Below are 72,089 nucleotides of genomic sequence, written 5' to 3'. Positions count from 1 at the left end.
TAAACAAATAAAAATCCAAATCAATATAGAATTCTAAGATTTTCGACAAACTCCTTTAGTCAAAGTCAAAAATCATTTATTCATATAGGTAACTCGATGTACACTTAAGAACGTCAAAAAGAAATATACACTAAATGCGTCTAATTTTAAATTTACTGCCAATTATTAAATCAAGGGCGTAGAGCGGAAGAGAAGAACTGGCAATAAACTAGTACTTACTAACATCCCGTTATAACATTTAATTGAATAGTTCAAGAACTGAATAATCATGGAATGATCTTAAATTATCGTGAACTTTTTATTTTTCATGTATCCTTTTTAGTTTAGTTTGTTTTTTATTCTTGTTTAGTTCTATCTTAATAACTTAATGTATATTTTTGCAGTTCTTGCCTATCAAATTTAATACAATTTTTTTCTCACAATGGTTGCCTGGAAGCCATCGCTCGTTATCGCCAGCTGTCCTCCTTTTCATTTAATTATGTTCAATTTTTAAATTGTAATGCAAGGAAATGTTAATAAATATAATAATATATAGACGTTTAAGACCTTATAAGTCTACCGCGGAATTCACAAAGAGTGCTAACAACTAACAAACTGAGATTCTTTTCTTGTTACAGGTTGTTAACGTTTCCTTTGAGGTCTTTGTGCAGAGTTCGAGCGAAAAAACGGCGTTTTTCATCAGAAGTTACTCGATGTTTTTATAGGGTAAAGTTCTTGAAAGATTTAGGATGCACAAAGAGATTTTATATAAAACGTTCAAGTTTCATATCACGAAACTATATTTAGAAAATTAAATCAAAATATTATTTGAATTTTTGAAAATAGTGGTTTTTGAAATAAAACCTACGTACTGATTTTTGATATTGTACAGTCTGTGAAATGTGTATTAAAATTTATATGTTATAAATATCAGGATTGTCAATATAGTGTATGTATTCGAAAGCTGACTAGATTAATAAATCTTAATTAGGGTTGTACGCATCTCTATGCATTATTAGTCTATCTAAAAGTCTTAGGATTCCATTTTTCCTTACATTGAGCTGAACTAAATAAACTCATCTAGATTCGTGTCCCGTCAGTAAGGTAGGCGTATCAGGACTACCAGCTGCCGACTGCAGCTAAGTTTAATCATCGGACGTCAATTCAGAATACTAAATACCATCTGTATCACCTCGACGTCCATCATGCCAAAACTTAAGGCAGTTTTTGCCGCGTAAACTGAGTATGTGTGCCTCTATTCGTTTGATTCACGCTCGTCCAGATATTTAAAATTAAATCGCCCTGAAAATAATTCCAAAAGCGGTGAAATTTATAGCCGCGTCCAAAGGATTTAATCACTTAAACGAACTCCTTAGATCAAAATAAACTGCGATTAGCGAAATTAAATTCTGTTTTCATTTTGCTTTGTCGACGAATTAATGTTTTTGCTTCATTTGCCTTCAGGGGATTGGTATAAATTGGTATCAATTAGTGGTTATTTTGATCTAATTAAACTAATACCAATTATAAAATTAGTCACTTCTTGAGACAAATCTTGTCATATTACATAAGGTTTCTCACAAGTCGTCCATGCGTCGGGTTGTCTCTCTCCCTAAAATATGGCGAGGGGGCTGATGGCTGGCCATGCGTCATACTCGTGAACGGGTGCTTCTTATGGTGACTGGTTGTAATTGAATTGCGGTGATGTTAGTTAGTTCGACTATGTATTTGCGTGTTGTTCCCACGAGAATGTAAGTGCGTCCTCCTATTTCAATCTGAGACAATCTTTGTTTTTAATTTATTACTTAAGATGTCATGTGGAACATGGTGTAATGGTTGCAGCTCCTTACAAACGTTGTGTAAAACAAAAAAAAACTTGGTGATTATAAAGAGTGGCGGAGAGTTTATTGCCAGTTCTTCCCTTTCGTTCTACGCCCTTGATTTGACAACTGGCAGTAAATGTAAAATTAGAAGCATTTAATGTATTTTTCTTTTTTTGACATTCATATGTGTACATTGTGTTACCTATATTGATAAAATATAATTTTTGACTTTGACTTTCAATATTTTAGTCAACGTGAGGCTCACTATCACTATCAGATTGAAATATAATATAATTTATATAATATAATTTTGATGAAATATTGTAAGTAGTATTATATTGAAGTGGAAGGTGTTGCGTTTCCATCGATAGGCAGGAGCCTCGAGAGGACTAACAACTTATTGGCCGGAAGATCCCAGTGGCTCAAGAAGGTATATCCAACCTTCGAGGCTGAAATAACTTCGTTTCAGGTTATGACATCGCACTGTTGTAACCGTAGATGATTGGTATTTTTTTAAAGATTCAATTAAGTAATAAATCAGACAACATTTTTAAAACTTAATAAACTGAATAAATTTTCAATATGAACATTTTCCTGGTGCATTAACCGCCTCAAATTACCAGTAATAGTTTCCGCGTTAAAAACAAAACAATGTCGCCCTGTTTCCTTCACAGAACATAACGAGCCTACGATCAAAGATATACAGAAAAGTAAAAAGGGGATTTAATAGTATGTAAAATGGCGATGCCTCTTACGATTACAAGCCAATACAGTTATTAACACATAAGTTTTGATAAGCAACGTGCCAATTGACAATTTATGTTATTAAAGCAATCTGTTGAAGCCAGTTAAGTCTAAGATATAACCCTCTCTCGTCGTAAACAAGTCATTAATAATTGGTTTTAACCCTTGCTATGTATTATTCATATCTTTAGTAATTCCAACTAGCCTAATGAAAGAGGACAATGCTGCATAAACAAATTTGGACGCACTTACACCGAACTGCTATATCAGGACGTAGAGAGAAGAACGTAAAATATACCATTAGTACAATACCAGTAATATATATAATAAACATGAAATAAAAATAAATCAATGACGCTACAATCTGTTTGGGTCTGGGCCTCAGATTTCTGGATCTGTTTCAGGATCATTTATAAATTGAATAGGCAAGTAGGTGATCAGCCTCCGGTGCCTCACGCACGTAGTCACTTTCTGGGTCTAAGGCAAGTTAGACGGTTTCCTCACGATGTTTTCCTTCACCGTTCGAGCGAATATTAAATACGCACATAGAAAAAAATCCATTGGTGCACAGCCGGGGATCGAACCTACGACCTCAGGGATGAGAGTCGCACGCTGAAGCCACTAGGACAACGCTGCTCATAAGTATTGTTATAACAATACAGATAAAAAAATATAATTTATTTATCATAATTATTAATACATTTTCTAGCTTCATCGTGTACTAAAGACGGTCCCGTTCTGGCTTAATGGACAATAAAAAGAACTACGTCCTTGGTGTCTAAGCCTATCATTCAAAACATATATCTTTATGTACCAATATGGCTCTAGCGTGGTACGAGTTTAGTTTTTCCTTCTCATTGAGTGTTTTTATTTCCGTTTGCCTTCAGATGTTCACCTTCGTACTCCAGTCAAAGCCAAAACATAATTCCAGTACTTTAATGGTAAGTTTTAAGTATAAAGATTCACTGGGGTTGGTCACGGAAACGTTACGGCGCGTTTCATATGTTCGTTTCTTCTCCTAAAAAAAGGAGGTCAATAATCATCAAAAATTGCATTGCACTTGAACAACAATTCGCCATGTTTTTTTTTACAAAATGTTTATATGCACCTGCAACCAACGCATCATGCTCCTCATAATATGTTGTATTACAGTAATTAAATAAAACAAAGGTTCTACTATCTATACGTGAGGCACAGTTAAAAAGGGGCATTTACACTATTGCCATCACACGCCAATAAGTAGTATCAACCGAATCTGTGGGAGGCGGAGCTGCACGCTCCTCCTTTGTTTTATTGTTATTATTTGATTTATATCACAGTCTTATTCCTAACACAGCTCTTTTCTTAACTCTTTCACTTTGCAAGCTTTTTGCAATTGCACTGTGACAATTAATATAATTATGTTTTGTTTAATTTCACAAAAAATCAAACATAAATACGTCTTATTATTACTTAATGTGACAACAAATAGAAACAATACATTTTGTAAGAGGTCATTGGAAGCACGATTACTTGAAAAACATTAATAGGCTACATTTAATGTGTAAATAACGAAAATAAGCTGTATTGAAATGTTCATTTTTTAGAACAATTATTTGATACAAAAAATTCTATAAAGTTATTAGAGATATATATTTTTACACATAACTAAACCGTTGTTTCACGGTTTTTGTTGTGTTATAAATATTTACAATAATTTAAAGAGGTACACGGTGTAATAGAAGCAACTGACCAGGCATATTAAGGAGAGCGTAACATTTGATGTCTTGTTCACAATAAAGTTTAAACTTGGGATATTGTTCTCAGTTTGCTCGCCCTACCATCTTCGCTGTAAGCCTTTGAGGTTTATTGAATGATATTAATGAAGTTTACAGTATACTGTAAACTATAGTTTATAAACTTTAGTGGTTTCTAAAATAAATTATCTGATAAATATCGTGAGGATATTTTCGGAGTAGTTGTCGCTCAGGCCCGGCGGGAGACTCCAAGCCGACCGAAGGTCTAGTTTAAGCAAATAAAGGAAAGAGTAGATTTGAAAATCCCTTGCTGCAAAGCTTCGTGCCCACAGATATGATTGCGTGCATGTTGGGCTGTTAGGGCAACTATAAACGAAATTTCATTGTTCAGGGGGCTATACGAAAAGTTCTTAAAATTATGTGTATTTTGAATTTCAGTATTTCATATTTTTATATATTTTGAAAAATTACTTACTGTGTCCTTTAATACGATTACCAATAGAGTGAGTAAGAGATTTTTAAGTGAAAAATTTCAATTATTTTATCTAAAAAATGATATATGTTACATTCGAAAATAATGAGTTTTAAAAAGCGCATAAATGGTTGGGAATCATTTGTTTGGAGCATAGCAAGACGTCAAGTTCATAATTCGTAAATCCTTTAATGAAATAGTAATAATCAAAGGATTATTACTATTTCCTTATTATATATAACAATAACCATGTATAGGCCACTTATGAGCCTATTTGACATAAGAGACTTCGGGCTCTGTATGTTGGTATTAATTCTCTCGTATGCGTTCTATCAAGCTACAGTTTTGAGAATAGAGAGCTAACATAAGTCGGCACACACACTTGCAAACTCAAGTTCATAATCAATATAGATTTGCTGCCGAGCCGTGGTACTTATCTAAATGTGACTGACCAAAAATAAATCCTCTATAAAACATCAATAAAATAATTACACGTACAACATCTTTATCTAGTAATTTTTTAGATTAATCCACGTAATCAAATTCGTTTACTATCAATACTTATCATTGTCCTTATCATTTTGTTCATTTCAGTTTTAATTATGCTAGTATGTGGTCGTTAATTTTTTTATTTATTTTTTCTGTGTCAGCAGAGGATTCTAAGACTGTAGAGTTGGATTCAGGATGGGTGGTGGGAAAGAAGTACTGGAATGGCGATTATTATGAATTCTATGGAATCCCATACGCAACTGTGCCAACTGGTAGAGACCGGTTTAAGGTGAATATTTATTAATAAAATTATTATTTTAAGATTGATTTTAATTAAAAGTTAATAAGGCTTATAATTACACATTATTAGACTATGATATTTTTGTCAAATGCGACAGTAAAAAGGTATATAAATGAAATCTAATTTAAATTGCTATAGTAAAAGATAATTGTAATATACAAACCTCTTTAACTTTGGTAACACAATTTTATGTGCATTAATTGAGAGGATATTTTGATAACCGGGAATCACAAATTGTGACGGTTTGGAAGTTTTAGCAATCACGCATTGACAAGCACGTTATTTCTTGTAAGAAAGAGACAACATATACGATCACAGTTAGGACTTTAATCTTGTTGAAATAGTACACATAAATATAACATATTAATGAATAATAAAAAATTTCAGGCTCCCTTGCCTGTAACACCATGGGAAAATGTACTTTCTGCCAGTGACACAAATAAGCGCTGTAAGCAGTGCTATTACACTGATGCTTCTGACGAAGACGTTGTACTTGATGGAGACGAGGACTGTCTCGTTATAAACGTCATTACTCCAACAATAGCTAGTGAAACGAATCCGGTACCTGTTATAGTTTACATTCACAGTGGTGCATTCTCAGGTGGTACTGGAAATATGGCCAAATTCACTTACTTAGCAAGGCACGACGTCGTCGTTGTAAGCTTCAATTACAGAGTGGGAGCTATAGGTTTCGCCTGTTTAGGCAATGAGGATATACCTGGTAATGCTGCATTAAAAGACCAAGTTGCAGCTTTGCGTTGGATAAAAAAGAACATACATAAGTTTGGAGGAAACCCCAATAAGATAACTTTAGCAGGATTTAGTGTTGGTGCATCTATGGCAGAACTCCTTGCGCTGTCAAAGGCTTCGGATGGATTAATTAACCGATTAATATTAGAAAGTGGTAGTGCGCTAGCCCCGTTTACAATTAACCGAGATCCAGTAAGTACTGCATGGAATATAGCACAGGCAATAGGTTACAATGGTACAGCGAATATAGATGAGTTAACTGAATTTTATCTTACTGCTAATATGAAAGATTTAGCGCTTAAGAGTTTAAACTATTTCTTACCAAATAGCACATTTGGTTTTGCGCCATGCATTGAAAAAGACCAAGGACTAGAAAGGATTGTAACTGAATCACCACTAGATACTTTAAAAAAAGGAGACTTTAAGAAAATACCAGTTTTAACTGGTTTTTCTAATATGGAAGGCTTGAGTCGATCAATTAAGTTTGGATCATGGAGAGAAAAAATGAATGAAAATTTTAGTGATTTTTTACCAGCTGATTTAAAATTTAAGACTGAGGATGAAAAAAATGAACTTATAAAAGAAATTAAAAAGTATTACTTTAATGACAAGGTAATTAATCACGAAAGTCTTAAGAACTATATAGATTACTTTTCAGATATTATGTTTAAGTATTCTATCATGAAATCAGCTCAACTACACTCTTCTTTATCTACTAACCCTGTATATTTATATGAATTTTCATATGTTGGAAAACTAAATATTCAACATAATTATATGGATAGAATAAAAGGTGCGAGTCATAGAGATCAAACTGCATATATCTTAGATTTTTACGGTTTTACAAATAATTACAAAGACTTAACAACAAGAGATAGAATGACAACAATGTGGACTGACTTCGCCCAATATGGGTAAGGGTTTTTTGTTAACATTCTATAAAAAATCGAAAATTTGAATATACGAAAATTAATAATAATATTATTAATAAGTAAACGCTTCCCTAATGTCGCACTGACGCCAGTTTGCTTGTGTTAGGGTAAAATTTAATTACTTGACATTGACATGAACATTTTATTGTTATGAATAGTATATTTTGAGTAATTATAAAATTTATTTCCAGAAATCCTACTGAATATGAAAGCGCACTACTTTCTGTGAAGTGGCCATCTTACACGAAACAATCACCAATGTATTTAGAGATCAACAAAAATTTGCAAGTAAAAAAGGGACTTTTTACGAAAGGATTTCAGTTTTGGGATCAAATTTATAGTAAATATCATTGGGATCCCCAACCAGTAAATCCAGAAATAATACTACCTAGAGAAGAAATTAAATCTGCAGCCCTCAAAACAAAAACGAAAAAACAATCACAACCAACTCTAAAAGAAAATAAAAATGATAAAACAGAAAAACAAGTAATTTCTGATAACATTGATAACACAACAGATAATTTAAGTAAGGGAAAATCTAAGGATAAAGAAGAAAACAAAATCGATAAACAGCCAACACTGAAAAGTACTACAACTAAAATTAAAAGAGGAAAAGACGGTAAACTTGTTAAAGAAGTTATAACTAAGACTAATCAAAATACTGAGAGAGTTGAAGCTGAAACTAAAGCTGCGAAAGATATTAACGAAAATCCACAAAATGATAAATTAAAATCTGACGATAATACTTCACGTGAAAACAGAATCGAAAATCAGTCAACACTGAAAAAAACTACAACTAAAACTAAGAGAGGAAAAGACGGAAAACTTGTTAAAAAAGTCATAACTGAGACTTATCAAAACGATAAAAAAGTTGAAACTGTAACTAAGGATACGAAAGATCCACCAGTTAAACAAAGTCCACAAAATGAGTAATAAAAAAATTACGAAATTGTAAAAGAAATTGTAAATGAACATGAAACAAAAACGGTAACAGTAGCAGTTGTAAAATATCAAGATAGATTTAAATAATGTGTACTTAAACTTCGTATTAAATGTGTGTGTACGACCAAAATAATATTATTATTTCAATCGTTAGAAAATTCTGACTAAATTCTTTAAATATATTTTTGATAGCTAAATGAAATAATTTTTATGATGTTAACACATTGCAAATAATCATTGACTGACAATTTTGCCGGATTTACATATAAATTATGTGTGTCATACATTTAGTAAATTTTACTACATCTAAGAAACAAATAAAGTACAAAGGTGTGTAAAATACCTTTTTTAAATATTGCTAAAACCCGCTGTTAAAATATTTATAAAGATATATTTGTAGAATATAAGAAAACTTGAATCTTAACGTTTCTCGTGTTAGGTCTAAGACAGAGAAGAAGAAATCATTACTTAAACCATAAAATCATAATCAACATTTTCATTAATACATAAATACCTAACATTTTTTTTAAAGTTTTGTGATTAAATACTCAATACCGGGATATGACAGAATTAATATAAATAAAAAGAATGGTATCGATTATTCGCTTTATCATTCACTACTTAAACGAAGAGCTGGAACGAACGTTTTCCGAGCGGCTTGATCCCTTGGCGTTGCGTAGACATGTGAGGTCACTCTGCATCTTCTACCGCATTTAACATGGAGAGTGTTGAGAGAAGTTGTTCGGAATAATACCTGCAACTGAGTTTCAAAATCTAACGTCGAGGCAGAATTCGAAATTCCATCCGTTTCACCTCGATGTCAGCCTTTCCACAACTGAGCGTATTTTAACGCAATTTTTGGAACCAGCTGCCCTCTGAAGTATATTCAAACCAATTCGACTTAGGGTCCTTCAAGAAAAGAGCGAGCCAATTTTTAAAAGGCCGGCAAAGCTCTCACGAGCTCACTGGAATTGAGTATCCATGGGTGGCGGTATCACTTAACAACGGTGAGGCTTCTACCCCTTTGTCCCTGTTCTATAAAAAAAGCTACTTGTAGTTCGGTAAATCATATCATAAAATATCCTGCCTTCGACTTAAAGGTCCTGTTAATTTACCGCAAAACCATTAATTCTGTAATGAAACCGCAGGATTACCCAAACCCAATTAAACATTATAAGATTTGAATACGGGTCATCAAATACCTTAAAATACTTTTCTTTAAATCAATGTCAAATTTTATTGCAATTCCTTATGTTCACATTTTACATGTAACACGTTATAATTTATTACAACAAGGACCTTAAGAAAACACGGTGACCACGCACGCCGAAAAGCACGCGAAACGTCGAAAAAAATTTAAAATTATGTAAATAATTATAAGTTTTTAATAATAATACATAGCTTCAATCCATTTAAAAAAGTGTTTTCTTAATGTGTAAAAGCTATTTTAACAAAAGACAATACAACAAGGACCTTGGTTAGCCACTCCAAACTTGAGAGAGGGCATGCTTAATTATAGTTAATTATATACATGATTTATTTGGTATATTTGCATTGGCTTCGTTGCGTTGCGAAATTGGAGAATGTACTTAACTTTTATAAAGTAATTAAATTAATTTGTGGAAATAACATTGTGGATGTTCATATTTCAGATACTTATTAATAAAGCCGCTGATTCTCGAGCCAATTTTCCTGCATACTCGAAATTGATACCTTAAATAGCTTAATGAAAGTTGGTAATCCGCCACCTAATTACCCTTTCTGCCTCTCCCAGGCCACAGCGGGCTATGTGAGGCACGCTGCTCGTGTCATCGGAACGTTTCCTGGCATCCAATATTGACATGGCTCTTATACAGGTTGGTTCATTCCAGTTATGATTCCTATTCGCCATTTTATTTCAATTTGACGGCTACTGGTTTGTTTTCTTTACACACAACATACGCATTTGTTTTTTTTTTTTTATACTTCAACAGATGCATATTTTTGTCAACACATGCTGTTTGCATTCGTAAAATTAATTAATTAATTTATTGTTATTCGATAACTTATCCGATATTTTATTATTTATTCTGCTATTCGGAGCGGAGAAGAATCCACCAAAAAATATATATAACTATCATCGGTCCAGTAAATCACGAGTTATAAGTGGTGTAACTAACCCGAATTTGTTTCATATATTTAATTTAGACGGACTGCAGATAAGAGATTAGGAGAAGAACAAACACAATTAACGGGAAAAGGGTGTAAGAAAGAGACAGTGTATTGTTTGTTCTGAATTTGAATCTGAAGTTGAGGTCTGTGACATAATGACAATGGCAGCTGACAGTGACGCCATTACTTTGTCATTATAAATTACTTTTAATAATAATAACGACTATGGAGTCACGATTGCCATTCACTCAAAAAGTCGTTAATTTGCATTTATGTTGGGATATCGAATGAACCACAAGCATTAACGGTGTTAAGCTGATTTGATGTTGTTAATTTATGAGCTCTGTGACATATTGGAAAAAGTAGTTGACAGAAATTCTATTAAATAAAAAGAAATAATTAAATAAGTAAATAACATTCTCCCCTCCATACCTTGTAGCATATATGTTAACGACTTGTATATATTACTATATGCCTGTGTTTTCTTTAAATCTGCTTAGGTTAAATTCAATCTATCAAATATATCTTCATCTTGTTAAGACTTAGAACGCGACATTTTTGGAATATGCAATTAAAAATAAAGTGAAGCGAAGAAAAAGTTTAGTTAAAGTTTATTTAATAAAATATTACAATTAATGTTTAATAAAATAGAAATATAAATATATAATAATAAAGCTCACAAAGTGTATTAAAAAAACACAACATAGTACATCTCTATAGATGTACATCTATATGTGGTCCTCTGCGACACATTTCTTTCGCCAGCTCTGCGGCTGACTGACGTCATCTTCTAGGTCTGAGTAAGTTAAAAAACTATAGCATTTAATATATGGTAGTCATCCTCAGTATAAGGTTTATGAATTTTTAAAGAACGGTGTCAAACGGGCAGGAGGCTCACCTGATGTTAAGTGATACCGCCGCCCATGTTTGTTGTATTTTATTACTGTCACTGTAAGTGTAATGTCCTCACATACACGTAGAAAGAAACACGATAAACTAATAATAACGTCAAGTCCGGCAACACACTCGCCAAGCTTCTGTCATTGAGTAAATAAATAACATATTTTATATATCTTACATCATTGTCCATAACTGGAAATTGAGCACGCAACACTTAGATGTTAGGAATTAGAGGTCGATCACTGAACACATAGCTAATAAAAAATATTAAGTGAACAACCTGTATAAACGGAACATTCCGGAAACACCGATGTTAAGCAAACCGAAGCGAGATTCTCGCGCCAGGAATGACGTCAGTATACTCTCTGTGGAAGTCTATTTCTCCTATGCCTATTATTATCTGTATATAAGATAGAATGCAGATGCGGTGCCAAAGTAAATGTATATGAAGCGTATATTGTTCCATAAAATATTTTCTATTAAAGCAAACGCTCCGTTCCAGTATTAAAAATATTTCAAATTTTATTGTGAAAGTATCTTAAGTTTAGTTGATAACATTCCATAGTACGACAACTTAATAGACTTGGAATCATTGTTGTAAATTCCATGGTAGCCTTGCAGAATACCTCCTGTTATAGTACACCACTTAAAATTTATACCTCGTACATATCCCGCATCCCAAATCTAATCCAATACCCAAAATGAATTCGTACAAAAATGACACGAACAATTTAAATTCCGTCTACGTTTTTCTAAATTGACAATACAGAACGATTGGTCGTAAATTAAATAAACTCACAATGGGGGCGTTAAATAGTACTCGAAAACCTTTCAATTTCCCACTTGTCATTTACAATGGGACTGTGTGATTGCTTCTTTATACGTTGGGGGTCGTAATAATTTGTATCGACAAAGAATATATAGGATTTTTTTTTGTATAGACACGAATCCACTATTCCAGCGTGTAGAACTCACTAACGAATTTCAAACGGCTATGGAATGAATACAATTAAAAAACATCTGTGTTTACTTATGTACACGCGTTAGAAGTTATAATTTTTTAGCGTAATAAGATAAAAATCTTTAAAAAAATTATCTAACGCCTTCGTTTCGTTTCGATCTTCGTTTGTAGAAAAACGACACTAACAATAGAAACAAGGAATTGAATACAATGAAAGTAGTATTAGAACGCATTATCTAGTAAATAAAGTTTATAAAAATATGACAAAAAATTTCTTCATAATTGAACAAATTGACAATTTTTATTTTATAATGTTGACTATGCTAACTTCAGGGTATCGGTTTTTAGTGACGGTGTGCACACGCATACTAAAAATTTACTCTCATCATTTTTCTCTAACGCGCCAAAAGTATAACTTCAAAAAAAATTATACTTTATTTTAAGTGTAAATTCAAAAGTACAACGATATAATGCTTAGCATGCAATATTTATTAGTTAAATTTATTATAAACTGGGTTATTATGATGTTGGCTATTGGCTTCAGCATGCGACTCTCATCCCTGAGCTCATAGGTTCGATCCCCAGCTGTGAATTAATAGACTTTCTTTGTTTCGATCGTACGGTGACCGAAAACAGCGTGATGTAACCTTGGCTTGCAGATTCAAAATAGTCAAGCAAAGGAGGCTGATCACCTACTTTCCTTTGAGATTAACAAATTATCAATAGATACAGAAAGACCTAGACCTAAAAAATTTGCAGTTCCACTCATGATTATTTATTTATTTATAAACTCAGCATCGAACGAATTACCTAAAATTATTTAAATAGAGGTATTGAAAAGGATCAAAGGCCAATGTTTATTATTATCGCGGATTTAATGGTTTAAAAAATTTGATGATGAAACCTAGTAGCTCTCTTAATCAAATTTAATAAAGAGACTTACTAATTAATAATCAAAAGTATAAAAACGCAAGGATGTTTAATTCTTATAGCTATAGGTTATACTTGCTCAACAAACCACAACCTAGCACTCAGGAATATTAAAACAACCGCATATTTCAAAGGCTCGGGTTTAATCCTAGAATTTTATTTCATAACCTGAATTACACTTTGGTTCGGAATATTAGCGGAGTTAACTGTAACAAATTAAAAGTAAAAATATAGTATTAGTATAGTTATTTTTAAGTTCGTTTTTAAATGTATAATTATCACTGTTAGAAAATCTTTTGAAACATTAATCATATTAATTTTGTTTTAACGGATTAAAATGGAGCCTTAGGGCTCACAAGTGCGTTGCCTTTTAAGAAATCGTACGTTCTTTTCTTTAAGGACCCTACTTGGATTGGGTTCGGAATGACATCATTTATCCGTACAGTAACTATGTACACTGGTGAACATCAATATTTAAAAAAAATATCTTAATATAAATTTACAACCAGTTCCCATATCAAGGACGTAAAGCGAGAGGAACTGGCAAGAAAATAAACATCAAGAAAGGAGCGTACCTAATATTATTATTCGTATTCTAAAAAGACCGCAAACATACTTGCGAGCTTTCTGGCAATGTAAGTGTCGTGTACATTTTCATCCCATTAAAAAATATAACGTCTCCGCTAATCTTTTTAATCTCCAAGTTTTGGTGTGGATGAAACCATTACACCATGTTTCACTTTACAGAAAATAAGATTATATTCGAGTACTACAAAGATTACATTATGTTCATGTTATTATTCTATTTAATTATAATACACAACATATAATAATGTTTAATAAAGTAACAAACAGGCCATCTAGAAGCATGCTGCTTGTACTTTCACTATAGTGAGAACAAAAACACATAGTCGATCAAAGTTCAAACCTGTAACAATTCAATATTACGTATTTAACACCCACATTTTAAAACCACTGTAATCCAAGTTATACAATAATATTTCGGTAAACAACAGTAGAGCCAATATATTGTCCACGTCAAATACCCATAAAGTAATTAAATCGGAAATTAGTTTTCTAAGCGATATCAAAACCAATCGTCTAGACAGTGGTGACGCTCAGGAAACGTATAAGTACAGGCGTAAAACCAGGTTTTATTCAGCAGATCTAGTGATGTGATGTCTTTTTTTTATATGGTATGTAAACGACTTAATCCACAAAGATGCAAATGGCCCTTTACTTTAGAAAATTAGTGAGATTTAGAGTATATATAAAACGATACAATATTGAACTTTGTTTGTTAGTTTGACATGCTATAATCATGTATTCCTTTCAAAGATCGTCATGTTTTTATTCAACTTTTCTAGATATCTTATATGTGTGGCCATCAAAATTATTAATATTTGGTTTTATTCTAAAGAATAATTCGGCCCTCATAATTACAAAAGAATTGTTTTGAACTAAATGATAGGACAACGAACCGCTTCTTATAATGGGACAGACACAAACAACATTTTCTATACGTAATCTGTAGCACAATGCTTTTTACCTCCTTCTTTCAATTGACGCCCTATACATTAAAGTTCGTAACATTTTATGGGAATCAATAATGTTGTGTTGTTTATGTTAACATTTTTCAATAGTAATAAGTAGATTTTGACAGGAATTAAACGCTTACTTAAAAATCTGTTTGACATATTTGTTGTCTATGCCTTGTTCATAACACCAGGCGTAACAAGTAACTACAACAGCCATTCTGATTTCAATATTATCTTTTCGTACCGCACACCTAATTCGACAATATTTGCGCTTCTGATATTTTAACAATAACACGGAAGTTGTGAATGTATAAATAAGGTTCTTGATTGTTTTGAATCAATTATTTATATCACTATTTAAGTAGATACATGTACAACGGCAGCGTATGTTTTCTGTCAAACGATAAATGTTATTTAACTAAAAAGTACTCAAATAACTCAACACCGAACCCCATACCACAAATGTACAATATAAGTATAACTTTAGTAAAAACCAATTCCCTGCATTTCATTTGTATTTGCGTTTTTGAATCATCTGCGATTGTCGTTTCAATCGGATTGTGGTGTAGATTAAAACAAAAGAATCGTGGATCCTGTTTCATTCATGTTCAATTATTCGGGGTGGCGTTCTATCGAATGGGTCGTAATAGTTAATTGAAGAACATTAAAACGGTTATTTTATGACGTACGTTGTTTTTTTTTTATTAACGTTTTCCTACGCTGTCGTCTTGTCGATATTTAACGAATTGAAATGGCCGAGTCGCTTAACACAGACTATAGTAACTATAAAAAAAGAATAAGCAACAGTGAGAATTTTAATATGCAAGAATTGAAAAAACTATTTTAAGGTTACGCAAGCTAATTTAACCAAACCTTTTTGAAACGGATAGACAACAATTTACTATATTATTTAACGTTGAATATATTAAGAATATATAATTTGCTTCGAGTGCGACACATAATATATATAAGTTTATCAGTTTGATATCATGAAGTTATTTTTAATTATTCAGTACGTTAAAGAATGCGAATGGAAATGTTGCCGTGGTGGTAATATGTGATTATATCCAAGATATTTTTGTTTTCAATCATGTATTTTAAACTGATTTAGTACGAACGACGCATAAAAGTGGTTAATTGTCATAAAACTGCGCAGATTATGCATTCATAATTTCAAAGACTATACATAAAAACATTAAAGAACAATAGACACTCACACTAATTTAACATGACACGAAAACTATATTCTACTGCTATTTTAACTCAACTAAAACAGTCGGAACCTCCAGAGACTAGAACTATTGTCAGAGTTGTTCCAAGATATTTGCATTTGTATTTTAATATATTTAGACCCAGCGTAGAATAAATGATATTGTAATATTATTGTTAGTGTTTTATTAGGAATGAAGGCTTTTCATTTACTTCATTTATAAATGGTAATCACTACTTTAATATATTATAGTAGTTCCATAGTTTTCAGTTAGCATTCCAACCTGTTTTAAACTTATATTCTCGATCTTTAAATCAATGAAATAGACGCTTAGATGTCTATTTCTACATTTATACGCATCCTAAATTCAATCAAAAACTAGATCTACAAAAACCATCCCTCATCCCTTAAACCCTTTTAATCATGATAAAACGTCTTCATTCATTTCATTTACAATTGTGAAGTTTATGCTTTCGGAACCGTCGTAAAACAGTAAACACGTCACTCAAAGGGTTCCCGAATTCTGTCCCGTTTAGCGGTTACTACACTCATTTGAATTTTACGTTAACTTTTAGTATTCTACTTTGGGCGTAGACTTAATCTCTGTACTATATAAATTAAACATAGTGAGATTATGTTTGTATCTATGCGATTTTGTAGGGTATATATAAAAAAAATCAATGGCGCTACAACCTTTTAGGGTTTGGCCTCAGATTTTTGGCCCATTTTAATATGTTTCATGATTATATGTTAATCTTATAGGCAAGTACGTGATCAGCCTTTTGTGCCTGACGCACGATGTCGACGCCGGTTTCCTCACTATGTTTTCCTTCACCGTTCGAGCGAATGTTAAATGCGCACAAAGAAATAAAGCATTGGATCGAAGCTCAGGGATGAGAGTTGCACGCTAAAGCCACTAGCTTCACACTGCTCTTGCAGATAACTTATATATCCCTTTATATTTATATATCTTTTTTTTTTATAAAATAGGGGGCAAACGGGCAAGAGGCTCACCTGATGTTAAGTGATACCGCCGCCCATGGACACTCTCAATGCCAGAGGGCTCGCGAGTGCGTTGCCGGCCTTTTAAGAATTTGTACGCTCTTTTCTTGAAGGACCCTAAGTCGAATTGGTTCGGAAATACTTCAGTGGGCAGCTGGTTCCACATAGCGGTGGTGCGCGGCAAAAATTGCCTTGAGAAACGCTCAGTCGTGGAACGTCGGACGTCGAGGTGATACGGGTGGAATTTTGTATTTTGCCTCGACGTCCGATGCTGAAACTCAGCTGCAAGTATTAATCCGAACAACTCCTCTGAACACTCTCCATGGTAAATGCGGTAGAAGATGCAGAGTGACCCCACATCTCTACGCAACGCCAAAGGATCGAGCCGCTCAGAGAGGGATTGGTCATCGACGATTCGAACCGCTCTTCGTTGGATACGGTCAAGTGGAAGGAGCTGGTACTGGGGAGCCCCCGCCCAGAGGTGAGAACAGTATTCCATGCGGGGCCGTATTTGCGCTTTATAGAGTTGCAAGCGGTGGCCCGGAGTGAAGTACCGTCTCGCCTTGCTGAGCACACCAAGCTTTTTGGAGGCTAATTTAGCCTTTCCCTCCAAATGACCGCGAAACTGAACGTCGTTCGATATGTCAACGCCAAGTATTCCGATGCTGGCTGTGGCTTCAAGAAGAGTGTTTTCGAAAAGAGGAGTAGCGACAAAGGGTATTTTTTTCGCGGAAAACGCGCAAAGTTGTGTCTTCTTGGGGTTAAATTCGACTAGGTTTAGTCTATCCCAGTCCGAGACTCCACGTAAAAGAGTTTCGACTTCAGACACAAGTTTGTTCCGGTACTCATCGACAACTGCCCGAGAAATACCTGCCGGCCAGTGTAAAGAGTATCCCCAGTGCTGTCGTCCGCATAGCAATGAATGTTGCTAAGTTGCAACATGTCATTGATATGCAGAAGAAACAGGGTCGGGGACAGAACACAGCCTTGTGGGACCCCAGCATTCACGGGTTTAAGGTCGGAACATGCTCCGTCGACGACGACCTTGATGCTCCGATCGGCTAGAAAGCTGGAGATCCAGTCGCATAATTTCTCAGGAAGCCCGTAGGCTGGAAGCTTCGAGAGCAGTGCTTTGTGCCACACCCGATCGAAGGCTTTCGCTATGTCCAAACTAACCGCTAGTGCCTCCCCCTTGGACTCAATTGCCTCTGCCCATCTATGAGTAAGGTATACTAGAAGGTCACCAGCCGAACGACCACGACGAAAGCCGTACTGATAATCGCTAATCAGCTGGTGGCCCTCTAGATAACTCAAGAGCTGGCCATTAATAATGGATTCCATTATTTTGGAGAACAAGGAGGTTATTGCGATTGGGCGATAGTTGGATGGATCAGAGCGATCGCCTTTTTTAGGGATCGGATGTATCGAAGCGGTCTTCCAGCACTTCGGGACAGTGCCGAGCGAGTACAGGTACCGGAAAAGGCGCGTCAGGACTGGAGCCAACTCAGGAGCACATGTACGCAGCACAATTGGAGGGATACCATCCGGCCCGCTCGACTTATGAATGTCCAAGGAAGATAGTGCTCTGCGAACAGCACGTTGCCGGAATGTGATTTCCGGCATTGAGTTATCACACCGCGAAATCGCCGGTGGTGATCTCCCCCGGTCATCCAAAGTCGAGTTGGACGCGAAGAGACAGCCCAAGAGGTCGGCCTTCTCCTTCGCAGTGTGGGCGAGCAAGTCATCCTCTCTGTGCAGCGGTGGTATCGATGGCTGACAAAAATTCCCTTGTACAGCTTTGGCGAGAGACCAGAAGGCTCGGGTCCCAGAAGGGAGTTGGGCCAATCTCTCGCCAAATCTGGCGATGTGCTCTGACTTTGCCTTAGCGATTTCCCGTTTGAAGGACCTGGAGGCTGAGTTATATGCTTTTTTATGTTCGCTGGTATTGGCATCACGAGATATCGCCGCTTCCACCCATGCATTAAAGCATTCTCGCTTTCGACGCGATGCCGCCTGGCAAGAACGCTTAAACCAGGGCTGTGACTTGCCACCGATCGGCACCGCAGAGAATGGAATAAAAAGTTCCATGCCCTGCAGAACCACTTCGGCGACAAAGGCAGCGACGGAATCTGGAGCTTCCGACGAAAAGCACATAGGCCCCCAAGGGTAGGACGCAAAGAAAGACCGCATCCCATCCCAATCTGCTGACCGATAGTCCCAAATACGACGACAACCCGAAAAACGAGGCCGAGGAGGGCGCGTAGTAGGCACAGTACTCCGGACCACACAATGATCCGATGAACCCAATGGCGGGTCAACAGAGACTTGATAGGTCTCCGGATGTGAGGTCAGCAGAAGGTCCAACAAAGAGGGTTTATGACCATCCACATCTGGTATTCGCGTAATCGCAGGGACCAATTGTGACAGGTCGTAAGCTAAAGCAAAGTCGTGAAAGGATCTTCCCGCGTGATCGGTGGTTTCCGAACCGAGCCAATCGGCATGGTGAGCGTTAAAATCGCCAAGTATCACAATTTCAGCGGTAGGAACCCCTTCGAGCAGGGAATCTGTAGCCATTTGGATGTGCTCAATGAGTCGCTCAGTTTCGGTATTTCCGCTATGGGACCTATACAGGCATGCGTAGAATCGCGGATGGTCATCGCAGTCTACGCGCAGCCAGAGGCTAGATAGGTCCCTTTCTTCAAGCGACCCGAGGCGACGAGAACAGATATCCTCTCTGACGTACACGCAAACTCCCGCCCGCGGCACAAATGAATGTTCCAATTTGTACCCCGGGTAGGAGAGGTAGGAAGTATCAGCCGGGAAGGATATCTGAGTCTCAGTAAGGAAGTGTAGGTGATTAGTACGTGTCGTCATGAAACAATAATTTGTTCTGAAAAGAACAGTTAATTGCGTTACCGTTAGACCACGATGTCGAACTGTTCTGAGAAGAACAGTTCGACAGAAACGTTCGTACCCTTCGACGGTTGCGCGCAACAAAAAGGACAACTTTTTGCCGTGCCTCGATTTTATTGTCTACGCACAGTTTTTAAAAATTAAACACATTCCACATTCCATCTTCACCGCTTCTCAACGAATTATTAGGAAGTTTTATTTTAACCAAATAAGGACCAATCAACCTAAAGAAAACTAACCTAAATAAGAATAAGGCCGGCTTCGCAATTTCGAGGTGAAAGTGAACCGCGTTAAGATTAGAGTTGAGCCCCCTAACATTGGTAAAGTCCACTGAGACCGTGGAAGGGGATGCCTTCGGTAAATTCTTCCGTTTGCCCCGAGATCGAAACCTATAGTTTTTTGAGCAGTTTTTGCCCACCCCAGAATACGAAGGGCATCCTGTGCATCCACCACCGAATACTGATTGTTCCGATGATGGACGCTCAGAGGGGGATTCTCCACAGCGGAAACGTGTGGTACCCCCCTGGGGTAATGTCTGTTTAAACTGCATCTTCATATTCTGGGGGGGGGGGGGAATTGATGGGCTCCGGGAGTCTCACTCACCGCACGAAACGCGAGTACAATGAGATGAACCTATTGCATCACTTCACGCCGGTTTTCTGTGAGACAGTGGTACTGCCCCGGTCGTGCCTGCCCGATTGGCTGAAGCCCGAAAGCAACAGCATGGCACTCCCACTAGGAAACTATAAAAAAAAATCATAAAAAAATAAAAAATCTTCTCTGTATTTTAGAAATATCCTTATTCGTCCACAAAAACATAACTATTTTTAAGGCAACGGGAATAGACATCTGTTGAAGTAGACATTAGGAGAAATTGGCTGTGCTAAATATTCCTCTTCCTCCTAGAATTAAAAAAAATCGACTTAATGTAGTAGTTTTGGAAAAACAATATTATTCTATAAATGATTATTTGCGTGAAACAATATAATGAATATTAATTCGATAACGTTATAATATATTTTAATAATGTAATATTTTTTTCTTAATAATATAAGAATTTACTAACTGATCATTTATATAACTTCTATGTAAAATTCCTTCAAAGACAAATTTGCGCGCCATTATTGTGGCAGTTGCGAACTTTCGATTTTATTATTATTCTGTAGCCGCGACATTATGTAATGTTACCCTTTGCAAGAATAAAAATAAGCAATTACTATATATTTTTTTTTATTTTTTTTTAATTTTTTTTTCTCTTTAACATCACACAAGGAGGACAATCAGATACGTATGAAAATATGTTTTAGTAAGTATGTACATATGTGATAATATGAGAACTTAAGAAGTTGGGACTTCCAGCTCCGCTATTACTTAGCTACGTAGACGGAGAGTCCATTGCTAAATTTATTGTGAGTTTAGATTTCGATATTCATATAAAGGAAATCATTCTAATTATATTATTTTGTAAGCAAAGCTCTCATAGATAATAGTAGATAAACGTATTAATTTTTTGTAGGAATCCTCGAAAATGCATTTCGTTTTCAAGCATAGACAATGTGTGGGTAAAATGTTAATAATTACTGTTGATGTAATCACCAAATAACATATAATCTTATCATTAGATCTCTAATTTGTCGGATTATAAGGTAGGTACCTACTCTTTTGTAAAAAAATCTGGGCTATATATATATATATATATCCTCAGACACTCAGGTAGGTCTCTATAATCTGACAAATTCGATAGTCCAATACTGCCCTGCAAAATGTTTGTCGGATTACCAGAAGTCCAATGTATCCTCAAATCCGCCACAGAGCAGCGCTGTAAATCGTGGACAAGTAAGTAAACCGAACTGACAACTTCGACCCTTTTAGATTTGAATGGGTTGACACAAAAACTTCATTAGTATTCTGAGCTCAGGTGTTTTAGGGTTGGTGAAATTTATAAGATTTTCCATGTTTTCCAAAAAGAGGGATAAATCAGATAATAAGAAGATTAATAATTGATAACCCTTTTCGCTTTGGAGAAGACGAAAAAGTCATTAATTAGGTGTCATTGAAGCATTTTTTTTATTACTATATATGTTTTGCATAATTTGATTATATACTTGATTAATCAGTACCAGTTTGATTAATACCCTCAATCGAATACTAAACTATATATTTTACAATATTAAATAGGTACATAAGACCCACAATATCACTGTGATATATATATCACAGTGATATATATATATATATATATATATATATATATAGCCCAGATTTTTTTACAAAAGAGTAGGTACCTACCTTATACATACTGTATAAGTACTGTATGTATATATATATATATATAGTGTAGTAGTAGTAGTGTATAATATATATATACACTTACTTTGCTTATGCAAAACAAAACTAATGAATTTCTACTAATGATTATTATGAGATAAGAATAATAGTTACATGCAACTCAGACAGAACAACGGTAAGTCCTAGAAAAATAATAGCAATATTGTGACTCAAATGTGAAACATGATTACGTTTATTACCAGAAGAGTAATACAGTAATTCCTTATTGTTAAATGAAGGCATAATATTAATAATTAACAAATATTTGTTTGCGAAATGAATATAGAAATATTATTTGCGTTTATATTACAAAAAAAAACGTTTTATACGCTTAAATCTTTACTCTACTCCACACCACACACTGAAAAAATGTTTATATTTTGAGTGGTCCAAGTGAATAGACATTTTGACAGACGTCCTTACCACCTAAAATTGAACTGACAATCAGTGACAGGTTAATTCGTTGTACAGCTGAATAACGCAAAATCTTAATAGGGTAAAATTATTACAGACGTTATAAGTGCTACGGTATGGATAACTGCTCTTAGTATTTTTCTCAATAGTGAAAATAGAAAACAACTTTTAAATAATAGTATTATCCTCGTAAATTATGTGCCTCAGAACAACTATTAAATAATTAAAAATATTAAAACATCATTGATAATCCTTAATATCTATAATAAGTTAAACAGTGGTTTAGATAAGAATAGGGACGTCGATAACCTCTTTTGGTCATATACAAATTAAAAGTACATTTGGCAAAGAAAATTAATTAGCTTGGATTAAATGCGAATAAATTTCACACTGTTATCTATTAACACAATTATTGTCGAATATCGACTCGCGGAAAAGTCCTCATCTGCTCTGTGGCATGTGTCAAACCCATGACGTTCCAATATAATGTAAATTGTTAGGCGAATTATTGGAGCCAGGTTAAAATTCTCTCTAATTTGAATCTTATTATTATAATGCACTAAATACCATTGTTCATTTGAATTATGTTTTCTATTTTATTGTCGGTTTATTTGTGCCAACAATTTCTCAAAGTTTTTGTTTTTATTAATTAGGATTCTTGTTAAGGTGTCTTAACGATTCTTTATTGTATAATTATACTTATCCTGTGAAACTTGGCTAATAATGAGTGAAGAAAGCTGTGAAGAGAGACAAAATAACGAAATGGTCGCATTACAGGTTATAAAATTTTTGTTTTCAAAACAAACAATATTATCTATGTAAGAATTTGGTGAATAAATTTACCACTAATCTCTTTTAGATATTACTTAATTTTAATTCTGATTGCATTATTCTGAGTGCCTTAGAATTGTATCATAACTTTCATTTTAGAGCCCTTTTCTTGTAAAATACATGTAAATATTATACACTTCTCCCTTTAACAACATTTAACATTATAAAGTACTAAGTAAATATTTTAGCACCTTTATCTCGGCTTAAGTCTCAGAATCTGAATACAGATCTATATCTTGCTTTGTTTTTTGTATATCAGCATAATTAAAGTTATAATTTTAGTATTACAATCAATTATTGTAGATCCCATATAAAGTACCCGTAGAGAAATCTCGAATGATACATTGTTCTGAAAATAGATTTTAATATTACAGGCAATATATGGAGATGCAGTGGTTGACATTCGTAAAAAAGCTGTTTGGAGTGAGTGGCGTCCATTAGACATACTATTAACATTGTTGCCCCTGCACAACTCAGAAGGGGTACACTGTTCAGTCACTCTTCAGTTAAAATGTTGTCATAATTATCCAAACAAGTAAGCAATTTATATTTTTCAAAATACTAAGCCGTAAAAGATGTTCTTATTGGAATCAGATGTTTCCACGAAATATCCAAAACTCATATGTAAAATACTGAAGTTATTATATAATTTTTAGACCACCCACAATTTCAATCAATAAAATGTTCGGTCTATCTGATGAAAATGCCGCAAAACTTATCTCAGATCTTAAGAAAATAGCTGTTGATTTATGCGGGGAAGTTATGATATTTCAACTAGCTCAGCATACACAGGTAATTATAACTATATTTTTAAAAAAGATAAATGTTATTTTAGCATTTATTTAACATATTAAACTAATTGCTAAGGTTTGTAATATAGTAGATCGTACAATCATAAGTGTGATTATACTGACTGAAGCACGCACCTGATTAAAAAATATCATGTAAGAGAGTGTCAACAGGTTATAGGACATCAGTCCTGGCTTTTTTACTTAAACCCAAGAACAAAAGCGCTCAAAAGTAATAACTATACACAATTTCAGATATATAAAATTAATAATAATATAGGGATTGATAACATTAAGACATAAATGTAATGGTTGGTGGATTCAGTTTCCATACTTAATGCTCTTTAGGTCTGTTGTGTGTAAGTACTAACTCATCATACATTCATAATCATTTAGTTTTACCCAAATTCTTGGTTTTTAATGTAATAGCAGGCAAACAGGAAGCAGGCTCACCTAATGTTAAGTGCTACCGCGACCCATGGACACTTTCATTGCCAGAAGGTTTGCTTGTTGCCGGCCTTTCAAGAATTGGTACGCTCTTTTCTTCAAGGACCCTAATTGACATTGGTTCGGAAATGCTCCAGTGGGCAGCTGGCTCCACATAGCGGTGATGCGCGGCAAAAACTGCCTTCAAAAACGCTCAGTCATGCAACGATAGACGTCGAGGTGATACAGACGGTGTTTTGTATTCTACCTTGACGTTCGTTATGAAACTCAGCTGCCGGTATTAGACCGAACAACTCTGCACACTCCATGGTAATAAAGAAGAGATTAAGAAGATGCAGAGGGACCCCACATCTTTAAGCAACGCCAACGTCAAGCCATGAAAAGTTACTGATCGAGGACGAATAGAATTGCTCTTTGTTGAATACGGTCCAGCGGAAGGAGCTGAGGTGAAAGCAGTACTCCATGTGAGGCTGAATTTGCGCTTTCTAGAGTTGCAAGCGAAGTGAAGAGGTACCGTCTAGCTGAGCACACCAAGATCTTTGGAGGCTAATTTAGCCTTCCCCTCCAAATGACCGCGAAACTGAACGTCATTCTATATGTCAACGCCCAGTATTCCGATGCTAGCTGAGGATTTAAGGAGAGTTTATTTAAAAAGAGAAGTAGCGTAATGTCTTCTTTGGGTTAAATTGGACTCGATTTAGTTGACCCCAGTCCGAAGTCACGTAGGAGAGTTTGTACCTACAGATGTATTGTTTGTGTTGTTTTAGTAGCTGCTTATTGATCCTTGAATGTTTCTTTTATAGCAATTTTTGCATGACCACAATAAACCTACACTTTCATTTTACGATGAAATGCTGAAACAGAAGACTGAGATGGAGAAATTGAAACAACAAGACATAGAACTTAAGGAAAATGAAGAGGTACTTTTATATTTTTATGTAGATTATTCATATCTGAATCTAAAGTAAATCATTGTTCACACATGTCAAAAATTCTTACTTAGCCCAGATGAACTTCATCTCTGTATATATAACATTCTCGTGTCACAGTGTTCGTTCCCATACTCTTCCTAAACGGATCGCCCTATGCTTATGAATTTTTTTAACATATTCGTAAGTCTGAGAATCGGCTACAATGTATTGTTCAAACCCTAAGGCAACATATTGTTTTTGTTTCTTGCATACAAAAATACATACAACCCTTAATTTTCATCCCCTATACGATCAAACTCTATTTTTATTATAGTATATAGGTTTTTTTAATTGAAAAAAAAAATGTTTCCTGGAAATAATATAGATGGCAAAACGACGTTTGCCGGGACAGCTACCATTTTACATAAATAAAATAAAAAATAAATAAACCAATGGCGCTTTTTAGGTCTGGGCCTCAGAATCTGTATCTGTTTCATGATCATTTGTTAATCAAATAGGCAAGTAGGTGATCAGCCTTCCGTGCCTGACGTACGTCGTCGACTTTTGGGACTAGCCGGTTTCCTCATCACCGTTTGAGCGAATGTTAAATGCGCACATAGAAAGAAAATCCATTGGTGCACAACCGGGGATCGAACCTACGACCTCAGAGATGAGAGCCGCATGCTGAAGCCACTAGGCCAACACTGCTCCATAACATAAATAAAATATTACAAAAAAATATCTGTCACTGTTTATTAGTAATGCAAGATATTATAAAGTATAGCCAAAACTTTTTTTTTTTAATAATAGGGGGCGAACTAGCCAATGGGTCGCCCAAAAAAGGCAGACATCAGTCCATGGACAGTCATTTTAAGTGGGTGCAACAAAGACTTACTATAAATTATTTAGTTCTGGAAGTGAGTGTGGGTGTGTGTGTGTCTGTATGCGTATTTGGTCTTAAAGTCTTAAAGCATTATATTTGCTTATTTCATTCAAAATTGCACCTTTGGAGATAAAAAATATATATTTTTAGCGGAAAAAAATGATGGATGAAATACAGAGACGACAGGAAACATTAAGGAATTCTGCTAGAAGAGTACACAGGTCCAGTCTCAGCCAAGAACAGCCAGTTACGGAAGGGCAGGGTGATGCTCCTAAACTCTTATAGTAAGTTTTATCACATTTTACCCCATTAATCATAAATTATTGCACCATTTTAATTAGTGACATTTATTATGTAATCCAACAGCAAAAAAATTATAATAATGTGTGCGTGTACTACACACGTAAGAAGTAAAACTTCTTTATGACCTTATTTTTCGAAAATTGATCTACTATATGCACTTAAACATAAAATTAGATAAAGTTTAACAAAAGGCTTTTATTATCATAGACATGAATACAAATAATACAATTATTAATTACTCTACTTTATCATTGTTCTCATTATTATATATTTTTGTCATTAATGGCTTCGAATCAACCGTGGTTTTGACACAAGACAAAGATGGCGCGAAAAATGTGACGATAATTTTTTTACCAACGCTGATAAAGTTGTCACTAAAAACATAGCCAAAGATGAAAAACACAATATGTATTTACAAAAAAGTGAAAAACGGTTTAATGTAGAATGTTGCCAATACATTTATTGTTTTTCGAAGTAATCTTTGTTCGTCTTTACACGTCGTCACATTCGATGAAACCACTGAGAAAAGCAGTGGGCCCATTCTTCCTTACTCGTCTCTTCTATGGCATTTTCGTACGCTTTTACCGCATCTTCAGGGCGAATTTCTCGAATTCTATATTGAGTTCTTGGGAATAAATGATAGTCGCAGGCCGCCAGATCAGGACTGTATGGCGGATGACTCATTATCTCGTCACCTGCCATAGTCAAATATTCAACAGTTCGTTTTGCGGAGTGCACTGAAGCATTGTCGTGGTGAAGGAGGATCCTGCTTCGAGGGCGCTGCTGTCGATTTTTTCCAAGACAACAGACAAACAGCGATTAACATACCAGTCTGCAGTATCTGTCCTTCCATCTTTAAGTACAACTGTCGCGAAATGACCTTTACAACCAAAGAATGAGGCAGTCATCTTTCCTTGACTACTTCCTTTCTTTACCTCAGTTGGCCGATCCTCAAAAGGAAGCCACTGAGCTGATTGTCTTTTGGTTTCGGGTTGACTCATACCAATGAAGGCGAAACTTGAGACGGGAGCTTGACTCCTGCCAATGCATAGGCTTGTCCGTATCTGCTGATAGGTCATCTCAGGTCTCTTATCTTCCTCTTTCATGCGTTGCACAGCACTGATTCAATAGTCGCTGTTAAAGGACGTCCTTCAGCCCTCACGCGGATCATCATCGAGATTCTAAATAGTGGCACGAGATGGGGCGTCATTAAGAAATGCTAATCCCAGTCTATCTCAGCCTATAGCTTTGTTGCTCAGTAAGCCCACAGCGAAAGTCATAATAAATCATTGACTGAAAATTTTCTCGCCTTAGGTTCATTTTAACGTGTAACAAGAGTTTTAGATTTGCCGCCAATCACAATAAAAAATGACAAATGAATGCAATATACTACATACCAAAGAGTTCTAAAATTTAAATGTAAAAAGTTTTCATTAGCAATGTTTCTAACTGGCCAGATCTAAAAATTTTCAGTGTTACCCACGTATATTTACCTAAATTTACCTAAGCTGTGATGTGTGATGATGTAAAATTTGAACATTTAAACCACCTGACTCTTTTTATCACAATGTAAACATAATTTGACAGAAAGATACAACAAAACTTATACTTTAGAAAGGAGTACATAAAAGCTTTTCTTATGACTTTCTGAATAAACTTTTGGAACTATTAGATTTATTTGACTTTTGTCTGAACTCACAATATTCGAATGATGATGCAGTGAATAATATTCACTATATTATTCATTGCGCGTTACAACATCATCATTTTTCATAATTTTCTTAGACAAGGTTTGGATCTGTGTTTTATTGATTCTCGGCCCTTTCCCCACAATGTAATCTTTTACCGTACAAACAATTTTTAATACATTTGCCTGCTTGCCTAACCCGAAACCGGTTTTTAATATATTAATATTGATTCATTTTTATTCCTATTACAGTTACGCAGACGAAAGAATGTCACCCGCTAAGAAAATGACACGCGGTACGAACGTACCGTGTACGTGCAACTCTCGTGGTGCGTACGTCCTGAGGTATACGCAACGCAATAACAAAAAGGTTTATATTGGCAATTGTTTGGGTTAGTATCTATATTGTCTATGATTACACATTTCAATATAATTTATTTGTATTGATAATAGCCTTAACATATTACTATACAAATATATTTTTTTTAATTTGAACCACTAATGCCAGAGTGCCAAACATATTTTATTTTTTAGAGAATTCAATGAAACAAACACTTAACGGTGTAAGGCTAGATATATACAAATTCAAAATAATTTATTAATTTAGGTAACACAGTGTACTCTTATGAACGTTTATAGAGAAATAATCGTATATGTACTGCAACTTTTCAAATTAACTCTCCGCCACTCTTTTAATCACCAAGTTTTTGTTTTATACAATGTTTGTAAGGAGCTGCAACCATCACACCATGGTCCATATGACATCTTAAGTAATTAATAATAATAAAATAAATTAAAAACAAAGATTTGTCTCTCTCAATAGAGACTTGCATTCTCGTGGGAACAACACGCAAGTACATAGTCCAAATAATTGACATCATACGTTTATATTAACTATTAACTTAGCTCTATCCGGCAAAAGCCAGGTTGCTAAAATTTTACATAAAATCCGATTAAAACAATAGTGATTGATTTAAGTATATCAAGTAAATTTTCCCGTATAAACTCCATAACTTAACTGAAAACTCAGCATTTATAACAATATATAAACTCTTAGAATTTTGAATGGAATTTATTTTATGAATCAATAACATGCTTTACAATTTTTTTTAAATAGCTTTTACACATTGAGAAAAACACTTTTTGAACGGATTAAAGCTATGTATTATTATTAAAACTTATAATTATTTACATAATTCTAAATTTTTGACCGTGACCACGCACGCTGAAACGCACGCGAAACGTCGGGTTTCTGCTGAGTTTCATTATCGGACGTCAAGGCAAAATACAAAATACCATCCGTATCACCTCGACGTCCGTCGTTCCACAACTGAGCGTTTTCGAAGGCAGTTTTTGCCGTCACCACCACTATGTGGAACCAGCTGCCCACTGAAGTATTTCCGAACCAATTCGACTTAGGGTCCTTCAAGAAAAGAGCGTACAAATTCTTGAAAGGCCGGCAACGCACTTGCGAGCCTTCTGGCAATGTGAGTCCATGGGCGGCGGTATCGCTTCACATCAGGTGAGCCTCTTGCCCGTTTGCCTGCTATTACATAAAAAAAAACATAGCTTTAATCCGTTCAAAAAGTGTTTTTCCTAATGCTTTACACATTGCAGGCCACTCGTCCAACGGTTCCACAACGTACCTCGCAATTGACGACGACGGTCAGCAAGTGATCGCCAAAAAATGGTGCCTTTCGCCTGCCTCGGATTTCCAGACTCGGAACAGGCAACTGAACTCGCTCCAGCAAGATTTAAAAGCCATGTGCAGATTGAAACACCGCGCCCTCATCCCATACGTCGCTATGGAAACTGAATCTAAGAAGTCGGCCCGTCAATTCGTCTACATCTTCCGAGATTTCGTTTTGGGCAGTTCGCTGAAATACCTCAAGAATAAAAGTTCATTTGGTGATATGTTTGAAGTGTTAAAACTAGTGAGACATGTCGCGTTAGGACTGTTCAGTGCGTTAAAGGAGTTGCATAGTGTTAATGTGTTGCATAGAGATGTGAGGTGCGAAAATGTCTTTCTGGAAGACTGTGGGACTGTGAAGTTGGTCGGGGCAAGTTTGGATATACGTTTGTTGGAGGTGTATGATGGGGAGAGTTATTGTGACCGGTGAGTTTTCTCATTGAATAGGCGAACTGCTTACATTTTAAAAAGCATATAAAAGTTTTATTTAAAATCTCTGACATACAGTTAACAAATTCGTGTAGTACTTGTTACACGCTCCCGCGCGTTAGGCCCGTTCGGGGCATATACCCCCTTCGGGTGGTGTGTTCAGATCGGTACGGGGGCGGTCATATAGCCCTTGATGGGGGCTGCAGCGTGCGTGGAGACGCGTTCTCTACTCGCTGCGCACAGCCCAGTTAACAAATTGTAGCAACTCAGTAAATATATACACTAAACTAGCCGACCCAACAGGATTAGGATATTTATTTATTTATTATTTACTAGTAATCTTACAGCTAACATACACATTGTAAAACAAAACACTTAGTTATTGCCAAAATATATTAAAAAATATTTAAACTAAAGAAAACTGAAATTTGAAACAGCAAATAATAATTAATATTTTAAATTACTCTTTAAACAAAATCAGAGTCTTCCTGCCTCTTTAGAAATTTCCTCACATCTTCTATGGTGAGGTGGTGGAATATTCTATAATATATATTAAACAAAGTATGAAAGTACTTACTGCAGTGCCATCTGCCGGGCTGATTTGCGACTCTAAACCAACCAAACGCATACAAAATTTATTCAAATCGGTCCAGCCGTTTAAGAGCAGTTTAGTGTCATACACGCGTAGTAGAATTACATTTATAAAGATATAATAAGTAATTATTAAAGTGTGTTAATATTAATTTTTCGCTAAAATTCTTTCGGGAGACAACAAAGGCATTGTTATTAATTTAAAATTATCATTTTATTACTATAAACTAAAAGATGATATAGTATCCACTAGCTGGACCCAAGCGCACGCGTCTAAAAAATATGTTTCCTTTCAGATCTGGTCTTGATCTTTGTTTACCCTTAACGTAATTTTTCCAAATTTTCTCACCACAAACACCTTTATAGTTCAAGGGATAATTTAAAAAATTGAAGATGTAATATAAGAAATATATTTTTTATGATTTTCAGGCAAACAAAAGCTCAGGACATCTACGCCGCAGCGCAATTATTGCTGTCAATAGTATGTCCCGAGGCAATACATGAAATACCCTCCGATTTTCCTGGTTCAGCCAAAGACTTCTTCTCTAGGTAATTTTTTTCTTTCCATACGTTTCAATTAAATTGTTCGATATCTCATTATATTGTATTGAATGATTCACAACAAAATAAATTAATAAAAGCACTATTTAGGTTAATTTTTTCTTTACCAAAAAACCAAAATTATGACACTTTAAAAACTATGTGTTTATGGCACTTGTATCTTAATTTAAAACAAATTAAATAACAATCTCCATAGTAGCTACTATGGAGATTGTTATTTATCATCATCATTAAAAAAATCAAAGACACAACTACACGTAATACTTGTCGAGTTTGCTCATCTTGCCGAAGCCGCGTACAAATTATTTGAAGACGTTTTTGAAGATTTGAACAAATTCAAAAGGACATTAAAATAAATGAGCCCAGAGGACTAAAATTGACATGGCTAAAGATGCAATGACACGTTTAGGCAACATCTGGAAGAAAAGAAGACATCAAAACCAAAATGAGACTGATACGGGCTCTACTGTTCCCTATCTTCCTGTATGGAGTAGAAACATAATAATAATAAATATTTTTTATTTCTAAGAAAACAATTTTTTAAACGGATTAAAGCTGTTTGTATTATTATAAACTTATAATTAAAAAACAAAATTATGTAAATAATTATAAGTTTATAATAATACAAATATGTAGCTATAATCCGGTTAAAAAATTGTTTTCTTCCAATGTGTAAAAGATATGTAAACCAAAGACAATACTATAACCAAAGACAATACAATCTTTATTTCTTCTCTCACATATACATACAAGGTTATTATGATTAAACTAAGATGATACCATTTGGAAGAGTATGTGAGTGACTGGTCTTGTAACAGGAGACCTGAGTGACAGATAGCCAGCCTTCACCACAGGACCGGAACACCTACATTCAGGTCATTGTCATAAGATACAATAGAAGAAAATAAGTAAGTGCTAAAAGAAAACATTGAAAACGGAGTAGTGAAAATAAATTTGGTGTCTGATTGTGTCTGTGTGTGTGTGACAAAACGTGCAAAGGCAAAGCATCTTTGATGCCTTTGAGATGTGGTACTGGCGGCGAATGCTCAGAATACCGTGGACTGCGAAGTGAATCAATACATTGATCCTGACCCATCGCATACGGACACGCCTATCTACCATATGCCTATAGCGATCGTATCTTACTTCGGCCATACAATGCGCAGAGGCGATGAGAACTTGGAGAAACTGATCGTGGTTGGTATAACAGAAGGCAAAAGATCAAGTGGCCGTTCACCAACCAGATGGATCAAGTGAAAGACTCATCATCGAAAGAAAACAATTTTTTAACCGGATTAAAGCTATTTTGTGTTATTATAAACATATAATTATTTTACATAATTTTAAATTTTCCGACGTTTCGCGTGCTTTACAGCGTGCGTGGTCACGGTGACTGAAGACAAAAGGTGTTGAATGTCAAAAGTATCACAGCTGTTGAGAAAGTTGTGTTATCTGTATTTATTTCCCCGGAGTTGGTATTGACTAAAAGATGACGGGTTTTTGCAGAAATGACTCACGGTATCCGCTATTTTCGCCTCCTTAGTCCTCTTGTTTGTCTTGAGGTTTTTAATTTGTTATTGTTTTCTTTCCTTTCTTTTAACCAAAGACAAGACTCACCGTCCTCAAAACAGTACACTGCCATAAGATAGGCGTTGGTCAGAAAGCGCTGGAAACAGATAATCCGCTCTAGATGCTTCGTTGCTGACCACGATGCCGATAAGAGATTTTTTATTAAAAAGAGACACTAAATTTAGGTCGGCTTATGGCGTGACGTACATCTTGATCGTATAAATGATGTTTCTCATGTAAATAAAATATATATTATGATGAGATATAAAGTTCTTTAAACATTAAAAAAAATATTTAACAATTTTACACATACGTATAAATACATTTTTATATAATTTTCCTTTACTATATCGTATTTAGTGTGCTAAATAAAATAATAAAATATATGTTTTAAGTCTCCATACCCCTCACCCCATTGAAGTAATTGTAGATGTTTGACAGAGGACGAGCATTCACAATGGCCGGCTGAGAAATTGGTACAGCATGGGTTTTTAGTTGACGCACCAGTGAAGTTACCTAATAGTAAGGAAAATAATGGAGAAAATGAGTCTGAGGTTCGTAAAATCTGTCATTTTTTATTTTAAAAATTATTTAATTTACTTTTGCACACAGTTTTTCTGTCCACCTGGACGTCGAACATATTTAAATCATTAACATATATATATATACATAATAACCTATGTATATTATATTGATTAATGATAACAGGCCCCTTGCCTTGGGTTCTACTAAGAAGCTATCTAAAAAAAATACTAAGGGGTTTGAGTTCAAAAAAAGTGTTACCTCTATAAATAAGGAAAGTGTTGCCAGGTGATTTTAAGTAATATTTTTTTTTATTTAAGGACGAAGGTTGCAATACTAAAATAAACAGTATAAACTCACAAGTGAACGGACATTCACGGTTGAACGCAGAGTTTGAAGTTCTCACGTGGCTCGGTAAGGGTGCTTTTGGGGATGTGTTGAAGGTGATTTTTAACTGATATTATTTTACTAAAGGTAAATGCTTCCGTACATCTTGGATTGCTAGTGGAATTGTATGGCATACAAAACTGTTTTTTTTTAATCTAAACTTTAAATAAATTATAAAAGCTTGCCATTTAAATAAAAATATTATAGCTAATGCCTTGAAATGGCAACCATCTTTAAGATAGTATTGTCTTTTGTTAACATAGCTTTTACACATTGAAAGAAAACACTTTTTAACCGGATTGAAGCTATGTATTATTATTAACTAATAATTATTTTACATATTTTTAAATTTTTCTCCCGTCGTTTCGCGTGCTTTACAGTCGGCGTGACCAAGCACGCTGTAAAGTTTAAATTATAAAAAAAATTATAATATGAAAGCTATTTCAATTATTAAGATGTCATTATAAATTGTCATTGTTCTTATATGTCAAAGTGTAGTGTCAATTGGATTGTAAGTGCGCTAAAACGCAAACAACCTAAACGCCAGTTATAGTAGCAGCGTTGGCATAGTGACTTCAGCGTGGTCTCATCCCTCAATTTTATTATATTGTATAAATTCTTAAAACAAATTACAAATCAATGGCGCTACAACCTTTTTAGGTCTCGGCCTCAGATTTCTGTATCTGTTTGATGATCATTTGTTAATCTTATTGGCAAGTAGGTGATCAGCCTCACGTGCCCCGTCGCTCTTTCTACGTACTTGTGTTATGAACAGGCAGAAGCTTTACAAACATTAATTTTCAATGACTCTTACAAGTGTATAAAGAAAAACACTTTTTGAACGGATTAAAGCTATGTATTATTATTAAAGACTTATTATTATTTACATAATACTAAATTTAAATTTTTTCCGACGTTTCGCGTGCTTTTCAGCGTGCATGGTCACGATGACAGTTTAAAACACTTTTTGAACGGATTAAAGCTATGTATTATTATTAAAGACTTATAATTATTTACATAATACTAAATTTAAATTTTTTTCCGACGTTTCGCGTGCTTTTCAGCGTGCATGGTCACGATGACAGTTTAAAATTTAGAATTATGTAAACAATTATAAGCTTTTAATAATAATACATAGGTTTAATCCGTTCAAAAAGTGTTTTTCTTAATGTGTAACAGCTATATTAACAAAAGACAATACTAAGTGTATATATTGTTTTTTTATAAAGTAAATCGAATTTCAGGTAAAGAACAAATTGGATGGCGGCTTCTACGCAATAAAACACGTGAAACTTAATCCCAAAAGTGTTGAATTGAATAAAAAAATAACCCGCGAAGTGAAGTTATTGTCGCGGCTAAATCATGAAAATGTCGTCAGATATTATAATGCCTGGATTGAGACTATTATTGACACGGAGATAGAAGACACGAGCGTTGAAACAACGCCGGTTAAACGGAAAGGGGATAGTTTGCTTGATGTTGTAGCTAAACTTGGACAGGTCAAAGTGAGTATTGAAAAACTTGTTTAAAAAATATATATGAAGTAGCGGACGAGACAGGCGTTGTCCTGCATGATATTTCAAGCGATTAGGATATTTAACAAAGTATGAATTTAAAGACAAATAATGTATTGGGAATCGAAACCAGATCGTTTGGTTACGCGCCAAGAGGTCTGCCAGTTAAGCTAAATGAGACTATTACCTGAAATACCAGGTATATATAAATTTACTAGATACTTCAGCGATATTATTATTATTAGTAAAGCTTTATTAATTAATTAATAATGTTAACTTACCACTTGTATGGATTTATTAAAAAAAAACGCGAACAAATAAAATCATTCAAGTCGGTCCTGCCGTTTAAGAGGAGTTCAGTGACATACACACGTACAGTAGAATTAGATATATAGAAATGGGAAATTAAAATTCTAGAATTTGTTATTAATAAAGTACAAATTTAGTTTCATAGTTTAATGTTAGGTTTATAATTTTAAATGTTAGTGATTTTGGAATTTTTGTTAGTGAAGTAAAATTAAATTATTTATTTATTAATTAAATTAAAAGAAGGACAACTGGCGGCCTCATTGCTAAATTACATAATAAGCCAAATTACATAAGATAGGCAAGAAATTATTACATAATGTAAAATATACCAAGTATATTTAATTTTTAATACAAACAGTCACAAACTTTGAATAACCCCTGCTGTCGTAAGGTTAATGGTGATTAAGTTAACGATATCAGCGTTATGGTTAAAATATTACTACGTTTACGGCAAATTTTATTTATTTAAACAATGCGTTCAAAAGTAATAAACTTAAAATGTCAAAAACTTCATAGAGGAAAAAGGTTTATCAGTTCTTTATACTAGATGTAAATTTTGTCGTTCTAGAATACGTGCTTAGGTGTGAAAAAAGGTAAAATAATTATTTTTCTATTATAGGTAAATTGGTCTATGTCGGACGGGCCAGTCCAGACTCGGGACAGTGAGTCATCGAGTGAAGAAGATTCTGACGATGATGACGATGAACCGGATCTCTGGTTTAATATCATGAAGTGAGTTTCATTTATTACGTATTTAAAAATAAAACAGTGTTAAGAAAAACACTTTTTGAACCGATTGAAGCTATGTATTATTATTAAAAAATTATAATTACTTACATAATTTTAAATTTTAATTTTTTTCCGACGTTTCGCGTGCTTTTCAGCGTCCGTGGTCACGGTGACTGAAGACGAAAGGTGTTAAATGTCAAACGTATCACAGCTGCAGAGAAAGTTGTTTTATCTGTCAAAAGTGTTTTAATGTGTAAAAGCTATTTTAACAAAAGACAATACTAAAACAGTGTTGCTACAACCTTTATAGGTCTAGGTCTCAGATGTTTGAATCTTGCGATCTGTTTTGTTAAAAAGCAGGTAGTTGAACACGCCGATCTTTACGGTCTAAGGCTAGCCTGTTTCTTTAAGATGTTTTTATATCACCGTACGAGTGTTAGATGAGTAGGACGCTGACGCCATATGGGCAATACATATCAGGCATATACATTCTTGAAATAATTTATAAATATAAAAAAAGAGGATACTCCTCCCAAAGAGTGCGTTCAAGTATTACGTAAGCAGATTTACTACAATTTATCTCCCCACCCCTCTTGTCAGCAAAAGTAATAGTAAGAAAACAATTTTTTAACCGGATTAAAGCTATTTGTATTATTATAAACTTATAATTATTTTACATAATTTTAAATTTCTCCCGACGTTTCGCGTGCTTTACAGCGTCCGTGGTCACGGTGACTGAAGACGAAAGGTGTTGAATGTCAAAAGTATCACAGCTGTAGAGAAAGTTGTGTTATCTGTATTTATTTCCCCGGAGTTGGTATCGACTAAAAGATGAAGGGTTTTTGCAGAAATGACTCACGATGTCCTCTATTTTCTTGGGTTGGATTGTTTGTCTAGGGGTTTTATATTGGATATTTTTGGATCCCAGGTGTTTGATAATTTTAGGCCGTCTTCTCTATTGAAATTCGGTTGTTTTTTGTATTTCAATGGCTTCGCGTACCAATCTTGGGAAGAATGTTTTTTCTTTCGCAAGTACTTTCGGTTGGTCAAAGCGTATGTAGTGATTAGACCTATCTAGTGTGTGTTCACAGACTGCTGATTTTGTGATGTAAAAGTAATACATTTTTTCGTACGAATCCTCTAAAATGCATTTCGTTTTCAAGCATAGACAATATGTGTGTGTGTAAAAAAGAAAGTAAGAAAATCAAAAATAATTGCAACAATATTGACCTAATATTTCAGTCCCGATGAAGACTCAAGTAGTGTCATAGAGTTTGAAGTTGATTCTCAAAACAAGTCGTTAACAGCGCCATCTGAAGACACGACGATATCGGTTGAGCCACGCCTACAACAGGTGCTTTACATACAAATGGAGTTCTGCGAGAAAAACACTTTACGACAGGCTATAGACAATTCGTTACATCGAGAACATTTTCGCGCTTGGAGGCTGTTTCGAGAAATTTTAGAAGGTAATTATATTTTTTTTAAGAAAATTTATCTTGATTATTTCTGTACTACAATATGTCATACTATGTACATGTTACATATTAGGTAATGTCTAACTAGTACCAACTACTAAAATCTCTAACATACTCCCGCAATATCTTAAATCAGTAAAAAACCATAACGCAATTTTTTGTATCAGCACCATCTGTGTTCATAGTGTACAACGAATAATACATTTTAGATAAACGCCATCTATACTTATTATTCCAGCAATATCTTAAATCAGTAAAAAACCATAACGCAATTTTTTGTATCAGCACCATCTGTGTTCATAGTGTATAACGAATAATACATTTTAAATAAACGCCATCTATACTTATTATTCCAGCAATATCTTAAATCAGTAAAAAACCATAACGCAATTTTTTGTATCAGCACCATCTGTGTTCATAGTGTACAACGAATAATACATTTTAGATAAACGCCATCTATACTTATTATTCCAGCAATATCTTAAATCAGTAAAAAACCATAACGCAATTTTTTGTATCAGCACCATCTGTGTTCATAGTGTATAACGAATAATACATTTTAGATAAACGCCATCTATACTTATTATTCCAGCAATATCTTAAATCAGTAAAAAACCATAACGCAATTTTTTGTATCAGCACCATCTGTGATCATAGTGTATAACGAATAATACATTTTAGATAAACGCCATCTATACTTATTATTCCAGCAATAGCTTAAATCAGTAAAAAACCATAACGCAATTTTTTGTATCAGCACCATCTGTGTTCATAGTGTATAACGAATAATACATTTTAGATAAACGCCATATATTATACATTAGGAAGTATTCACCAAGAAGTTAAACGTGTGACTCTCATCGAGGGTCGTACTGCTACAACTCCTCTATCCTATATTGCTGACATATCCTGTGCTATATCCTCGTCATCATTTCTTTCCATGCATCAACAACCTTACGTTCCCATCAAACCAGTCGTTCTCCTAACTCTAATCCGAGCAGACGTGCTCTTATTGGAGTTTACTCCTTAAGAAACGATTTGAGTTATAAGGCCCGGTACGGAAATTTTATGAGGAGTAAAATCAAGTGTAACACGAAAAGTTGAGGCGTTACGTAGAAAGAGACAAACATATATATCTGTAGGATTGAACTCATTCTCTCTCTAAAATTGGATTTGTATAAATTGAACACAATTATTATTGTTATTATTATTATTATTTATATTGTTTTGTAACATACTTTATGTAATACGCTTTATTGATGTAATATAAATAATCCGAATAATTACAGATATATTAGCAGATGCGTTCATTTACCCTTTTTTTTCTATTCGATATATATCATAATTATCGTTCGTAAGGAGTAAACTCCAATCGTGCGTCGTAGCTGACACACACACACATTTTTTTTATTGTATTTTCTTTGTGAATTATAATCTAACTTAATATACTTATGTGGAAATCATTATAATTTTTTTTATTTTAAACATCCCAAGCAATTTCCGCGTAACTACGTTCGAACCCTAGGTTTATAAAATTTATATATACATTTCTTAGAGCGGTGTTTTTCCAACTTTTTTGTGCCATGCCTCAACTTAGTAATTCTAAAATTACAGACCAATTTAACATAAGAAGCGTTCAAGTATTACGTAACGAATTTGGAGGGGGGGGGGGGTGTTTCTTGGGGCGGGGATTGAATTACGCGTTGTTGATAATATTATTTTCCACTTTTGAGTACATTACACCACATAATGGTAAGTTTTATGTATAAAGAGTCACTGGGGTGGTTACGAAACGTTTTACTATTGGATACATATATATATAGATAGAACGTAACGGCGGCGTTTCATGGGGGGTGTGAATCTCCAAAAATTGCGTGAAGTAACAGTTGAAGAAACTCCTAGGAAATTGTTGAAATTTTCGTATCATCGTAATAATAATAATAATAACAAATAAAACATTTCAATCAATTTGTCACCCTGTGGTCTTTGGTAATACGGAAGGCATACTTAGCGTTAGATCGAATCTTTCCCTTAGCCCCAAAAAAGACGTAATCTATTAAAGCCCGACAATACACTCCCTAACACGGATGTCCTTGCGGTAACTGGCTTTTATGTTTTCTCCGTAGGTTCCTTTGCCCCTCTAAGACAATAAAACCACGATAGTCAGACACAAAAGACTGATACCAATGAGACGTATACAGAAATGTGTCTGCCTAAAAAATTCTGTCACTTAAATGTGAATCTTCAATTTATAGGTTTAGCTCACGTCCACCAAAAAGGCATGATACACAGGGATTTGAAGCCGGTCAACATATTCTTGGACTCCAACGATCACGTCAAAATTGGAGACTTCGGACTCGCTACGAAGGTCTTCACTGGATTACCTGTTAATGGTAAGATTTTTTTATTGTCTATATTACTCATTTTTTTTCTTACCGGGCTATTAAATCTTAGATTTTTTTGTTGTTGTATCCTGTCATAAAACACTAGTACTAAACGCGTGCCTATGCTGTGTGACTCATACTCAAAATAACACTTATGAATGTCAATAGAAAAGATTGATTCTAAATTTACATTTACTACCAATTGGAGGGGGCAAGAAGAGCTGGCGATAAACTCTCCGCAACTCTTATTAATCGATAAGTTTTGAGTCATACAAATTATTCGAACAAAAGCAAATCAATCCCAAGGATCCTTTAAATAATCGTCAGTTGTTTGTTACTATGGTAACCATGAAAAAAAAGTTTAAATCTGTTATTTTTAACACTAGTATTTTACTTAGTAACATTATGGAGTTGTAGTTATATTTTCACAGGACACGATGTTTACATGTGTTTGTAATACATTTTTTTCCACTTCCTTTTTCATTTTTCTTGGGTTATGACGCTTTAATATGATTATATTATGAGTCTTATTGATCCCATACTAATTATGACTGACAATTGTGTGCCTGTCTTCACCTTAAAGATATATCGAAGCGAGGGTTTATTATTTTAAGATAACATTGTGTAGGAACGCCCACCAAACCGTTGTTTGAAATAATCGCAAAACGTATGAACGAATGTATCTAACTCGCTGACATGACAAGAGACTAAAGAATAACTTGAGCTAGATAATTTTATGTTACAGATAAAACTCAAGACAACAAGGTCACTGATGGACTTCTCACGGGAAAGGTAAATTTCACTTTCACTATAAATTTATAATTGAACAGAAATTATAGATGGATTTTACTCTAGGTAGAAGATGTTGTAATTCTTGTTAGGGCACGAAAATTATACACACACAGTATCCGTAATAAAGCAATATATTCACTGTTTAACTTGGAAGTGATATGTCTGCTTCCTACCACGATACAAATTGGAATGAATCAGAAATGACCTGGAGCAGAGTGAGGTAAAGACAATTTGGCGCCTCGACAAGATGGCGGCTCGATCGCTCATTCAAATGACAGGAAATTGTCAATACAATGATTAATTTTTGCAATCTTACTCAAATAAATCAACACAGGAAATAGTCAATACAATGATTAATTTTTGCAATCTTACTCAAATAAATCAACACAGGAAATAGTCAATACAATAATTAATTTTTGCAATCTTACTCAAATAAATCAACACAGGAAATAGTCAATACAATGATTAATTTTTGCAATCTTACTCAAATAAATCAACACAGGAAATAGTCAATACAATGATTAATTTTTGCAATCTTACTCAAATAAATCAACACAGGAAATAGTCAATACAATGATTAATTTTTGCAATCTTACTCAAATAAATCAACACAGGAAATAGTCAATACAATGATTAATTTTTGCAATCTTACTCAAATAAATCAACACAGGAAATAGTCAATACAATGATTATTTTTTGCAATCTTACTCAAATAAATCAACACAGGAAATAGTCAATACAATGATTAATTTTTGCAATCTTACTCAAATAAATCAACACAGGAAATAGTCAATACAATGATTAATTTTTGCAATCTTACTCAAATAAATCAACACAGGAAATAGTCAATACAATGATTAATTTTTGCAATCTTACTCAAATAAATCAACACAGGAAATAGTCAATACAATGATTAATTTTTGCAATCTTACTCAAATAAATCAAGACAGGAAATAGTCAATACAATAATTTATTTTTGCAATCTTACTCAAATAAATCAACACAGGAAATAGTCAATACAATGATTAATTTTTGCAATCTTACTCAAATAAATCAACACAGGAAATAGTCAATACAATGATTAATTTTTGCAATCTTACTCAAATAAATCAACAGAAGACAAAGTTAGCCGACGGCTAGGTTTTCTGGTATCTTGCTAATGGAACCAGCCCACTGAACAATTCCCTTTGACTTAGGGTCCTTCAAGAAATGGGCGTACCAATTCTTAAGAAGGCAATGCAGTCGCGAGTCGAGGCTTTAGGTGTCCGTGGGCGGTATGACTTAACATTAGATGTGTCTCCTGTCCGTTTGCTTTTGTATTAAATGACAATACACCTTCTGTACAAACATTACCTGTCCACATCGTATCCTTTCGTAACTTTCGTACTAACTACCAACTGACGTGAGACTGATCTTGTATTGGATTATCGTGATTCATGTGCACTTTTTACTTTTAGATTTTTTTTCTTGTTTAGTTTCTTCTTTATATGTAATACGTTGTTTAGCACTTCATGCCTACCTTATGTAATTTAATAAAAAAATCCCTTTTAATGTAATAGCAAGCAAACGGGCAAGAGGGTCTGATGTTAAGCGATACCGCCGCCCATGGACACTCACATTGCCAGAGGGCTCGCAAGTGTTGCCGGCCTTTCAAGAATTGGTACGCTCTTTTCTTGAAGGACCCTTAGTCGAATTGGTTCGGAAATACTTCAGTACTAGCTGGTTCCACATAGTGTTGGTGCGCGGCTAAAACTGCTCGAAACGCTCAGTTGTGGACGTCGAGGTGATACGGATGGTATTTAATATTTACTCACAGTGGTTGCCTGGAGGAGATCGCTCGATTTAGTTATGTTCAATTTTTATATTGTAATGTAACGAAGTGTTAATAAATAAATAAATAATAAAAAATCGCCTTGCTCTGCACCATTCTTGCTCTTTTAGTAATAATTATCATGGAATTCGGAATCCTAATTCTAAGGTCTCCCTCATGTCCCAGTACCTTGTCAATGACCCTTACATTTGACAACTCAAGGTGTAGGTGAAGGTTTATTTTTGTAGGTGGGAACGACACTGTATGTGGCACCAGAACTGGAACAGTCCGCCACAAAAGTTATATACAATCAAAAAGTCGATATTTACTCCCTCGGAATAATTCTATTCGAAATGTTCCACGCGCCATTTGAAACTGGCACCGAAAGGTTCACGGTATTAACCAATTTGAGGAAAAATGATGTGATGCTGCCCCCGGATTTTGTTAAGGAGGCGAATGCTAAGCAGATTCATGTTATAAGGTATGTCTAATTAAAAATCTCATCCATGTTGAAGTGAAACTTCTATAGGAGCACGAGAGTAAAATTTTGACGGAAACTCACGAAGTCACGAAGATGTGCAGAGTTTTTGTGGAAGAAAAGGGAGAGTAATTGGGACCGATTGAGAGAGAGAGTGAGAAAGGGAGATCGTGAAAGAATACACGCTATTGGTTGATGTATTCGTTTAGTAGTTACATATTAGAACTTTAGATGGCAATTCTGTCGCAGTCTTGTGCAGTGAACGCAGATTTTTCTATTTATTTATATTATCATTAGCACGTTTGTGAATATAATAATAATAATTTATTGCAAGAATATGGTACAATAGTAATTTAGCATATTCTGCCACACACAATGGCGCACAAATTTGTTTTGAAGGAGTTTTACATTATTAGTCATATGAATTGCTTAACTCTTATGTTATTTGTATCGTACATATCATATCAAATGTTATCAGATTTATAGCAACTGCAGCATCCCACGCAAATAATCATTTATTGAGTAATAAATTTTTCCAAAAATAATACACTAAATCGATTTTTAAAGACTCTAGTCGGAAGATCTTTTAATTCTTTTGGTAAATTATTGTAAACCTTAATAGCCATACAGAAGGTGTTTTTTTCTAAATAGTTCCAGATAGATTTTTATACATAACATGGAGTGATCATATACTGGTACATAATCATCTATTGCGGCTTTTACCTTTGTAATAATTAATTTACAAAGCAGTTTCACTTCTGACACATGTACTTTGTACGCACGCACTTTTTTGTGCTCTCGCTGTACCTGGTGTATTTAGTGGAATCCAAAAAACTGTTGTATTTTGAATCAATGGTTCTCACATTGCGTTCATCCAGAAAATCTCTTCCGTTACATAATTTAGTATTACGACATAGCAATAAGAGAATAATAGCTCTCTCTCTCTCAGGAGAGAGAGAGACAGCTTTGCTACGAGCTGGGTGTCTCTGCCGACTTGTCACTCTTTCTGACTGATGACACGATGTTCCAAATAGAGTCTGTGAGGAAAGGGAGCTGTTGTGGGGTTTGAAGTTGCCGCAGTGCTAAATTACGTTTATTTTTATGTTGACAACACTGTTACGTCATTGTAGTTTGACAGTAACCATGATACTGATTATGGAAAAACCTAAAGTATAATATGACGCCAGCAAACAATAATTACATTATTTCCCATAACATCCTTCGCTTTCCACAGACTAGATATTTTATTTATAGTTCGTAAACCTTAAAAACATTTTGTTTCTGATAAAAAAAAATATCTACTCAAATTCTTAACGTTCTTAATCATCTGAATTTTTTTTTGTTAAATTTGTGTCCTCATTTAAGATATATTGCACGAAAAATTTCATTTCATCCATATTTCAGATGGCTGTTAGACCATGACGCGGGTTTAAGACCGACCAGCGCAGAATTATTGGCAAGCGAACACGTTCCTAGAGCGGTTCCCGAAGGAGCGCTGTCCGGTCTTTTGTCCCATACCCTGTCAGACAGGGGCTCCAGGGGATACCAAAGACTCGTCACAGCCTGTTTGGAGCAGAAGCCATCGCCTGCTGAAGACTTTACATACCACAGTGCGATGAAAACGAAACCTATGGAAGTTATCGGTGCTGTTAAAGATGTTATTACCAAGGTATTGCTTCTCTAACAGTTTTTTACTTTAAAGGCCGGCAACGCATTTGCGGTCCATCTGGCAATGTGTTTATGATCACTCACTTAAGCCTCCTGCCCGTTTGCCTCCAATAACATTAAACAATTTTGTTGGTTTTCCGAATATTGTAGCATAGATCAAAAACTGATATACATTACAACCAAAAAGTCGATGGCGTGTGTCAGGCACAGATGGCTGATTGCCTACATACATCATAAAAAATTTAAAGGATCACGGATATAGAAATACCCGCAGCTGAGTTTCATTATCGGACGTCAAGGCAAAATACAAAATACCATCCGTATCACCTCGACGTCCGTCGTTCCACAACTGAGCGTTTTCTAAGGCAGTTTTTGCCACGCACCACCACTATGTGGAACCAGCTGCCCACTGAAGTATTTCCGAACCAATTCGAATTAGGGTCTTTCAAGAAAAGAGCGTACCAATTCTTGAAAGACCGGCAACGCACTTGCGAGCCTTCTGGCAATATGAGTGTCCAAGGGCGGCGGTATCGCTTAACGTCAGGTGAGGTTCCTGCCCGTTTGCCTGCTATTACATATAAAAAAGAAATCTTAACTCGGTCTTAACCAGGGGCTTTTGCCTTTGTTATCAAAAATTCGCACACCAAACAGTAATAGATGTCGATTAGGTTCACGGCCTTATATAACTAACAATATTTAGAGACCAATGTCTTTAACCTTAGATGGTAAGATTTTGTGTGATGGGGCAAATTCGTGGAAAAACCTGCGCATGAGTTGACTTTGGCCAATCTTTTTTTGCCCTAATTAGTCTGAATGTACTACCTGTAATTTGTAGGTATTCAGAACTCACGGAGCGATAGAATTTTCACCCCCCCTCCTGATCCCGCGAGCTAAGAGATGGGACCAATGTCCCAATTCCGTGAAAGTTATGACCATGTCTGGTTCCGTCTGTCATCTGCCGCACGATTTAAGGCTCCCTTTTGCCAGGTAAGAGAAACCATATGCCGGGGGAAGTTATTTATCCGTTAAGTAACGCCAGAAAGATTATTAGGAGGAAAACATAAAAAAAATATTTTCATTACAAAGATATTAAAAGCAGCTGGAACATGGCGGTCTTACTGCTACGATCAGTTGTTCCTTTCGGATATTTATTTATGTATATAGCCTGTCTTTCATTTTAATATAGAATATCTATCTATCTATATGAAATAATTACATTTTTCTGGTTTAAACTCGAAATTGGCTGGATCGGTTTGGCTATTTATGATCTTTATGTTCGTCTCTCTTCTCGTGGAAGTTCAGGGAAGGTTTAAATGGTAGAAAACAAATGATAAGTAAAGAAAAATTACAGAATTTTCCAAAAACTGTTCCTAGCTAGCAAATATAAGAAATATTCTCTTGTTAAAATCACTTGGTTGACATATATTATGTCTATGAGGTTCGAGCTCTTTGGTCTGTTTTAAATATTATATTAATTTTGACACTAATATATGTTAGTGATACAAATTTCATCAATATATAGAAATATCAAGCAATGAATGAAAATGACGTCGACAAGAAATTCAATACTAACTACAGATACAAAATATGCTAGCTGTATCGGATGTAGAGCCCTTACTACATTTTGGCATGACTGAGGATTTCAACAACTCGCAAAGGGTGTGTGCGTACAATACGCACAATTGAAGTACTGTACGCACACACTCAATCACATATTCATACATTTACACATACTTAACTACACTACTTTTTCATATATATTTTTTATGTACCACTGAATTGTAACTTACCCACAATATAGGACCAAGGGTTGGGACTAAAGTTAGATAAATTTTGACACAACAATATTTTTGTCATACGTACGAAAATTTAATTTTTAAATCGGGATATACAATGGAAGTTTGGTATAATCAGAAGTAAATCTCAATTTATTATTATTCCAGGCATATAGCATATTCGGGATCGAAATATATGCGTCGATATATAGTGGACCGCGTTTATAGAGAAACTGAGAGGACTGTAAAGGGATTCCATCCAAGGGAAATTATAGAATGCGCTTTTGATATGGTCACACCGAATAATGGTATGTTGCCTTATAAAATATTAATTAATTACTTCATTTAATTATTTATTTAATTTCGTTAATTTAATTTTTAGACACACTATGGCCTGACGCAGAACTTTTAGTTGTGGCGTGTCGAGCAGCTACGGGCTCCTCCTCCTCTCTTAAGGTCACCCTACAATTGAATCATACAGAGTTGTTAAAAACATTATTGTTATCCTGTGGTGTGCCATTGGACAAGCACGCTTTGCTTTATCCTGTGCTCGTTGATGTCAGTTTGGGTAAGTCATTTTTTTTTTTTTTTTGGACAAACGTGTTGTTAAGAATATAATTTTGTCAAATCAAAACGTAGAATATTGATAAGCTTGAAAGATTTGCGTTTGATAATTATTTTGGTTAGAAATTTCTCGCAAACAATTAAACCGCTAAACATAAGCTTTGTCATTTTTACTATATAATGACATTGTTAAAATTGGTGACATAGTGCATCTGATCACGCTTTTGACGAATCAATGTATATGTCGCAGTAAAGTAGTTAAATCAGAGAGTTAATTGAATCTCTAAACAGTTAATTAAATGTCGATATTCGATCAAGTCGCTAGCATTTTGATTGAAATAAAGCAGCGTCGAAAACGTTTAACTATCTGTCTGACCAAAAGCCAGCGTGTTGATTAACAATGTAAAAAAATATTATTTCCTTTGGTTTTTGTTATTTCGGTGTGATCGTGAAGAACTGAGAACTTGGAAATTCCGTGTTTTGCTTTATTGTAAATGTTTAGGTTAGTCTAATTCCCTAGGAACGTTTCGTTCAATCACTTGTCTGACGAAACTTTAGCGACTTGATTGAATATCGATTTTTAATTAACTATCTAGAGATTCAATTAACTCTCTTATTTAACTACTTTACTGCGACATATATACAATTTTAATGTTCTTTCAAGTAAAAAATCAACTACAAACTTTATCATGTTGACGTCATGCCTAATGAACTTAACTTGGCGTGCAACTGGCGCCATCTATGCTTAGTATTGACACACCAGCGTTTTGTTACCAATTATTGGTTACATCCTTGGAAATTATAGAGGAAGGGAACTACTTGACCGTCATATTACTTTGTCAAATTAATTATATTTTTTTTGATAATCGATTTTTAATTAACTATCTAGAGATTCAATTAACTCTCTTATTTAACTACTTTACTGCGACATATATACAATTTTAATGTTCTTTCAAGTAAAAAATCAACTACAACCTTTATCATGTTGACGTCATGCCTAATGAACTTAACTTGGCGTGCAACTGGCGCCATCTATGCTTAGTATTGACACACCAGCGTTTTGTTACCAATTATTGGTTTCATCCTTGGAAATTATAGAGGAAGGGAACTACTTGACCGTCTCATTACTTTGTTGAATTAATTATATTTTTTTTGATAATCGATTTTTAATTAACTATCTAGAGATTCAATTAACTCTCTTATTTAACTACTTTACTGCGACATATATACAATTTTAATGTTCTTTCAAGTAAAAAATCAACTACAAGCTTTATCATGTTGACGTCATGCCTAATGAACTTAACTTGGCGTGCAACTGGCGCCATCTATGCTTAGTATTGACACACCAGCGTTTTGTTACCAATTATTGGTTTCATCCTTGGAAATTATAGAGGAAGGGAACTACTTGACCGTCTTTTTACTTTGTTGAATTAATTATATTTTTTTTGATAATCGATTTTTAATTAACTATCTAGAGATTCAATTAACTCTCTTATTTAACTACTTTACTGCGACATATATACAATTTTAATGTTCTTTCAAGTAAAAAATCAACTACAAACTTTATCATGTTGACGTCATGCCTAATGAACTTAACTTGGCGTGCAACTGGCGCCATCTATGCTTAGTATTGACACACCAGCGTTTTGTTACCAATTATTGGTTTCATCCTTGGAAATTATAGAGGAAGGGAACTACTTGACCGTCTTTTTACTTTGTTGAATTAATTATATTTTTTTTGATAATCGATTTTTAATTAACTATCTAGAGATTCAATTAACTCTCTTATTTAACTACTTTACTGCGACATATATACAATTTTAATGTTCTTTCAAGTAAAAAATCAACTACAAACTTTATCATGTTGACGTCATGCCTAATGAACTTAACTTGGCGTGCAACTGGCGCCATCTATGCTTAGTATTGACACACCAGCGTTTTGTTACCAATTATTGGTTTCATCCTTGGAAATTATAGAGGAAGGGAACTACTTGACCGTCATATTACTTTGTTGAATTAATTATATTTTTTTCGATCAAGGTCGCATAACAAACCTCCAACTCCAAACCCATTTAGCCACGCTCTGTGTGACAAATCGGGACATCACCAACCTCTTGCGTCTCATGGAGGCTGATGTAGATGTCAAGCAGGTGAGAGAGCTGGTGGCACAAGTGAGAAGAGATCGAAGTGAGACATTGGAGAGGGCTGTGGGAGAGTTGGAGACTGTTTGCAGTTATGCTGTTGTTTTGGGGTGTGAGGTAAGTTTTTGATTGCCACAGCATTTAACTGAGATTACATAAATTATAGTATTGTTTTTGTTAACATAGCTTTTACACATTAAGAAAACACTTTTTAAACAGATTGAAGCTATGTATTGTTATTATAAACTTAATAAAACTTTATATATTAAAACTTAACTTTCTTTAAATAAATTAATCAAAATATAATTTAATAATATATAAAACTAAATGACGAAATGCTTCTAAACTTAAAATAACTGTAAGTTCTCAAATCAAGCGTAGAACAGATGAGAAGAACTGGCAATAAACTCACCGCCACTCTTTATAATCGCCAATTATTTTTGTTTTGCACAACGTTTGTAAGGAGCTGCAACCATTACACCATGTTCCACATGACATCTTAAGTAATAAATTAAAAACAAAGATTGTCTCAGATTGAAGTAGTTCTTACCGTTACTCTTTAGGGATACCAACAAAAATGCAAGTAATGTTAAATGTGTGTTGTAAAAACACTATTGAAGTGATATCTTATGGGAGGGTGAACCGCTTCGTTACGTAACGCGTTACGGAGTCTTTCCCCTTTCACTTTAACTCGAAGCGTTACCCGTATTTTGGACATACGGTTTCCCTCTTTACACAGTGTTTAGAGTGCGTTAGACATTTACTGTTGACACTGGAAAAAGGAACGTTGTTGAAAGGGATTATAAAAACTATGATCATCGGAACATTACAATGTCTCGAGACGCACTCATTTTCGAAGTGAAACTTCTTTATCGGCGTTGGAAAAAAAATTACCGTCACATTTTTCGGTTACGCGTCACATTTTTCCGTTACGAAAAAGATAGCGATCTTTTTCATGTCCCTACCACGGTGAAGAAGAGGTTCGAAGCCATTAATAACAAAAATATATAATAACGATTTACAATTAATGAAATTCTGTAATAATCTTAGTAGTCATTGTATTATTTGTCATCATGTCTATTCTAGCCTTTAACAAACTTTATCTTATTTAACTTTATTTTACAAATTTCTGTTAAGTTGCATATAGTAGATCATTTTTCGAAAAATAAGGTCATGAAGAAGTTTCACTTCTTACGTGTGTACACTAGTATACGCACAATTTTTTTTATCAGTTAGTGCCTGAATACGCATCCGCTTATGAATTTTGATTGTTTCTCTTAATGTTTAAAGTTCAATACATACTAAATGATTAAGTTGTGGTTTTATTTACAAAAGCTTGCTAACGCTCGGCACAGTGATACATTGGTACAATAGATATAAAATATAACGTGACAAACATAACACACACGCAGAAAAAAAAACCATCGATTCTAAACTATAAAAACTAAAGGAAAATTTGTTTCCTTATGATGGGAGCAATTATATCCAGACCTAGCTCGTTTATCGCTCAATCTGAATATCGGTAAATATAAAATAGTAATGGCTAGCGTATTCAATTTCGACAATAAGTTTCGGGTCTAATCACTACAGAAATATAAAATCGACTCGAAATACAAATTTTGTGAATTGTTCTTTTTTTTTATGTAATAGCAGGCAAACGGGCAAGAGGCTCACCTGATGTGAAGCGATACCGCCGCACATGGACACTCACACTGCCAGAAGGCTCGCAAGTGTTGCCGGCCTTTCAAGAATTGGTACGCTCTTTTCTTGAAGGACCCTAAGTCGAACTGGTTCGGAAATACTTCAGTGGGCAGCTGGTTCCACATAGTGGTGGTGCGCGGCAAAAACTGTAATAATTAATGTATTTTAATAATTGCTGTCGTTTCAATATTTAATTTAATCTGTGTACATCTTATCGGGCTATGGATAGTTGCGCCTGCGCACACAACTGAGCTAGTATCTTGTGTTATTAATCTCAATAAAAATGCAGTAATTATCGAATTTGAAGTTTTTTCATCGCTGTTTTGTTGTGTTTATTTACAAAATGCTGTTACAGTCTTTATAGATTTTCAGTTGCTTAATATTGATGTTTCACGCTTTATCAAAACAGTTTTAATTAAAATTTCAGTGTCCAATAACAGTTGCTCCATTCCTCGCTTACAATGCGACGCAGCATCGCGGCGTCTTTTGGCAGATGTCAGTTTTGAGACAACCTAGAGTGGCCAAACATCGCTCTAAAGATCTTATAGCTGCTGGTGGACGGTGAGCAATTATTATCATACAATTGCAAGATTATTTGAATTTCTCTATTAAGTTATATTGCTTTAGCAGTTATTTGAGCCCCTGAACTAAGCTTAGGGAGACCTGTACATCAAGGTTCTCCGATCTTCCAATTGTTTAATGAAATTATCACTGAACAATCGTTGTCAAAATCCTATATAAAGAAATTATTATTACTAAAATAAAGATTTAGTTATACGTGGTTAAGACGTTTGTCTCGTACAAACGTCAAATGAATGTGATAATGTTAAGGAAGGGATGGATGAGATGGCAGGTAGAACAGTGCTAGTTTAAAAGAGCGTAAATGTATTGTGGAAATTAAACTAATCTCCTTATCAATCAAAAAAATTTTGAGGTGAGATGAAGACACTGCTTTTCATAAAAATCGTGTTAAAACTCATCCATCTAGTGTCTAATTGTGGGACTAAAATGATAAAATAAACAAGTAAAGAGTTTTCGTAAAGAGCAGTGATGGTCTAGTGGCTGCAGCGTGCGACTCTCATCCCTGAGGTCGTAGGTTCGAACCCCGGCTGTGCACCAATGGTTTTTGTTTGTATGTGCACATTTAACATTCGCTCGAACGGTGAAGAAAAACATCGTAAAGAACCGGCTTGCACAGAAGTCTGATAACCTACATGATACAGAAATCTGAGGCCTAGACCTAAAAAATTGTAGCGCCATTGTTTTTTTTTTTTTTAATATTTTGTATTAATTTAAAAGTTATAAAGGCATTCAAGTGATCATAGTGATCAAAGATTTTGCACTGCAATTGTTGCTTTATAGATAATCCAGTGTCCTTATATTGGCTTTGGCTTCAGATTGCATCTGTCTCAATGATGATTTTCTTATAGACAATAGACCAGCCCTTGCATATACATCTCGATTTTCACTGACTTTGACATACGCGGTTCATTCGAAAGAGGTATCCTTTTTGTTATTAAGAATGAATAACATAACTTTGCTTTATAAAGTATATTTATATTAACTAGTAAGATTACATAAAAATATATGTAATATGAACGTACGAACGAACAAAACCGTATACGTACGAGAGCGATGATCACGATGAGTCCGTAAATTTTAATAAAAAATTTCAGATATGATAACTTGGTAGAGGAGTTTCGGAAGATCGCTCGAGCAGAAAAAGACCACGATGGTGCCGAAATGAATTGCAGTTCAGTCGGATTCTCGATGGCGTTAGAAAGAATGGCGGCCATTTTGAAATGTTTAGAGGTGGAAGTGCCTCCCGTTGTGAAAACGCCCGAGGTATAAGTTTAATCTTAATATATATAAATCTCCTGTCACGATGTTTGTCCGCGATGGACTCCTAAACTACTTAACCGATTTTAAATTGAATTGGCACACCGTGAGCAGTCTGGTCCAACTTAAGAGATAGGATAGCTTAGATCTTTAATTATAGTCGCAATTTAATTTTATTGCAAATTTGTCTATAATTAATTGACAGTCACAATTTTCTGACTCTAACTCCAAAAGATCCTAACACATGTCGATACTTTTCGGCTGGATTGAGTAAGTAATCAATGGATGGCACTGCTATGGTAAACCGACAAACGTGTCATATAAGCTACAATTCAATATCATGATTACCACGTGTTATTGAGGCTAAAGTATAAATTAAATTTATTTTGTAGTAAACGAAATACCGTGAAATTCTATTATTTCTACTTTTTTAATTTTTGGTGTTAGCATAGCCAACCACGTGTTACTTAGATCGAAGTGTAAATCAAATTCAAATTATAGTGACGATAATACAGTGAAATTATTATTTCGTGTCACAATATTAAGGCTAACTAAAACCACATTAAGGAGATACGAAGTTCGCGGGGGCAGCTAGTTATATTATATAATACATTATATATTATATGTCTTAACTATGAGTATTGATTTCTAATTGGTGTAATTAACTAAAAATGTTTATGGTATAATTAACTAAAAATGTTTATGGTATAATGAACTAAAAATGTTTATGGTATAATTAACTAAAAATGTTTATGGTATAATGAACTAAAAATGTTTATGGTATAATTAACTAAAAATGTTTATGGTATAATTAACTAAAAATGTTTGTGGTATAATGAACTAAAAATGTTTATGGTATAATTATGATATACAATATTATTTGTTTGTTTTTCTAGCGCGTATATAAATAGTTTTATTGATATTCCGACATGGAAACATACGACATATAACTGGTCTTGTGACAAACATGGATTATTAAGATTAATGTCGCAAACAATTAGCGACTGTAATTATTATTTTATCAAAATAATAAATTCAATTAATGCATTTCTTATCCTCTTCAAAAGTTTGAATTATAAAAGCGCTATGCAAAATTTGATATCATAACCAAAGTCCAAATTACTTAATATGGTGGTAAAGTATTTTTAAAATTTCTAACTTTCGGCGCAATTTTCTCATTTTTTTCTTTCATAAGAACTTTCTTCTGACAAACAAAACAAAAAAAGAATTAGCGCGTAATGCCGTGACCAAAGGAAATGGGGGTTCATTTTTATATGTATATATATGTTGTAAGAATATTCCATAGTTATCATCTTTAACTCAGCTATTGTAGTATATTCTAAACCATTGTTTTTTACTGGAATTCGAACATGCAGATGAATCATTGTGGTCTCGGATCAAAATCCTTTACTTTCATGACGTACGGGAGGCAAACTTAGCGGAATGTCTCGTTACTATAGTTATGTTGTATATATTTTTGTATGAATGTATTCATTAATTACACGTGTTCAAGACAAAAACAATATATTAGAAGCCCCGAATACAACCATTTTGGATTTTATTGAAATTATTTCGGGTAATTCCAAGTAAAACGTCAAACTAACTTATAGAGTCTTTTTTTGAAATTCCAGTTATAGAGTATAAATATGTATTATCAATACATAGGGAAATAACATTTCTAAATAACAAAGTCTAAATAATTCGAATTACCACGTATTTAGGGGTTAACGAGGTAAACTTGCCAATGCTCGGCACACTGATACATCGGTTAAATAACCACAAAATGCAATTTTTAATGTGACACTTATAGGCAAATATTACAACAACGTATAGATCATACAAACAATAAACAAAACAATTACTAATATAAAAAAAAATACAAAAATCTAAACAAGCCCTTCGATAGAAAATTTAACTTTATTAACTATAAAAAAATTTCAGCACGAACTAATATGCGTATGCGTAACGAGCGCGTACGAGAACGTAACCACAAATCGCGGTCAGCTCGCACGCGAGTTGTGGACGCAAGGCTACAGGGCGGTCGTCTGGCCCTGCAGTGCGCGGGAGTCGCACGATCTGACGAAGGCCTCTATAGTGCTGGTGCAGGACGGGAATTACGTATTTGTGTCGTATTGGGAAGGGACTAGGTATGTATGGGATATAATTTATCGACTTTCAATAAAATAGAGGTAACTGTTGATTTTTTGTACTACAGCTGTTTAAGAAAAGAGAATTTTGGCATATTCTAAATGCAGGCAAATGTACGATAGCTGTAAAAAGTCAAATTTATAACATACTACTGGGTCTTACATATTAGGATATTAAACATAGTATGAAACTACCGCCATATGTCGGTGTGAATTGTGAATCTAATAAAAAAAAACATTTTTTTTCTTCAATTCAATTCTAATCGGTCTAGCCGTTTGAGAGTAGTTCAGTGACATACACACGTACAGTAGAATTAAATATGAAATGATAAATGGGATGTTTTAGAGCTTAAATATGCTAAAATAACATAGAACAACTCTGTACAGCTTGACACAAACCTGTGAAATGTTTGTTAAAATTTTTATGTACTGAATTTTAGGAGTATCTGTATAACAGACAGAGCCCTACGGGTAGGATCAAAGGTTCAAGGTGGTGGCATTATCTCAAAGCTATCGGGCAGTTTCACGACTATAATTAAGGGCTTGAAGTAGTCATCGCCACTTTGAGAGGAGAAATTAATTAGACAGAGCAATATTCAAATTTGATTTATTATTATAAAAAAATATTTTAAAATATTACTATACTATTATTCTTGTGAGTTGTTGGTGTAGATATATGACAGCTGAATGTAATAAAATATTCGAATGAATTGAATATAATCAAAACTACAAAATACATAACATTTTACAAATGAAATTTTATTTACTCAACGTTAAATGAATACGCTTTAAAGCTTTAAAACATTTACAAACAGCGATTGTTATATTTTTAAAATAATTAAAATTATATAAATAGAGAATTTAAATAAATTATAAAGTAGTTACTAGTTCTAAGATCACCCTTACTATGTACTAAAATATTTTTAGATTAAAGAATAGGTATCATTGCTGTGGTAGCATTTTTTAGGTTTATTTATCGTTTTATTCTAGTTTAAAATATGCCATAAGATCCAATCTTTTGAAATTAACTCGTCCTAGAATGGTTTAGATTATCAATTAGTTAACTTTTTTTTCAAATTTGACATTTTGTGTTTTAAGATGCGCGTGCGCTAGGTTAACATAAAACATTTTTTTATTCAGAGTACGTGAATACAAAGTACAATTTACTGATGTCATAGATTTCGTGAAACAAAAACTTAGTCCCGAAACATCAATACGGAATCCTGAGTATGGTGAGTGTTTTTAATTAAGAAAACACCTTTTAAACGGATTGAATTTAAATCCGCCAAAATAGAGGACACCGTGAGTCATTTCTGCAAAAACCCTTCATCTTTTAGTCGATACCAACTCCGGGGAAATAAATACAGATAATACAACATTCTCTACAGCTGTGATACTTTTGACATTCAACACCTTTTGTCTTCAGTCACCGTGACCATGCACGCTGTAAAGCACGCGAAACGTCGGAAAATTTTAAATTATGTAAATAATTATAAGTTTATAATAATACATAGCTTCAATCCGTTTAAAAAGTGTTTTCTTAAAGTGCAAAAGCTATATTAACAAAAGACAATACTAAGTGTTTTTAATTATTATTTTCGACCACCTCTTTATTTCAGTGAAGGAAAATATCGTGAGGAAATGTTGCCTTAGACCTAACAAGTCGACGGCGTGTGTCAAGCACAGGTGGCTGATCACCTAGTTGCCTATTAGATTGAGGAATTATCCTGATATAGAAATCTGGTGTTCACCAGACCTAAAATGTTTGTAGGCCTACTGATTTATGATTAAGATATAACTATATCTTTATTTCAGCGCCATCTCTGCCATACGGTCCAAACTATAATACATTAATTTTGTATTTGTCTATAAAAAATATTTATAGATAGTTTCGTTATAAAGTTCTCTTTAAAGAAATCAGAACCAGTTTTAAGACAGTTAAAAATTTAGTTTGGCGAATTTTCAGTTATTTTCATATTTTGGAGTTTTGGAGAAAAAAAATGTATTAATTTAACTATATTACAATTATACTATATAATGGGGGAGGCAAACAGGCTCAACTGTCACAGGGTGAAACATAAATTGTTTTATATTATAGTTAATATAATACTTTTTTTTTTCGAAAACTCCAAAATAAGAAAATAACTGTGACATGTAATACCATGAATTGGTATACTCTTTTCATGAAGGACCCTAAGTCAAAGGAAATACTTCAGTGGGCAGCTGATAGACCTGACAATTCTTGAACTTTTGACGTGACAACGTCTTTTAATTCGATGGAGCCGGCTTGCACGAAAAAAATGACGCATGCGGCGTTACCTCGCTCTGAGGAGTTACCTCGCTGTGAGGCGTTACCTCGCTCTGAGGCGTTACCTCGCTCTGAGGCGTTACCTCGCTCTGAGGCGTTACCTCGCTCTGAGGCGTTACCTCGCACTGAGGAGTTACCTCGCTATGAGGCGTTACCTCGCTCTGAGGCGTTACCTCGCTATGAGGCGTTACCTCGCTCTGAGGCGTTACCTCGCTCTGAGGCGTTACCTCGCTCTGAGGCGTTACCTCGCTCTGAGGCATTACCTCGCTCTGAGGCGTTACCTCGCTCTGAGGCGTTACCTCGCTCTGAGGCGTTACCTCGCTCTGAGGCGTTACCTCGCTCTGAGGCATTACCTCGCTCTGAGGCGTTACCTCGCTCTGAGGCGTTACTTCGCTCTGAGGCGTTACCTCGCTCTGAGGCGTTACCTCGCTCTGAGGCGTTACCTCGCTCTGAGGCGTTACCTCGCTCTGAGGCGTTACCTCGCTATGAGGCGTTACCTCGCTCTGAGGCGTTACCTCGCTCTGAGGCGTTACCTCGCTCTGAGGCGTTACCTCGCTCTGAGGCGTTACCTCGCTCTGAGGCGTTACCTCGCTCTGAGGCGTTACCTCGCTCTGAGGCGTTACCTCGCTCTGAGGCGTTACCTCGCTCTGAGGCGTTACCTCGCTCTGAGGCGTTACCTCGCTCTGAGGCGTTACCTCGCTCTGAGGCGTTACCTCGCTCTGAGGCGTTACCTCGCTCTGAGGCGTTACCTCGCTCTGAGGCGTTACCTCGCTCTGAGGCGTTACCTCGCTCTGAGGCGTTACCTCGCTCTGAGGCGTTACCTCGCTCTGAGGCGTTACCTCGCTCTGAGGCGTTACCTCGCTCTGAGGCGTTACCTCGCTCTGAGGCGTTACCTCGCTCTGAGGCGTTACCTCGCTCTGAGGCGTTACCTCGCTCTGAGGCGTTACCTCGCTCTGAGGCGTTACCTCGCTCTGAGGCGTTACCTCGCTCTGAGGCGTTACCTCGCTCTGAGGCGTTACCTCGCTCTGAGGCGTTACCTCGCTCTGAGGCGTTACCTCGCTCTGAGGCGTTACCTCGCTCTGAGGCGTTACCTCGCTCTGAGGCGTTACCTCGCTCTGAGGCGTTACTTCGCTCTGAGGCGTTACCTCGCTCTGAGGCGTTACCTCGCTCTGAGGCGTTACCTCGCTCTGAGGCGTTACCTCGCTCTGAGGCGTTACCTCGCTCTGAGGCGTTACCTCGCACTGAGGAGTTACCTCGCTATGAGGCGTTACCTCGCTCTGAGGCGTTACCTCGCTCTGAGGCGTTACCTCGCTCTGAGGCGTTACCTCGCTCTGAGGCGTTACTTCGCTCTGAGGCATTACCTCGCTCTGAGGCGTTACCTCGCTCTGAGGCGTTACCTCGCTCTGAGGCGTTACCTCGCTCTGAGGCGTTACCTCGCTCTGAGGCGTTACTTCGCTCTGAGGCGTTTCCTCGCTCTGAGGCGTTACTTCGCTCTGAGGCATTACCTCGCTCTGAGGCGTTACCTCGCTCTGAGGCGTTCCATTTAAGGCTTGAAGTGCAATTGACATAATTTGTATTGATGCGTACGAATAAATGTAACTTGATCAATTTAATTGTGATTTCCATTTTTCTCCTCTATATCATACAAAATATCTATTAAACAAATAAAATTAAAATTTTCTTTTGAAAAATGCAACCATTCCACCATTTTCTTATGACGTTGTCACGGTCAACTATCGTCAGTAAACCGACTTTACATACAACCGATTTTCTTTTAATTTTATTTTCATACCTATATTATGGGTTTATAGGTAGTCGGTCGGTAAGTTGGAGTGAAAGTGACAGGACGAGCGGCCCCTGTATCTCTGTCACATTCGTGAAAGCTTCAGAGAAAATCACCAAAAACTGTAAACGACATTGTGAAGTGCAGGTATTCATGTTGTTTTATTTGTTTTTCTATTCATTTATCAATATAATACATAATAATCATAACTATTAAATCGTTTATTTTCAAACAAAGTGGTACTCATTAAAAAAATAGGCATGCAAATGCCATATAAAATTATCATAATGTCATAGTGATAAGAACATCTAAGTCATTTATAACTGTTGTGAGAACTTATGGTTTAAATACGCTCCCTTTAGAGACACCATGCGTTTAAAAATCTAATTCCCCTTGAAAGCGTTACACGGCATTGTTCTAAACTTCTGGGAAGGCGATTAAATAGTTTGATAGCAATAACAATTTTTGAAGTTATACATCTTTTGGCGCGTTAGGGAAAAATACCGTCACAAAAAACCGACACCCTGAAGTTAACATAGTCAACATTTTAAAATAAAAATGTCCATTTCTTTAATTATGTAGAAACATTTTTTGTGATATTTAAATAAACTTTATCTAATTAGATAATGCGTATCATAAAACTTTCAATACCAATACCGACACCCTGTATATCAAAATCAAATCAAAAGTTTTTATTTCAAATAGGCCTTTGCAGGCTCTTATGAAACGTCTAGTTGCACGGTTCCAAAAAGGGTCTCATGGAGAAGAACCGGCAAGAAACTCCATGAACACTCTTTTCAACAATGGTTTAGCTTACAAAGACTCGGATACAATAGTAATAATCGGCTGAGAAGTTTATATAATGCAAGGTATACAGAGATTCTATACAATGCAAAAGAAAATTGTGTTTTTACTATTAGTCTAAAATGAGATACACACACTTGCACAGCGCAAGTCGCACATGCAGAGATATAGTCAACATAGTCTTGGATTTTATAATACGCTTTTTTAATTAGGATTCCTTTGATGACGTTTTTGAACTTTTTAGTCGTAAGATCAGTTACACACTTCGGTAGCCTGTTGTAGAATCTGACACAATTCCCAAGAAACGATTTATTCGATTTTGTTAATCTATATTTTGGGACTACTATTGTATGCTTATTCCTGGTATTTATAGAATGAATAACACTTTTGACAGTGAATTGATGCAATTTTTTACGAACAAACATAATATTCTCTAGAATGTAAAGGGAAGGCAACGTGAGTATATTAATTTCTTTAAATAATTCTCTCAGAGAGTCGCGGGGGCCAAGATTGTAAATTGCACGAATTGCCCTTTTCTGGACAATGAATATGGCATCTACGTCAGCCGCTGCGCCCCACAGTAGAATACCATAGGACATTATGCTATGAAAGTAAGCAAAATATACAAGCCTAGCTGTAGCAACGTCAGTAAGCTGTCTTATTTTTCTGACTGCATAAGCTGCAGAACTTAGTCTACCTGATAATGCTGCGATGTGAGCTCCCCATTGTAATTTACTGTCAATGGTTATGCCCAGGAAAACGGTTTCAGTCATGACTTCAAGTTTGTCACCATCGAGAGTTACGTTAAGCCCTACTGGGGTGACATTAGGCAGTGAGAATTTGATACATTTAGTTTTAGCAGAATTGAGGAGTAAATTATTCGCGGCATACCATTTCGATAGAGTTACTAAGCTATCATTGACGTTTACTGGACTGGAATATTTCCTATTGATTTTAAAAACGAGGGAAGTGTCATCAGCAAATAAGATAATTTCCGATATCTCAGACATCATATGCGGGAGATCATTAATATAAACAAGGAACAAAAAGGGACCCAATATGGAACCCTGCGGCACGCCCATTATCACTATTGATCCAGATGATCTCGAACCACTAATTTCTACTTCTTGCTGTCTGTTTGAAAGATAGGAAAGTACATATCTGTTCAAACGTCGGTAAAACAGTCTGGGCCACTAATTGACGCTCTGTTTTATCGACTGTCATGGCGTAGTTTTTCAGTCGTGCTTAACCAAAATAATGATTTTTATACGAGGAAACGCTTTCCAAAGTAATGAAAAAGTAATGTATTGTAAAATATCATGTTTAGTACATATTGTTACGGAGACGGGTCGACTGCAATGTTTCTAGATTTTTCCACTAGTTAGAGAACTTTTCAGCAGGCTGAAATATGATTTCTGACCGTTTCAGGAGAGCCTCAATCACATTAGTTAATTGTAATTTCCATAATGTTACCCTAGTTTTCATGAAGCTGAAACATTTTTTCAGTCAGTTTCAGAACATTTGTAGTCGAGTGGTGCAGTTTTCAGGAGACCCGTTTTCAGGCGTTTTCAGGCCTAGTTATACCCCTTTGATGAAGGAATATTCTAGACCGAACTTTCTAGGTGTGAGACAAGGACGAAATGATACGAGAGAGAGAGAGAGAGAAGATCAGAACTTTCTCGAAACTAGACTGAGCACTCTAGAACGCCGTACGACAAGGACGGAGCAACGTGCGAAAGAGACAAAGAGTGCGGACGTTCTAGAATTGTGCAATCGCTACTCAGTAGCAAACCCGCCTAGAAAGTTCTCGAATATTGTTTAGAATTATTCCCAGGGATATATAAGCGAGCCGAAACGCGACTAGTCGCCTTTAGTTTTGAATGCGTTAACAAGAGAGAAACACCGAAGCGATAAAGTGCGAATAAAGTGATTACAAGTGATAAAGTACTGTGTGAAGTGTGCATAAGTGAAGTAATTAGTGACTGTTTTTGTGTGTGTTAAATCTACGGCATTTTCTATCCGATCCCCTAGCTCGTAACATTTTGGTGTCAGAAGTGGGATAGAAAAATGCCAATTACTCCAAGGGAGAATCAGGAGGAGTTTGTGGCAGAGTCTTCAGCTGGGGAGGGAGTGCAGACAAGGGCGCAATCAGCACGCGATGCCGCCCGGCGACAAAGTTTCGATGCGAACCGCGGGATGGGTGACAGTAACGATGGCAACATCCTCCTTGCTCTGCAGCAAATGATGGAAGCACAGGCACGCCGTCAAGAAGAACAGACACGACAAATGATGGAAGAACAGGCACGCCGTCAGGAAGAACAGGCACGCCGTCAGGAAGAAAAGGCACGCCGTCAGGAAGAACAGACACGCCAAATGATTGAAGAACAGACACGCCGGCAAGAAGAACAGGCATGCCGTCAGGAAGAACAGGCACGCCGTCAGGAAGAACAGACAAAACAAATGATGGAAGAACAGGCACGCCGTCAAGAAGAACAGGCACGCCGTCAAGAAGAACAGGCACGCCGTCAAGACGAACATACACGCCAAATGATGGAAGAACAGGCTCAGACACGTCGCATGATAGAGGAGCAGGCACGACGTCAAGAGGAGCAGGCTCGCCGTATAGGAGAAAAACTTTGTGACCTGAAAATACAGGTAGATGAAAAGATCGAGAATTTGGAATCTAATATGGATTGTAAGCTATCCAAGCAGGATAAACGTATCCTTGGATTAGAAAATGAAATCCAATGCCTGAAGACCTCTGGTGTTGTCACGACTGTAGCACCACCTGGAAATGTGAAAGTGCCTCCCTTTGATGGTACATCTTCTTGGGGCGCGTACAAGCTTCAATTTGAGACTGTAGCACAGTCAAACGGGTGGACTGACGATCAAGCTGTTACCGCCCTTATTCTGGGACTGCGAGACGAAGCCCTCTCCATATTAGATACCAAGAAAGGTAAGGTGACGTTGAAGCAACTGCTAGATGCCCTGGAATCACGGTATGGAGACGCACATTTAGAGCACGTTTACAGGGCTCGATTGAAGGATAGAATACAGCAGACAAATGAATGTTTGCAAAAATGGGGACTTGAAATAGAGAAGCTGGTAAGGAAGGCCTACGCATCCTCACCAGATGTTGCAGATAAGATGTTGGTTCAAGCTATTGTCGACGGTATTCGAGACCGTGAAATTCGAATGGCTTGGTCACCATAAGGAACTTAAGGATGCTCTAGCCCATGCGTTGGAGGTGGAGGGGATTCGGAAAGACCCTCAACCTTACCGCATTAGGACTATTAAGGAAAAAGCTAATGGTCAATGTGGGTCAACCTGTTACACCTGTGGGGAAGTAGGGCATATGAGGTTTTCGTGCCCTAAGAAAGACTTCCGAGGTGATGTGAAGGTTAGACGTGGGAATACCTTAGTCATCGACGGAGAAGTCAATGGAACTAAGTGTAACCTAACACTCGATACTGGAGCTTCACGAACAGTGATCAGATATCAGCTTTTGAAGACATTTTATAAAAGCCCTTCTAGAGGAATTGTACAGCTTGTGACGGCAACAGGTCAGCGCATAACCGATCGGGGAGAAGGTATCGCAACCTTCAAGATTGGTGGAAGTTTTTACAGACATAAAGTTGTTCTTGCTGACATAGTAGATGACTGTATATTCGGTTTGGACTTTATGAACTTCTATAAGTGTAAGATAGATCTAGAAAAAGGAATGTTCAAGTGTGGAAAACAGGAAGTTTGCTTTAAAGGTTCAAAAAGTGGTTATGATGCCTGCAGAGTAATCAATGTGGACTGCCAAGTCAGTAATCAAAAAGAGTGGAACACAGTTCAAACAGTTCCGGATAACTATACGGAAGCCCTGTTAATACTTCTATCAAAGGCAGAGGGACAGTTAAAGAAATTTTCTGACATGTTATTAACCCATGAAAGAGAGCTAAGAAGGAGTTCAGATGATGTGTCTCAAAGACCGTGCGATAAAGTTAACGAACAGGATGGAAGGGATAATGACCACGTGAGGATACTAAGAACAGATACCATAAGTCCAGATTGGTGTGGGAAATTAATTCGGGAACAGCAACAACAAGATCCTGACATTAAACCAATTCTGGACTGGATAAAATCTTCAGCTGTCAAGCCGCAATGGAGTAAAGTTACATCTACAAGTAACACTACTAAGAGTTACTGGGCTCAATGGGATAGCTTAGTTCTCCATAATGGGGTGTTATGTCGCAAATGGGAAAACGCTCGTGGGGATGCATCTCATCTACAGTTAGTTGTGCCAAGATCCAAGATTCTCAACATATTGGAAATGTTTCATGACGGCTCATCAGGCGGACACTTAGGTGTAAAAAGGACTCTTTTGAAAATTAAAGAGATATTTTATTGGATACATTGCCGCGAAGATGTAGAAGACTGGATTCGAAAATGTAAAGCTTGTGCAGCTGTTGAAGGCCCACAGACGAGAACTAGAGCGAGTATGAAGAAATACAATGTCGGAGCTCCATGGGAGAGGATAGCAGTTGACATAGCTGGACCATTTCCGTTAACAGAAAAAGGAAATAAGTACATCATGGTTGTTATGGATTATTTTACGAAGTGGCCCGAAGTATTCCCTATTCCCAATTGGCATTCCCAAGAGGCAGTTACAGTGGCTGAGATACTTGTAAATGACGTATTTTCTAGATTTGGAGTACCCTTGGAAATGCACAGTGATCAGGGAAGAAATTTTGAGTCTCTACTATTTCAAGAATTATGCCGATTAATGGGAATTCATAAGACGCGGACTACCCCATATCACCCACAGTCAGATGGAATGGTGGAACGCTTCAATCAAACCTTGGAAAGGCACTTGGCAAAACTGGTGGACAACCATCAAAAAGACTGGGACAAGTATATTCCATTATCTCTAATGTCATACCGGTCTGCGGTTCATGAAACCACGAATGTTACTCCTGCTTTAGCCATGTTTGGGAGACAACTTAGATTACCAGCGGATATTGTAACTGGGCGACCACCTGACACACCGGAAAGTGTTACAGAATATGCTGCGGATCTGCGTAATAAACTAGATGAAATCCATGAACACGTACGAGCATCTCAAAGCAAAATAAGTGAGATTACGAAGATTAGGTATGACAGAAAGACGAATCATATAGAATTTAAAGAAAGCTCGCAAGTATGGCTCCATAACCCAACAAAACGAAAAGGCAAATCACCAAAGCTTCAAGCTGACTGGGACGGTCCATACACGATAGTCACGAAGATAAATGACGTTACCTATCGCATAAAGAAAGTGGGTGGTTTAAGGAGCAAACCGAAAGTGGTTCACATAAATCGATTGGCTCCCTATAAAGGATGTAATGATGCTCGGGACGAGCATGTCTAAGGAGGGGGTAGTGTTACGGAGACGGGTCGACTGCAATGTTTCTAGATTTTTCCACTAGTTAGAGAACTTTTCAGCAGGCTGAAATATGATTTCTGACCGTTTCAGGAGAGGCTCAATCACATATTAGTTAATTGTAATTTCCATAATGTTACCCTAGTTTTCAGGAAGCTGAAACATTTTTTCAGTCAGTTTCAGAACATGTGTAGTCGAGTGGTGCAGTTTTCAGGAGACCCGTTTTCAGGCGTTTTCAGGCCTAGTTATACCCCTTTGATGAAGGAATATTCTAGACCGAACTTTCTAGGTGTGAGACAAGAACTTTCTCGAAACTAGACTGAGCACTCTAGAACGCCGTACGACAAGGACGGAGCAACGTGCGAAAGAGACAAAGAGTGCGGACGTTCTAGAATTGTGCAATCGCTACTCAGTAGCAAACCCGCCTAGAAAGTTCTCGAATATTGTTTAGAATTATTCTCAGGGATATATAAGCGAGCCGCAACGCGACTAGTCGCCTTTAGTTTTGAATGCGATTACACGAGAGGAACGCCGAAGCGATAAAGTGCGAATAAAGTGATTACAAGTGATAAAGTACTGTGTGAAGTGTGCATAAGTGAAGTAATTAGTGACTGTTTTTGTGTGTGTTAAATCTACGGCATTTTCTATCCGATCCCCTAGCTCGTAACAATATTATAGCGATTCGATTGGAAATGACCATTAAAATGGACAAGAAAAATGCAATTCGAAGAGGTACCTGTAAAGTACTCGAAGACTATAAATGATATAGATAATATACTGTAGTTTTTTGTGGTATTTTATAACATAAATATCTGCTAAATATCATAATATAATTTTAAATACAAATGACTAAATATGAGAGATTGGATTTGGCAAAACCGTTTTTAAATTACTTCTAGCCATCTCGAGAGGAATAAGTTCATTTAAGCTTCAACTAGAATTTAATACTTTTTTTCTATTATTAGTGTTTTTTTTTTCTACAAACGTAGAATTTTTTTTAAAAATTGTTGTCTCGTTACGCCGAAGATGTATAACTTCTAACGCTATACATAAGTACACATACTTTGTTTTAAACATCATAGCTCATTTTGGCTTCAAGCGTGCGATGATTGTTTAACATATATATATATGTAACTTAACTAATGTTAGGTTACATAACTTCCGCAATAACACTAATTTACATAGTTAAAACCGTATCATTTGACTACAGATAAACAACCAAGTAACCACAATCCTCCAGCACCTGGGGGTACAGAGCGCGGGCCGCGTGCGCGTGAGTGTCCTAGCGCTCAGCTGCGAGTCCGCGTGCGTACGCTTGCTTTGCGCGCACCTGTCCGCACCCTTACACGTGCATTACTTGCCGCATGCGTTTCGGCCTGTCACTGATAGGTATGTATAACCGACTTCAAAAGGAGGATGACCGGTAAATGATATTGTTGTTGATCTATTTCGGCTTAACGTGCGCCATGTATGGACATTTCTCGGAAACTAAGACATTTTGGACTTTCCTTTGGTGGATATTCGTTACTGAAGTTTTGCATTCTTGTTGTAAATAGATTAAATGAAGCAAGTATTGTAAAGTGTTCTCGGTGTCAATCCCCAGGTTTCCCAAGAGACAAGATGTCCTCGAAGAAGCCCTACACGAGTTGACGAATCTAGTGAAGCAAGGCAACCAAGGCCGGGCGATGGACGAAATACAACTTTACGCACTTTATTCCATACCGGATTCACTATGCAGGATAATTACTTGATATTTTTGAATTAATGTTAAGTTTTAACTCCCCCCCCCCTCTAATAATTTTTCATAAGCCCTTTTAGACAATTTGATACAAGCTCTTTTATTGTCTCGTCCCTAACTAAGTTAAGACGTTTAACGTTTATGGAAACATAGATTATAGAACGTATACACAATTTTGTTGACGTATAATCTTAGTACTAGGGTAGCATATACACTGAGGAAACTAATTCATTGAAAATATAATTTTTGTCCACACGTGTTCAATACATTAGGCGTATATTATCTTAAAATATATATTTTTAATAATGAGCACTCAATACTTAAGTTTAATTTTATTTAGTTTATTGTGAACGTCAAATAGAAATTATATGGACTAAGGCATCGTCACCGTAAAATTTTAAATATAATCTATCTCGCAAGACTGTGAACTGCCGAATGATTGTGAACCTCAACGTACTGCTTACAATTTAACGTATTATTATTTGGTAGATTGTAATTTATCGAAGTGAAACCGTCAAAATACAATCTTAAAATTGTCAAGTTGTCAACTGTCCGAAGGCTTGTCCCTGATTGGTCAGCTTTACAGTAGACCGTAGAACAAACAAATATGGCGTTTAACCAATCAGCGCGCGAGTTGAATTCCGTTACACAATTTGACAGTTGTCCTTCAATAGATTACAATCTACCAAATAATAATACGTTAAATTGTAAGCAATACGTTGATGTTCACAATCTTTCGACAGTTCACAATCTCACGAGATTGATTATAACCTAACGGTATTTACAATTTTACGGTGATATATATCTCGCAGTAAAGTAGTTAAATAAGAGAGTTAATTGAATCTCTAGACAGTTAATTAAAAATCGATTATCGAAAAAAATATAATTAATTCAACAAAGTAATATGACGGTCAAGTAGTTTCCTTCCTCTATAATTTCCAAGGATGAAACCAATAATTGGTAACAAAACGCTGGTGTGTCAATACTAAGCATAGATGGCGCCAGTTACACGCCAAGTTAAGTTCATTAGGCATGACGTCAACATGATAAAGGTTGTAGTTGATTTTTTACTTGAAAGAATCTCTAGACAGTTAATTAAAAATCGATATTCAATCAAGTCGCTAAAGTTCCGTCAGACAAGTGAGTGAACGAAACGTTGCTAGGGAATTAGACTAACCTAAACATTTACAATAAAGCAAAACACGGAATTTCCAAGTTCTCAGTTCTTCACGATCACACCGAAATAACAAAAACCAAAGGAAATAATATTTTTTTACATTGTTAATCAACACGCTGGCTTTTGGTCAGACAGATAGTTAAACGTTTTCGACGCTGCTTTATTTCAATCAAAATGCTAGCGACTTGATCGAATATCGACATTTAATTAACTGCCTAGAGTAGTGATGGGCAAACTTCTTTAATGGAGGGCCACAAATTAAGAAATTCTAGAGAAAGGCCGGAGGAAGGATTTATAGAAAAAATGAATTGTTAAAGCTTTTAATTATATAATTTTTATTCTCGACTGTCAAAACGTAATTATTAGATATGGCCCCATATTATCCATGCTGATGGACTCTCATCGGGCCGGATTAAATACTTTTGCGGACCGTACTTTGCCCATCACTGGTCTAGAGATTTAATGAACTCTGATTTAGCTACTTTACTGCGACATATACATTATAGTTATTTTATGTAAAAAGCTTAATTTTATACAAGGTACACTGACGAAAACATTTTAGTTTGAAGCAAGTCTCAGGAGATTTTTTTTTTTTTACAAAAATCGCTTGTTATTGATCGAACATAACAGGATTTATAGTGCCATAATTATTTAATACATAGACAATGTACACATAATGACGTTTTACACAATACGTGAACTTTGCTGGCACTATTACGTTTATGTCTCAAAATGTTGTGATTTTATACCTAAATCAAGATATATTTGAGAGGGGAAATCAGAAATGATTCTTAAGCTACGCCTGGTCTGATTTTTGAAAGGTCTAGTGGCTTCAGCGTGCGACTCTCATCACTGAGGTCGTAGGTTCGATTCCTGGCGGTGCACCAATAGACTTTCTATGTGCGCATTTAATATTCGCTCGAACGGTGAAGGAAAATATCGTGAGGAAACCGAATTGCCTTATACCCAAAAAGTCGACGGTGTGTGTCAGGCACAGAAGGCTGATCACCTACTTGCCTATTCAGTTCACAAACAATCATGAAACAGATACAGAAATCTGAGGCCGAGACCTAAAAAGGTTGTTGCGCTATTGATTATTTATAGGATTTTGACAAATGACGATATATTTTGCGTTAATTTTCTGAATATAGCCCGTAGAGTCTGCGATGTTGCATGATTTATATAATTTTGTATGATTTCCCTATTATTGACAAATTTGACTCACGAGACAGTTTTTTAAAGAGACTTCAAAGATTTGTTTTAATTAAGGTCAACCGGGGCTAATGCGTCACAATACTTTGAGTATCATATTCATTTGGTTATAACAAACATAATATACGCCCTCATAACCTATAACTATGATACATGTTAGGAAATGTAATCAAATTTTATATTTTAACACAATTTAATGGAGTTTTAAATCATTTAGACGTGTAAATGATGTTTCTACAAAAGACGGGATTTTAAAACGCAATAACCCCATGTGGGGCAAATGCGTCTTTTACCATTATTTTGTACTTGGAAGAGCTATTAACAATTAAAATAGACATAATTTATGGAATTACTAGTGACGCAACTAATTATTACCTTGTGAACGAAACACTGCGCTAAGTTAAGGGGAATTAGTTGAGTAAAAATATTTGGGGCTAAAGCGTCCTAGTTTTCCTTGTTTTAAGTAGACGCATTTACCCCATCCAAGATTTCAGGGGTTCCCAATATTTTTAATAAGATCGGGTATTTACTAATTTAAATTTGGAATCAAACCACAACTTAATACTGCGTATCATTTATTAGAATCGAATATATAGAAGAGTCAGGCGGTATTTTACCTTTAAAATTACAATCTTATCTTTCGGTTAATTCGACTTAAAGCTCATTTTCTAAGTAACATACAAAAAATCATAATCCTCTTTTACAATAAAAAATCAGTGCTGTCTTCTTAAGTTTAATTTTTAAATTTCGAAACTCGTCGCTTTCTGTGAATAAGCTTTTAAATCATAATAGCATTACCACCACATCATATACAGGTCGTCCCAAAGTTATGGGACATGAAGGGAAAGTACCTTAAATTTGGGACGCCCTGTATATCAAACAATACATATATACCTATAAAACATTACTGAATACTGTAATTTTTAAAATTTTCTTTAAACGTAATATGACCTCTGCGAGATATATCAGGCTTCTTAAGGAACATAACAATATCATCGTCATGTTTAATTTCTGATATATCCTCAACGTTTGGGTAATGAAAAGACATGATCCTACTTTTCTTTATTTTTTACAAAAATTTTACGTTGGGTATATTGTTTTTATTAACAGAAATGATGTTCCCTACGAAATATTTACTGATTTTTTTGTTGTAAATCGCACTAGTATCCAACCGCCAACTTCTGGATTCCTTCTGCCGAAATCTGGTTCAAATTCATCTACTATATTTGCGTCATGTTCGGAAAAAAAATCATCAGTTTCATTTTCATTCCCTGTCTTATAAAAAATACCAAAATCTTCAATTTCTGCTAAACACTGTTCACGATAACGATCTAAATCATCAAAACTAAAATCTGATTCACATTCAGATTCTTCATCCCAATCAATAGATTTTTGTTTATTGACCCTTTTTTTAGATTTTTTACCAGTCTTTTTCTTCTTTGGTAAGCTGATATCAGTTTTTTCTTTTGCGTTTCCGATTTCGTCTGATAATTGGGCTTCCTTGCTGCAATGTGGATCATTGTTTTGTTTTCTTTTTTTGTAGATTTTCTTTTAAGCTCTTTTTTTACTGTGATTGTTTTTTCTTTATCTTCTTCTTCTTTTCTTTTTTTCTCTAAAAACTCTTCTCTTGTTATGACTTCGCAGCCTTTTGAAATTTTTGTTTTCTTCAGTTTTACTGTAGAGTCGCATCGTTTGATTTTTTGCAATAGTAATGTTTCGAAAGACACTTTTTCGGAATCAGATGAAATTCGATCTTCAATAATCTTAATCTTGCTTGAGTTCGGTGTGTTTGTGTCATTCAAGGTACTAAATCCCATTCCTTGACTTTGCAAAGAAAAACTTTGCAATTTGGGTGACGCTGCTAACAGAGTTAGCTGAGACTTTGATGTTTTATTGCTTTCAATGTTCACTTCATTATTTTCATTCGGTGTGATCTGTTTAGGCGTTACCTGGCTGCTACTGTTTATCGTTTGGAGTACTTTTCGCAAAGTCAGCACTCTTAAAGTGGGAATTTCTTCTCTGGATGTTTTAAATTGTTTAAATCGTGTTTGTAGTTTTAAAATGTTAATCGAAGTAGGTGGTTCACTAGCCTCCTTTACGACACCTCTTTTTCTACTCACTTGATCACATATAGTCGTGCGAGGTATATTGTATTTGCTTGCCGCTTGGTAAGAGTTTATTTTGCCGGTTCGTACTTCATCTACAGCTTTTTTTATG

General features: G+C 35.5%; 2 protein-coding genes across 2 annotated transcripts; both read left to right on the top strand.

The window, feature by feature from the left end:
- Positions 1 to 5,348: 5,348 nt before the first annotated feature.
- Positions 5,349 to 8,316, top strand: LOC123720666 (esterase E4-like). The gene is made up of 3 exons (XM_045677368.1): positions 5,349 to 5,532; positions 5,932 to 7,208; positions 7,418 to 8,316. The coding sequence occupies exons 1-3, from the start codon at positions 5,365 to 5,367 to the stop codon at positions 8,157 to 8,159; spliced, it is 2,187 nt and encodes a 728-aa protein (XP_045533324.1). The 5' UTR covers positions 5,349 to 5,364; the 3' UTR covers positions 8,160 to 8,316.
- Positions 8,317 to 23,143: 14,827 nt separating this feature from the next.
- On the top strand, positions 23,144 to 67,720 carry LOC123720477 (eIF-2-alpha kinase GCN2). The gene is made up of 28 exons (XM_045677096.1): positions 23,144 to 23,292; positions 23,721 to 23,881; positions 24,003 to 24,138; positions 25,385 to 25,501; positions 26,526 to 26,659; positions 28,618 to 28,757; positions 29,983 to 30,481; positions 31,505 to 31,624; positions 33,636 to 33,759; positions 34,048 to 34,170; positions 35,359 to 35,619; positions 36,557 to 36,669; positions 37,909 to 38,135; positions 40,400 to 40,537; positions 41,274 to 41,320; positions 43,379 to 43,611; positions 45,013 to 45,277; positions 46,112 to 46,263; positions 47,220 to 47,359; positions 47,434 to 47,619; positions 49,656 to 49,873; positions 51,885 to 52,018; positions 53,134 to 53,302; positions 55,238 to 55,443; positions 56,584 to 56,675; positions 59,563 to 59,681; positions 66,956 to 67,134; positions 67,349 to 67,720. Exons 1-28 carry the CDS (start codon positions 23,239 to 23,241, stop codon positions 67,494 to 67,496), a joined length of 4,635 nt encoding a protein of 1,544 aa, XP_045533052.1. The 5' UTR covers positions 23,144 to 23,238; the 3' UTR covers positions 67,497 to 67,720.
- Positions 67,721 to 72,089: the final 4,369 nt, after the last annotated feature.

Source organism: Pieris brassicae, chromosome 2, assembly GCF_905147105.1.
Source record: "Pieris brassicae chromosome 2, ilPieBrab1.1, whole genome shotgun sequence".
NCBI lineage: Eukaryota > Metazoa > Arthropoda > Insecta > Lepidoptera > Pieridae > Pieris > Pieris brassicae.
The sequence above is the reverse complement of the archived record's forward strand: the minus strand, read 5'-3'. Positions and strand labels throughout refer to the sequence as shown.

Excerpts from the sequence above, each read along its gene's own strand:
- LOC123720477 (XM_045677096.1), top strand. The coding sequence starts at position 23,239 with ATGAGTGAAGAAAGCTGTGAAGAGAGACAAAATAACGAAATGGTCGCA. Across the intron at positions 38,136-40,399 it reads GTTTCGAGAAATTTTAGAAG|GTTTAGCTCACGTCCACCAA; the intron begins GTAATTATATTT and ends TTCAATTTATAG. Across the intron at positions 53,303-55,237 it reads CCGTTGTGAAAACGCCCGAG|CACGAACTAATATGCGTATG; the intron begins GTATAAGTTTAA and ends AAAAAATTTCAG.
- LOC123720666 (XM_045677368.1), top strand. The coding sequence starts at position 5,365 with ATGTGGTCGTTAATTTTTTTATTTATTTTTTCTGTGTCAGCAGAGGAT. Across the intron at positions 5,533-5,931 it reads CTGGTAGAGACCGGTTTAAG|GCTCCCTTGCCTGTAACACC; the intron begins GTGAATATTTAT and ends AAAAAATTTCAG. Across the intron at positions 7,209-7,417 it reads ACTGACTTCGCCCAATATGG|AAATCCTACTGAATATGAAA; the intron begins GTAAGGGTTTTT and ends ATTTATTTCCAG.